We start from the raw sequence: 72,089 nt of genomic DNA on the forward strand, positions 1-72,089 counted from the left end.
GTTATAGATATAGCTTTATTTAATTGCGCACTTCTAAGATATCCCATTAGCCGGATAACGTGAGGGGGGGGGGTTTCCAAAGTGTCATAGTGATAATCAACAGTACCCACGTTCAATAAAGCGGCCCAGGTCTAGGATCAACAGCAATTCGAAACGTAGAAAGAACGAAACGGACATGTGGCGAACGTCCTTGACATTGTGGTTCTAGGTCTCTACCGATAGTATCTATCAGGTAAACACTAAGTTAATATCAGGCCAAGACGAATATTTCATTACATCCGAATAATGTTCAAGCAGTACACTCTGCCTATAATTATCCTAGAGGTACAGGTATGCGTGCTACTCAATTACCATGGATAATGGGTATTTAAACGTTGAACTTTAAATTCAAATAAATAGGTCAAAGTCATACCTTGAAGTCTGCGTTCTTCCTCTGAAATCAAATACCGTTAAGAAGTAAACATTAAGTTGAATATCAAGTAGTAAATAGCTAATGTAAGAATGCTGAACAATTTGAGCAAGACACTGGCGACAAAGAGAAGGTTGAATTGTTGATGCACCTCAATACTAGATCACAAAGTCCTGTAAGAAGAATGATTTGGTTGAAGTATTTACATGGTCAATTTTCAACTCCTTCCAAAGACTCATTACCATATTGAGATAGCACTTATTTACATAAGTTTCTACGCCCTAAAGTACAGGTGAGGGTGGGAACGTTTGAAAAGCAGTTAAAATATAGTTATTTTCATAATGATCCAAGCTGTCAATCTAATGTTTCACCTTCTCATGTAAATGATGTTTCTATAGAGACAAGTGATATGGGTTAATGCTATGAAACCAAAGAGCAGCCCAGTATTCGGTATCTAATGTGAAGACAGTGTCTCAGTGAACAACGTGGCACTGCGTAATAAATACAAAGTCAAGGAGACTTTGTATTTATTACCAGAAATATCGGTAACTTGATGCTCTTACTTTTTTGCAATATACAAATTCTTTCAAAAAACTCGAATTGTATTAAAATGTGACGCAATACAGTTAAGACATTCTTGTCGCTATTAATCTTATCACAACAGCTTGACTTCAAAGTTTCTGAAATATCTTGCAGTTAACATAGTTTTCTATGTTTAGATGACCTTCATTCGTATAATTCTAAGGCTTCTTCTAAATTTCCTTTTTATACGCAATAATATATTACGGTTTTACGACAAAATACCTCGCAACGTTCCCCTCTTTAACTTCAAAATGTTGTAAAGTATTTAACATGGAGATCTAGACAAGGCCAATCAATAACTTTGTGCCCATTTCTCCGCTTGATGAGAAAAGGGGAGGGTATAAAGCGTCAGAGTGTAAAAACAAACAAACCCCAGGTTCAACAAAGGGGTCCAGTTCTAGGCTCAAGAGCAATTCGAAACGTAAAAAGAATGACAGCGACATGTGACGAACGTCCTTGAAATTGTGGTTATAGGTCTCTACCCATAGTATCTATCAGGTAAATACTAAATTAATAATAGGCCAGACGAATATTTCATCACATCCGAATAATGTTCAAGCAGTACACTCTGCCTTTAATTATCCTAGAAGTACAGGTATGCGTGCTACTCAATAACCATGGATAATGGGTATTTAAACGTTGAACTTTAAATTCAAATAAATAGGTCAAAGTCATACCTTGAAGTCTGCGATCATTTTCTTTACGTTCCTCTGAAATCAAATACCGTTAAGAAGTAAACATTAAGTTGAATATCAAGTAGTAAATAGCTAATGTAAGAATGCTGAACAATTTGAGCAAGACCCTGGCGACAAAGTGAAGGTTGAATTATTGATGGACCTCAATACTAGATCACAAAGTCCTGTAAGAAGAATGATTTGGTTGAAGTATTTACATGGTCAATTTTCTACTCCACCCAAAGACTCATTACCATATTGAAATAGCACTTATTTACATAAGTTTCTACGCCCTAAAGTACAGGTGAGGGTGGGAACGTTTGAAAAGCAGTTAAAATATAGTTATTAGCAAAATTAGCATGTCTAACAAAGTATATAGACTATGATAAAATATCAACACAAAATAAACCAGTACCGTAACAATGTAATAGTTGGTAAAGGTTGTGTCATAGATATACCTATATTTAATTGTCCACTTCTAAGATATTCTTATACATTTTGCATTGTTGCACTGGAGGATGTACTGTCCTTACAATGATGGAAATTTATCTCTGAATCATCATGGAGTTTTACACAACTCGGCAAAACCACTACGACGTCAAATACTAGAACAATAGCCGTGTCTGTTTGATAGGAAATTAGTTTTATTAAATTTATCTTTGTTCATGTGTGGATGTTTGAGTTTTTTATTAAAATGAAAGCAATACTATTATAGCCAGGTTAGTTTTGGGACCTTTGAAAAACAGTTTAAATAGTGTTTTTTCATAATGATCCAAGCTGTCAATCTAATGTTCAATCTTCTCATGTAAATGATGTTTCTATAGAGGGAAGTGATATGTAAATGGGTAAATGATATGACACCAAAGAGCAGCGCAGTATTTGGTATGTAATGTGAATACAGTGTCTCAGTGAACAACGTGGCACTGCGTGCGATACTCAAATAAACAAACTATATACTTTCTTGTGTAAGGCAGTGTCTGTGCCTGACTTGTTTTGGTAAATCTACCAGAACCCTCCGCCCAGACCATATCATGCCTCTCATTCTGCTTTTATCCTATGTCTCTGCTGTTAATTTTGCCCGTATCCATAAGGAGTGAAGACAGTAAATCGAAAACACTTTTCCAAGGAGACGTTGTATTCATTACCAGAAATATCGGTGTTGTATGGTCACGTTGGAATCCGTTACGGCGGCCTTCAATAACATTTTGTTTTTATTGTCTTACTCAACTAACTAACTCACTCACTCACTCACTCACTCACTCACTCACTCACTCACTCTCTCTCTCTCTCTCTCTCTCCTCTCTCTCTCTCTCTCTCTCTCTCTCTAATGCAGAAGTTAAACATAACCGGAGAACAATTTCATTGACAATAGCTTAGTGATCGTCCAAATGTGCTGAATTAAAATATACGCAAACTTGTATGCTGTTATCGTTTTGCAATTATTCTTTCACAAAACTCGAATTGTATAAGAATGTGACGCTATAAAGTTAAGACCTTCCTGTCGCTATTAATGTTATCATTATAGAACATTATATGCTGCACTCCCTAACCGTGTAAGAAAATGATACCAGCAGCGTTGTCTTCTAATATGGACTACTTTAAATTATTACTGTATTGACTGTTTCTGTTGTGATATTCATCTTTCTGTTATTGTTGCACGCTGCAAACAATCACGTCATATACATCTAGTCTTTCACCTCTTCGACTTGAATAAAACCTTCAGTCTGTATTCAAGATCTACATACGCCGTACAAATGTGGTAAAATACTGGTACTTAACGCAAAAGATTAATGTTGTGTATCTCAGCTAAGAGTAAAAGCAAAAGTAGGAAGAGCTTCCCTATTTGTGGCTCCGATACTTTGGAATTCCTTACTATGCGACCCTCGACATGCATCCACTGCGAAGAGATTCAAGGATAAAATCAAAAAGTCACTTGTTTGCCAAGGCATATGCAAATATTTATCGAGTCGGGCTTAAATGCAGATGGACATCGTCTGTTTAAACTGTATTTCGCAAACGTAACCTGTCGTATGTTGGTTCAGGGTATGAAATTATATCAAGCGGGACGAAAACACGATTGCTTATCGGCCATGGTTGTTATAATTAACACCCCTTACGAAAATAGTCTGTAGATATTCTATTGAACTCTGATATTCTATAGAAATTCTGTATATTTATGGAAATCTGATGGAAATATGCTTCTGTTGAAATTCAATTGAAAATTTTCAATACAATTCTGTAGAAAAATTTAAATGTTATAGAATTTTAATGTGTATAGAAACTTTAAATTCTATTGAAGTTTGCTGATAATTTTCTGTAGAAAAATCTGCAGAAATTAAACATATTTTTTATGGAATTTTTCGGTTCCATAGCTTTTGTGGAAATTTTTTTTCTGTTTTTTTTTCCCCACAGTTTACACTGTTTCAGACTTAAGTTCATGTTTTTGCATGTTGGCATGAGCTTGATACTAATTCATGAGCTTCTCAGTGACATATATATAGCTGGTTTCAATATGGAAAAGGTAGTGACATTTACCTATGGAGAGTTCTAAGCACATTCTCGTGTACCCTTAATTCTGAAAAGCTATTTTCATTTACACACACATCCCAGGAAAATGTATAGTTTCAATTGTACCATTCCTTTTACCATTGCTTTTGTACATTTCATGATTGTACACAGACCAACCAGACTCTGTTTGTTTGATCCTAAGTCAAGTGAGCTGACCTGTGCCTTTGCTTTGTTATGCAAATAGTTTCCTGCCTTTACAATGGGCTGATTACATAATAGTGTAGCCACGCATTATTCATTTGAACTTGAGGCAGTCCACAGTGCACATGGCTCTTATGAAAAGTACTAAAGTTTAACTCCAAATTGCATGGAACATTAGGATCCAAGGTCCATTAGCAAGATTCTAACAGTGTTATGAAGAAGGGAGCTCACTAATATGTCACAACTGTAAGGATCCACATTGCAGCATCAACTGAAAATTACGTGAGTTAAGATACACAACACTTTAATTATGCACTTGGCTGAGGTCAAAACTGCTAGACTGGAGAGGTAGGCCTTGCATTCATATGTGTAGGTTGCTTTATATTTTGTAGTCCCTGTATGTTTCATCAAGTTTTGATCGATTGTAAATCATAATTCTTTCAGAAATAAACTACATGTTTATAATTTACTTGCTGACTGATTTTTTGTGAGTTTTGCAGTAATTCATTGCATTGGTATCCATGGCAATATCATAAGGTGGTATTCCTTACTTAGTAAAAGTTTAACACATATTGTTGTCATACCTTCTAAGAGATTGAACTCGTATAAGACAAACAACTTCTGTAAAAGAGTGCAAAATTAAATATAGTTCTACAGAAATTCTACATAAAAATTCTGTAGAATGTGGTAGAAATTCAATATAGTGCTACAGATACTCTGTAGAACGTGTATTGAATTTACATAGAATTCTATAAATTCTACAGAAATGATACAGAAATTCTGTTGAATTTCTACAGAAAAAGGGGGCCAAAACTCCATTAAACTCCGTTAATTTCCATAAAGGTTCAGTAGAATTTCTGTAGAAATTCTGTATCACTTTAATTGAATTTTGTCGTCAAATTCAATAGAATTTCTACAGAAAATTTTCATAAGGGACGACTTATCATGAATTTTGAAAACGAAGGGAAACAATAAGCGAAATCATAAAGTAATCATCGGCCAAAAACTTGTTTTTCCGCCCCTCTCGATATTTTCAATGTAAACCAACGTAAGAGATGAAGAGGTAACTATACGAAACAAATATAACAGAACGTCTGTACGGCGACTATCTGACAAAACATGTTTTTTACCAATAGCCTAGGAATTCACTTAGCCAGCACACTTCTCCACCTTCATTAAAGGTATCACTGCAGTACATGTACCCGGAGTGTGAAGATTATATGATCGACAAACGCTATTATAGATATAAAGGCGATGCCCTGACTGTTAACGTTTATTTATGGGCAAGGGCGAGAGGAAAGCCAAAATTAACGGGCGAGGCTTGATAACATATAGTCCTACGATTTCTCTAGAGGGATTTGCTTCATACAGGATATCTGTTTGTCGTTAAAATGCTTTTTAACTTTGTCGCATGTCAGCGATAGATTTGATTGCGAAGATATAACACCGGTTTGAAGATACAGATCAAATCTGGTGACAAAGAGGGCAGTACATAGAATTAGCGACTCGGTTTAAATAATGTTAAATGTAGCTTTCTTTAGAATATACTTCTGCTTGAAATAGTATCTCGAGGTCTATTTTAACTCGGAACACAAAGACGTCGACGCGAACCTTTTTTACGTACTCAGATAACAAAGATAGATTAAATTTGATCCCAGGATGGAATATAATTCCCCTGACCAGCCGTTATTATAGATCAACATACCATTTACTGTCACGAGACTGTGTTACAATGATGTAATAAATGAATTTGATGCTGACTGAGATGTTTATTATGACACCCACACTTAAAGGAACATTAGCTGCAACGTTTGACATTATTTTCATGATATTTTATTTAGATTAAAATAAGTTCATAGAAATAATTTTTCTCAGAGATATTTACTCAATTATAATTATCCACTGAGATAAATAATAAACGGATGCCGCACCTAAATATACCGCCTCGATACAACTACATGATGAACACGTAAATAGAATAGCGCATGTTCACATTTGAATCTTAACAAGTACAACAAGGTGCAACCGACTGAAAGGACAGGAAAGAGATTCACTTCACTTTGACAAAACATTCTCCGTTTTTCACCTTATACTGCAAAATTTTGAAAATGGCGGGAAATTTAAAATTAACGAAAATCTGTTCAATTTCTTGCCTATACTATCACAGGCAAATGTTGTTGAAGCATTGTTCATGACTATATCCGTTGAATTTGTAGATTGCAATGAATATCTGGGGATATTGGAGGTATCGTGAGGTTGGACAAATTTCACAGAGCTGCAAGTATAAAGAGTCAAGTCTTAGAGAGGGCCGTGTTACAAGATTAGAAAGATCATGGATAGTTAAAGCACGCAATACATTAATAACAGTGGTAAATGAACAAGCGCTATATAGCTGCGTAGTCGTCTTGACACGTCAAAAGAGTGTCCGTCCTGTAAGTTAACTTCCTATGAATGTGCTCTAGGCAAGTGAAAAATCCAAGATGTAAAACATATTCCAGTTCGGTTGACAGGAAAGTGTGGCACTTTCGCTATGGCACTCGATGAGTTGCCTTCATCCTACTTTGAACTTGTAGTAGTAGAAACTATAAGATGCATTCACCCTTTTATTAAGCCGAGGCCCGTGCGTTCAAGAAATACCTAGCTATAGAGGGAGGGAAATAGCACCGGCCGTGTTGGTAATAAACAGGCACTGTAGCACGAATAAAGACCAGGCAATAGGTGTTTTATAAAATCCCTATACCATAGGGGCAGTTAACATGTCCTACCCCAGGGGTGGGGCGGCGGTAGGGAGTCTTGGTCTCAGCAAAGGTTTCGTGTTGCTATTATTTTATTTTAATTCGTTTGACTATGACATGTAGTGCCAAATAAAGATTTATACTAAAACATTGTTGTCTCTTGGCCAAACGTTGGCACTGGTTTGCAAACATTTCCTTTTCTCTTCACTGTGTCATGTATTTGTCCTTTGATAATCTTACAGTACCAGAATCACATAACTTGTAGCTTTTGCCGCGCTGTTGGCCTACCTGCTGGTGCGGTAACTTCGCGGTAACACCTCTTTTGTTAGCTGTTGATTTTCTTTGTCCTCGATTTCCGTAAATGCGGTAAGTGAACAATAGTTCCCGCAGCAGTTGCGACAAGTACAACAAAAGAACGTGCGGTATTGCGGCAATTGACGAGGTGTTAATGACCCCAAGTTGGTTGCCGCACAGACCTTTTGTGAAGGTTTGCTTTTGCCCCGCCCTCTGAGTTTACGATCACGATCACAAGTTTTCACCATAGCGATCTCGGCAAAGTTGGGTACCTGAAAGCATTTCTTGCATTTTTTTCCTTTGTACTCTTTGTAAGTGTACGGTAATGTACAGTATACAGCAAAACTTGCATTCAGACTCGGCTGGTTTTTGATAGCATTTAGACGCGTTCAAGACGCATCGAAAACACGACCCTTGCAGCTCATCTCACAATGGAAAGATTGTCAAAAGTGCCATTCGTAATGTACATACAATACTCCTATTACCTCGCGTTTTTGTCACGTTCTTGACGCTCCAATTCCTTTCGTCTACTATCATAAAATGTAGCAACTTTTTGCCCAGTCAATGTTTAATAGTGCAAACATTTAGAGAAAAGAGCGATTGATTATATGTTGTTGCTCCAAAACTGCCCAGCTAAATCATTGCATTATCGATATCGAGTTGACCATGCGTTGTTCACTGTGCATGTCCACGAGAAAATCATTATCGAATGGTCTGGCCCGATGCCACGAAGTAATTGCTAATACCGGAAGTAGCATGTACAGTTGTGGTATTGTTGACAAAATGAACAGAAACACTGTTCATTCATGTATCTGCGAGCTTTCAGTTTGACAACAATCTATTTATTACACTGTATGCATATGTATTATTGCCCGATTACTGTATTACTGTTTCACCCTTGCGTCCTTTTTACATAGGCATAGGATTAAAAAACACCAAGAAACGACAGCTCGCATAGGAAATAAAATTTACTACGAAAACCCAGATCTTTTATTTTCGTCTTTTCCTTTTTCATGATGTTCTGAGGTTGCGTCATGCGTTAGATGAACGCTACACAATAAAACAGAGTGATTAGTTGATGAGTACGTTGTTACGAAAAACTCATGTCTACGCAGTTGTAAGTGTTTCTCGTTCGTGGCATAGATGTCAAGCAGATGGTGGTAAAGGGGCCGACTCGATATAAATACGGTCTCACGTTTATCCCGCACCGTTCGGAGAGGTTACATGTATCAGCTATTGTTAAAAACGTAACGATTTAATTCCCATTTGAGTACAATAACCGGACAGGTATAAATGGAATTCATGTTTGAATCCAATCGAAATTTACCTCTGCTCTGGCGGAAATCAACCATAGGCAGGCTTTACCCAGCTTTCCTGCAATTTCGATGAGCATGTCATGTCCGCAAACGACATTTTACGTCTTCTTTATCATTGATTGCAATACCAACGAAATGTTTAAAAGGGAACTTCCAAACATAGAGGGAATGGCTCGGCAATTTCAGAGTTGCGTTGTTAATTCTGAATGAAATCACAAATGCGAGTTCGAAGTCTGGCAACAAACTTTTATTAAATACATTATTATTCGATCACTGTATTATTGTTTTAACCACTTTCGTCCTTTTTACACAGGCATATAATGAAAAGACCAAGAAATAACAGCTATCATGGGAATAAAATCAATTACGAAAACCCAGATCTTGTATTTTTCGTCTTTCCTTTCTTTATAATCATTCCGAAGTTGCGTTATGCCTCAGATAAACACCATACAATAAAACGGAGTGATTAGTTGATGAGTTCGTTTTACGAAAAAAAAAACCCATATCTACGCAGTTGTAAGTTGTTACTCGTTCGCGGCTTAATTGTCGAGCAGATGATTGTCAAGGGGCCGAATCGATACTAAATACGGTCTCACAGTCACATTTATTCCGCACCATATGGAGAGAGGTAGCACGTAGCGGCTACGGTATTGTTAAAAACCCAACGATTTCATTCTCATTCGAGTAAAATAACGCGATAGTTGTAAATGCAATGCATGTCATATGGTTAGGTCCACGGTCCCTCCACGTGGAGGGACCGTGTTAGGTCGAAAACATTGGCGAGAAGTAAGATAAATAACCCGCGAAATTATCGAGAAAGTGTAGATCGCATCGTCATTGCAAAAGCATGGCCCCATGACCTTTGGACTCTGCATGACCTTGATCACATAACGTTGTCATAAAAGTGGCAATATTGTCGATTAAAGCACGGTCCCTCCACAACTTGTGGAGGACCGTGATAAAGTAATTTCGAAAATAACTGCAGTGATAAATATTTCTTCTAAAATGAATCCGCTAAAAATAACTCACCAAAGAGGTTTAAATCTTCTTCCTTTTCCCTTGTTGAGATCATGACAGAAGCATTTCATTGTGATGTGAACGTTAACGAAATTTACCTTTGGCGGAATCAACCATAGGTAGGTTTTACGCCACTTTGCTGTTCGATTTTAACCAAGGCAATTTCGATGGATATGTAATCTCGTGTTGGCTGTCAACAACGCTTTCAGTGGTGACGCAACATACTCTGAATTTTGTAGAGGAATGTATTCTGAAAAGGTTGCCTTGTCAGTTGCTTGACATGTATCATGTCATTGTCACTTTACAGTACGTGACAATGACATAGTGCTCTTACACTCGGACGGAGATAACTTATCCTTGTCACTGTCGGCAAACGTTACAGCGAAGACAATGTCGTAATTCTACTGGTAATGCAGTATTGTACATGCTGTTAAACAATTAGATTGATTGGGGAGGACACCGCGACATTGCACTTTTATATGATATCCTATATTTACGGCTACTAGACTATACAATATCGAAGTTAGATTGGCTTAGCTAGATCTATAAAGGGCTTAAATCTCCGATATATATCGGATATTTACTTGCGATTTGACAGAATCTAGTATCGTCTAGTATCGAAGCTAGAGTCAGTCTTTGGAAGTCGGGTTTGGCCAGAACTGTGAGGTGGTGAAATCTCACCGCAGTCCTGAAAACGTCGATATGTCAAACTTTGGTACTAGATTGTAAATATCCGATATTTAAAAATTGTGCAAAGTCGCGCCTTCATGTGATTGGGAGAACAAATGTTCATGTACTTTTATAAGTGCACATTCATGAGCTGCCTCGGACATTCATGACCATGCATATTCCATTCCTGACTTTGATAATTCCGAAACGAATACACAAAAATCATGTACAACGTAACAATGCACACAACGACGCAATCGTACATACTTCAGGGGCGCAATTAATCTTAGATTTATTTCTGGAGCTTGCTCGGTATAGGTCTTTAAAAACATCACTGCACATCGCATCGATATGACTTTCTCATACTAGAATTTCTTTACTTTGAACTAATATTGACATACCGTCCCTTCACGAACACATGGGGAGAGACGCAACGGTGCTTCGTAATATAATAGAGGTGTACCTCGATTGTAATATTAAAACTGTCGTATCTCGTGATCTTTCCCCGGTCGGATAGAGTCACCTTACGGCAGCACGATCATACACCTGCCTCCGTTTGCCGAAGCCCATAATTGTATTTTACACTGCTGCGTCTTGCGTAGCGGCAACGAAATACCGGTAGACACAAGCTAATAAGCTTACTTCTGAGCGTAGCAGCCATGTTTGCTTCTATAAATCCCGATCTGACAGGTTGCGTAGTTGATGACGGTATCAATACTTCCGCGATATTGCTCATTTTCGGAACTGGATTTTCAACATAATGACATGTCGGTTGTTAAATTTAATTATTTAGTTTTTTGTTCCACACAGAGAATGAATATCCAGCGTTTTAGTGACCAGTTTAGTCCCACTGTGTAATACTTCTCTGAACACAGTGCATGCGTGAGCGCTCAGATAATTTTAAAAACGGGCACTGGACAGACAAGCTTGGCCTTCGCGCCTCGGTAAGATAGTACGCCAATTCGGCTACCTCGGAAACATCAAGTCAGATCTTTTCACAGACAAATAAAACTGAATTATAAGCAAAATCAGTTCGCCGATGAAATCACTTGCAATTTTCTACAACATTGTTACCGTTGACTTAGCTGGTACGGACTCATATAACCACAGTCCCTCCACCCGTGATATAAGATATAAACTAGCGTACCATCACGTTGACATAGGAGCAAAGTCGTACGTGAAAAAAGTAAAGGAAAACATGCAAGTTCTAGGTTTTCAAACAAATTTTATTGAGATGTAAGTTGATTCTCATTTCCTTGTCGCTAGCGCTCCCGTTCAAGACCTGAGTAGAAAGGACACGTGGTTTAAAATGTAATAAATTGACGGGGCACCATTCTCTTGGATTTATTTGGTGCTCACTGTTTATTTTTTTACCCAAATTTGTAATTTTTCTAACAGAACATAAAACCGATGGAGAGCACAGTGTCTGTCGCTGGTAGTTTTATTTGTTTTGTATTTTAAATTTTACTACATTTGATCTGCGAGGTATAATCATCTCAGAACGAGTTAGTTTTACCCGGGAAGACAACTTTTTCAAGTTACCTGTCCTGGTGGGTGGTTGCAATGCCCACGAATTTCGAACACTGGCTTTTATAAGTTTTCAAAACTAGTAAAATATCCGTGACAGACTCGAAGAGGATGTCTCCTTGTGAATGTCCTTGAACCCATGACCGCGAGCGTCGTTTTTTTCTATGCGTTCTCTTTGTATAATGATCGATACACGTACATATAGCGTTGGATGGGTGATACCATTTCACGAAGTGGTAAAAAGCAGGGGTATGCAAAAATGTCGTTGCCAAGTCACAAAGAAATTCAACCGCAAATCGCAGTGACAATGCAATTCATAGGATTTTGATCAGTTCTAAACTAAAACTTGAAAAGACCAGACCTTGTCCATATTTTTTCATTCTTTAATTATTATTATGAGATAAAGTGAACGTCCCCTCCTGAAAGATAGTCAGGGCCGGATGCTTTGCAACAAGTCTGGTACGTGAGTTGTTCACTTATGTAACATGTACATAGCGATGTGCAATCGGCGATCCGACCGCTCTGAAACAATTTCGAAAAGACTATGACTGTAAAATCTTGTCTTTCCTTGTTCACTGTAATAAGCAGCGTGGCATGAATGTCCCACGTAGATTTCTAAGTGCCATGCCCATACGATGTTTCCATAAACATGCCAGACTGGGCCTGTAGCTACTTCGTCAAATCGCCATATCCCCATTCTCGCGAGCCACAGTGCACAGCATAATTTCTGCTCCGCTGACCTACGCCAAAACGGGTAGCGCAGAGCTACTGCCGTAAAGAGGCACATTTATTACGACGATGAATATCCCCAGCCGGTTCCCTATGTGTGCAAAGACTACTTTTAGGAAACATGCAAGTCAACTCCCCAGGCGCGTTTTATCGAGCGGCTGGTCGCGATGTGGACATGTCACTTATCGCATGTAATCCCGGCCACTTTGACAGTGATTTTCACATGAGTAAAGTCCGACTTGTTTGAGTATTTTACATGTATTAGTGATATACAGCATTGAACAGCTTAGGAGTGAACTTTTGACGATGTCGGGACCCTAGAAAATTTCACAATCTACCTGTGCTTTGAAGCAGTCTCCAAGCAGCAAACTGTCTCGCGTGAATTGTCTTCCATAAAATCGATCAGTAATTTAGAAATTATTTTTGCTGTGTTATTTCCTATTAATTCTACGAGGGATAATAAATGGTTTCTACAGAGCTTCCGTTAGGATATTCAAACCTGCGTAAGGCTGTACGCAAATGTTTTTATTATTCGCGTAAAATGTATCAAAAATGCGTACATGTAAGCACTTATAAAACAGCTGTATACGCCATATCGAAAACTGGTTCAAAAGTCAATGAATAAAGTGTTCAATAAACATCAGCAGTGACAATTTTTTGGACGAGTTTTACAATCTTTAATACTCTTCTGTGTATATTCTCTGACGACGGTATTCGTTTCTGACTAATTACATTTAGATTACAACTTCCGACGATCTCTTTGCTGCCTGAACTCTATCGTCGCTGCTCTGAAGTCAAATGCGTAAAGTTTTGGGCCTTCCATGGTTATAACTATCAGATCATTTACGGCATCTTCACTCAGATAATTACGTTTCGATGTTTTTAATCGTGTTTTGGGTACTGAACCCCCATTCACACGGGACAGATGAGACTGGAATCACGGCTGACTTTGCAATATTTGGTGAGTTCACGATAATCGTTGTAAAGAAGCGTACAGACCGGTCATTAAACTATTAATTCTAAGTCTGCTTAGCATTAGCTTAAAGATTCGACGCAGAGATCTTCAGGGTTTACAAGCCCGAATTCAAAGAACGTATGCAATTCTGGGGTGAAGAAAACATAGTTCTAAGAAATTACAGTTTGAATTAAATCTCGAAAAAAGACAAACAATCCAAAAAAATTCAACTGATGTGGGGTTATTACAAGGAGATAAGGGTCGTGTACACTGTTATTCGGCGAAAGTAACACTAACTTTTTCAATTCTGGCGCAAGATTTTTCACCTGTAATGTATATATATAGTCTGAAAGACCGTTTCTCAAACTTCCAGTTAGACGGCTCCAAGTCTGTGGGCATATCAAAACATATAGTAAATTGAAGGACTAAATATCAGTAGACCGTCGGGCTAAGTTGTAGGGCAGTTGGGATTTTGATCGCGGATGATCGCCTGGCTTGGCCAGCTATGCAGTTACCAGTTTAACTTCCGGTAAAAAGCCTGGAAGTGAAGATACAGCTTGCAGCTTGACAAGCGTGAACAAGGGCTGATAATTTATGCAAAACTCGTCAAGTTGACGCTTTGAAGGCTCGTTGTGCGAAAACAAAAGCGATTTTAAAATCCAAGACTGCTTTTTTTTGGCTCAGTATGTACCCAGCTCTCGATTGCCGTTAACGGAACACCAAGGTCTATTGCATACAGGTAAAAGTCGCCACTTATTCACAGTAAAATTGCCAAAATATCTATTTCCAATAGTAACAAAGCATAGACTTTAAAAACGGATCCGTTTTTAAGGTCTATGAACAAAGATGGTCTTGATACCGTAAACTGCGAAACCTGTCCGATCGGGCATTTCAAAGCGCAAACATGGGTAACTGCCTATGCCACAGCGCACATCGTTGTGTATAGACTACAATTCTTTCTATACTAGGTTGCGGGGACTTATCTGACCGTGTACTGTCATAGAGGCGTCTTTGTCCGACCGGGAAACATAAGGAGATACGACAGTTCTAAATATTACCATGGCGGTATATTTCTATAGTATTAGAGCACAGTCTCTCCACAGATTGTTGAATGACAGTGACAAAAGTTAGGACAAACGATGTAAAATAGGAAAGTCATGAGCACTACACTGATGACCAGTTGATTTACAGACTCCCTGTTAGTTTCACCATGGAGGTAGGAAGCTTCTACCTCCATGGTTTCACGATCGATCAAGCAGATTACGCAGCGCATGGGTGCCTGAGGTTTCACCCGTCCGAAGAGAAATAAATGCGTCTGTAGAATTATTGTTCGCAATTTACTGTCATTGAAGGCTTTATAGCACTAATCCTACATTATCTCCACAAACTTTGACGCGGTCACAAGGGAGTACATGGTCATTTTTCACCTCCTCGCATGATACAAACATGAAGCTATGGAACGGGTGTCATGATCGGTTGACGATAATTTATGAGTGAAAATGTGGAAAGCTTTATTTCAACAAAAATTCTGCATTTTTAGTCGTGGATCGTACTTGTGGAAATTTTAAAACTGTATTTGAGCATATACCAACCACTAAAGTTGAAATGACTGGTACAGATCAGTGATCAGTTCCGAGTTCACCGGCATTCACTTCTTGCATTGAAAAATAGAAAACATGTCTTCTGCGATGTGTTGTGGCATCAACTTACCACCGGACCGTGACTCACCTGATGGTCACAATCATCGAATAAATTTCTCTTCGACATCATGTCTCTCTCAGATCAGCGATGTCATCTTTATTTAAGAAATTTATTAAATTATCGATCGGATTCAAACTCGCAACATACCGCACCCGGCCCACCCAGCCAGAGAAATATTTTACAGTGATAGGCTATTTATTGTGTTGTGTACCAAAGAGAAAGACATGATTTATATTTCCCTTTACAATTTTGGCGATTTGGTGCTCAATTACTGTGAACAGCATGCTAAGTTGCCACCTTTCCTGTCTTGCTGTGTAGGCCTACAGCTGACCACTCCGTGAAGTTCAAATTTGCATTTATATTTGGTTTGTAGTAGGCCTACAGAGTCGCAATTTCTTCAGCTGTGGTTTTGAAGCTGTCAATCATTCAGTTGCCGCACAAGTTTCAACATTTAGAACAATAGAATGCGATCGCAACGAGGTGTTACCGCAGCATTTGAGTTGTCAGTGTGTTGCCGCACTGCTGTTGCCGCATGTTTTGAGGCATCAGTGAGTTCCCACAAACGCGTTGCCGCAGTGTTTGCGACAATAAAACAATGAGAAGTGGGCATGAAACAATAGATACCGCAGACCTTGCGGGAGAGAACAATGCTACTGCACAGTTACCGCATGTTTGCCGCATACCGCAAAATGCGGTTACAAGTTATGTGATTCTGGTACTGTATGTGGTGTCACTTTGTCGCGTCTATTATCTTATGCGTTTGATTGCCTAAAACACAAAAGCAAGCAAGGGTACGTTACTAATCTGTGGACGCTGTCACCCAATTATTACCAGATTAACTTTGACAAAGTCGACAACGAACGCAACAGCAAGGGTATACCAGAGGCCTCTTGCTTTGGCGCATTAGGCAATGATACGCATGATAAAACAGCGTGAGACGATCACAGGACAAATACATGACACTGTGCATGAGTGAAGGAGAACAACAAGAAATCTTCAGAAAACCAGTTGTCTAAAACCAAGACACTTTAAGTTGGTATAGTGTATATCTTGGCAGTATCATACTCCAATGTATTAAAAATAAAATAAAATAAACAATATATAGAATAAACAAAAAACCTGTACTGAGACCAAGACTCTCCTTCCCCGTCCCAACCCTTGGGACGGGCATATGAACTGCCCCTATAGCCATACTGATGTTATTCCATCTTGTCGTTTTTCATGTACATTGATGTATATGAACTGTAACCGGGTAGAATGGTGACAGGTATTCCACAAAAAGAAGAAAAAAATGTCCCTAACACGTTGAGTGTCGTCTCTGATTGCACTTCAAGTTGTTGTTGTACACGGGCTTTTCAAGTTGGAATGGAAAATCTTACCTTTCTAGAAGAGACTCGTTGCTTTTGACAATCAACATTGTTTCAATGTTGTAGACAACATGCCGCTCACGGTTACATTACCGGACACCTTTTCCTACTGAAAGTCTTTGCAAATATACCCACTCAAGGCGCTACACTAGAAGGACTACAGGACGACAAAAGATTTATCTAAGTCCTCGTCATGTGATTTTTTGTGGCGAATCGCGAAACAGAATGAGCATGACACGTATTACACCAATGAGCAATAGATGCGTAGATGACAGATTCTTCTTACGCGAGGTCACTTGAACTATTTTCCTGGTTTCTTGATGTATAAAAATGCCTCTTCATCACAGATGTAAAATAAGGTCTTAAGGTATACTTATTAAATAATAACACATGAGAGCGAGGGCAAGATCACGATTTATTGCCTGCCCAAGGGATGGTGGTCATGATCGAAATATTGATGATGCCCGAGCCGTAGGCGAGGGCATCATCAATATTTCGATCATGACCACCAGCCCGAGGGCAGGCAAAAAATCGTGATCTTGCCCTAGCTCTCATGTGTTATTATTTTTATTACACCGAACAAACTTCTTCGAGTACAGTTCGCCTTTCTGCATGAGCCCGGACCTCAGCGTAAAATGTTGTCAGTGCCAAGTCTCAGGTTGCCGCTGAAAGTTTGCCGATCTCATCGGTGGCGTATCCAAATTTGTTGCTTGCATAGTCGCTGAACACAGAAATTGCATTCCGTGTTGCTATTTTCGTTCGTTTGATGTTTACTTGCATCAAAATATCGTCTAACTGTGCCGGTGACAGCTCTGCATGACGTTTCGCAGCCATAGCTGCCGACTGCAAGTAGGCCTACAAGCGAACGACAATTTGTTACGCGCAGAAAGGTTGCGCAGTAAGTAAACTGACGTCATCCATGTAATATCAAATGCAGAGGGCATCATCAAGTTCGCAGAGGGCATCATCACGTTCGCAGAGGGCATCATCACGTTCTTTTACATGTCACGTGAGTCATGTTTAACCAATGGCAGTGCACGCTGAATGAGTGAGGTGTAATAATCATATATATTGCAACACGAAAAGTTAAAGTTACCGGAAATTCAACAATGCCGTGAAAAATGTTGTAAACATGTGGATGTGAACAAAGTAACAATATGCATTAACAAGTATGTGGAAAAATATAAGAATGACGAGCAAATTAGCACGATTGGAAAAAGAAAGAAATCTTTGAGGTATTTTACTGTAGTGCACTGTCGTAAAAAGAGATATTGCACAAAGCAATATCTTGAAGAATTGAACAAACAAAAGAAAAACTATTGTTTCACGATCAAACTGAGGAAATTATGAATCGTTCACATAAAACGCTTAAAAACTAGAAATGATTTTGCGAAAACTTAAATATGGTAGAGGGTAGCCAAGTCAGAGCAAGTGCTCATTTAGGTCTCGTAGTAATCCTTGACAAAGCCAGGATAAGGGAGAAATTTCCAATGCTATCGAACTTAATTGCACTACAGAGTACAATTTCAGAACATATCTGTCAAATTGTTTTATTCCAGTGCAAAAATGTACTTCAAATAAAAGGCTGACTTCGGCAGATTTGCCCAGTAAATGTACTCAGACTGTTTTTTCATATGTGCTAAAAATTCGGTCTGTAAATTACGTTCAAGGGAACGCAGTCGTCAGCTCAATGAATAAGTGTAAAAATTGCCAATTTGGCTGATAGTAGTCGTTGGAGACAAGAATTCAATTCTGAAAATATGAGGTATTTTGAAAAGACGCTAAATTTAAAAATGACTGGAAAACAAAACAGAGAAAGGCTGGTTTAGACACATTTAAACAATCCGCAGTGAGATTTGTTGATTTAAAATAAATTGACTAAAATGTGAAAGCTTCTAGAGTTTCTAGTATGTGATGATCTAAATCAGAAGTTTAACCTACAAATCTCAAATTTGAAAATATTTAAAGTCTAAAATATGGGTGAGACATCGTTTGTTTTTGATAGTAATGTTTTCATAGTTCAGACGCTTCCAAAATCTGGATGTGATATCATGAATCGACAAATCCGCTATAAGGAGGCAAACTTTGTAATAAGATGATTGATATATACATGTATGCTACGCAGAAATGTACAATGAAATGATTAATAGGAAAACTAGTTTGCCAAAATGAAGTACACTGATGTATACTTTTGCCAGGTCATTTTACGTCTAACCCTGTAGGTGGGTAAAGGGAGTTTAAGCGGAACAGTCATTAATAGAATTTGAGTTTTAAAATACGCCATATTAATCCGAATTAAGGTCTTTTATAAATATCACTATCTTAAAATAAATGTTTTGCACCGTATATCGCTTTTTTATTGAAATGAGTCATTCATTTCTGATATGGTACCACTTTGTGTCATCCTACTCATCAGTTAATAGGCATGCCAAAGGCATTATGCACTAATCAGTTTCTTCAGTCAGGGTGGAGGTGGTTGGTTTACCATATTTTTGACTTTGGTGATTGGGGAGGGGGGGTTATCAAGCTTTTGAAATGGCCAATAGGTGGGGTCAGTGTGTTTTGAATTTTGACACGGGCTCACACTTGCCTACAATACCGGTTCATCGTGCCAGCCACAAATTTCATGATTCCGTAAATTTTTTGGTGCGCACCCTTCGGACGCATTTAAAAAAAAATATCAGACTTATTTTCAGCACACCCTTCAGCCTTATGACTTTCACATATCAGACATATATATATCAGAGATATCTGGATGTCTAATATTTTTGGCGCGCCATTTGGTTGTGTTATTTTAATATATCAGGGCTATATGTCAGAGATATCTTGATTTTTGCAAATTTAAAGCCTGTTTTGCAAGGTGATCATTATGAAATCTGCATGTACCATAGTATTGAAATTATCCCTAATTTAAATAGAGGATAACGACATTGTTTCTGATTTAATGAAGACAGCCAGCCATTGGCAGCAGGTAGATACTTAGATGAAATGAAATATAATAACATGGAATGCATTATTATACATCTGCCTTCGCAAAACGATAGAATCAGACTTCAGTAAAAACTAGGCACGAAACGGGCATGTGATAACTCCTCACTTTCATATTTGGTGGTAAACATTTCATTATCGAGCACTTACATGGAGCAAACTCCTAGCGCGACGTCTGTCACGAAATCCATAACGTATTTGGAATAAAGGGAAAGCAACTCTACACATCATTCATATCTCGGTTGCTTGTCTTTAATGTATAGTAGCGTAGTTTTTGTGTTCCGTTGTCTATGTATAGAACCGATTAGGCACGGCGAGACACAGCTGTAATCTGCGTGTCACTGCAGTATCTTCTCAAGAGTGGAGAAAGTTCGTAAAACACTACGATCCTTTCACGCTGTGTGTCGAAAGTTTACCAGACTTTCTTCATCGGTCGCCTCAAGTTCATCTTGAGTGGTCACATATTGTCGCACTTGAAGTTTGTTCTTTTATTCGGGAAGCTAAGATGTTTAATATTCTATTGTGTTCAAGCTCGTATTGCGCTTACTAGATCAATTGAAGGAGCGATACATGTGGTCGTCATCATGGTTTTTTTTATTGTACGTTTTATTATTGTGTTGCATTTGTTTCTCTGTTGTTCGATGTCTGTTGTAAACTTTGTGTTTTATCACTCGTCATCTCACCGTTTTCAGCTCACGTGTCAACACATATGAACTTGTGTCGCAGCGATGTCTGTCAGTTCTGTCTGCGTGTTTGTGTGCCTGCGTGGTACATCGATTCGGTTTGCAATTTGCAAGAACTGATTAGTTCTTGAGTTCCTTCTAGCCCTGCCCACAAAAATTCGAATTACTCAAAACAATCTGAAATATGCCCTTGTTAAAAACTGAAATTCTCTACCTTTCTCACTGAAGAAGTTGCATTCTAGACATTCTTTCAAATAATGAAGTCTTAATTATTAACTCCATAGCGTTCTGTTTTTTGTTTATAAGAATTATTATTGTTGGCTGACAATTTTTCTCAGTCCCGTCGCGGTTGTCATCTTTAATTTTACTTTGAAATTTTTCATAAGCTCTTGGGCCGCGGACTAGACTTGTCCCAATGGACTATTTCTATGGTCCTCACCAGAAACACTTGAAGAAATGCAATGTAAAAGTTGTTACAATGATTATTTTTACTTGTTTTTGTTATCAATTAAAGATCAGCAATTGTAAGTTTTGCTTTTTTCTATTAAAAAAATAGAGCATTGAATTGAGTTTTCGATGGGGGTGGCTTGCATATTTAAAGTTCATTTGCGTAATTAATAATTATAAAAACAGCTTTACTTTGACTATGGTGCATACAATGTGAATAGAATGGCTACAAATGTTGATCAAACTGGGATATGTAAGCGGTGAAAGACACTGGGGAATGACATGTAAGTGAATGACTAATTTGCATATCTAATTAAGAATATATATATGAATTGTGTTGATCAAAGTATGCGAAACGTGCTATGTACAATGAATGCACTATGATATAACAATAATAAAAATATTCAGCAATTTGCATATTTAATGAACTCTGTTAATCAGGGATATATATCTAAATTGACTTAATCAAAGTTGATGAAACTTGCTATGTAAATTGAAGAACTATGATTTAACAGTTTTTATAGTCATTTTGCATTCTTACTGCAGCTAATTTCTATTTTCATCAATTACTAATTTGCATATTCAATGAATTTTTCTAATCAGATATCTAGATCTGCACTTATTTGATCAAAAGTGACGAAACTTGATATGTAAGTTAGAGATACTATGATATAACAATCATGTAAGTTGTTTTAGGATGTTTAGATAAACTGATAACTTAGTTGCAAACCTGGTTAACTCTCATAATTAGGGATAAATATCTGAATAGACTTGATCAAAGTTGACAAAATATGCTATGTTCATGGAAACGACTATGACAAAATATATCTGGAAGTCACTTACCATTTTTTCATTAGCTAGTTACTAATTTGCATATTAAACTAATTTTCAAAATTAAGGACATATGACTGGAAGGACATTATTACAGACGTTTATGAAAATTACTATGCATATTGATGAGACAATTATATCGTATTAGTGAAAGATATTTTGCATTTTCATGTCAGCTAATTTATAATTTACATATCCAATGAGCTTTTATTGTTTACATATAAAACTTGAACGACTTGAGCAAAGGCAATTACACTTGGTGTATAAAGTGGTGATACAATGACAGCAGTAAAAGAAATTAATTATCTTTATTTCAGCTGATTACCTATTAGTATAATACATGACCTTTGGAATTATGTTATAAATATTTGTTCATGATGTTGATCAAAGCAATTTCAATGAAGTTGCAAACTTGCGGCAAAAGTTTCAATTTACAAACAACCGCAATATATAATGAAAAACATTAGCATTTTCAGTTCATATCTGGTTTAATTGGCTGCTTCACGTCAGTGTTTATTTTAGTATAATTTGATAAATATCAGCAGTCAGCATTGACATATTAACTTGTCCCTGCCCGCTTGTTAATATAAATTATCGACAATGTAATGAGATAAACATCTAAATCATACGGATAGAATTTGCTTGAAGTATTGCAATCTTTAGTACGTTCGTTTTCCTCTTAATCGGCCATTGTATGTCAAATTCACTTTTTCTAACAAACTTTCATGACATCGCATTTCACGTAGTATGTGAAATTATTACTAATGAGAGCACGTCTTCAGTGAGCGGTAGTCTAACTGTGAAGGGCATAAAGATGAGAAAGCAGCTTCCTAGCACAAAAGTGCATGTCGGCCTCAATTTTGATGTATATTGTAAATTTAAAAATATACGGTACTCGGCTGTGCGTGGCGATTTGGACTAGAATATTCAGTTGATTTCTGTAAAAAGTGAGCATGCAACGTCTAGTAATAAACTGCGCCGAGTTAGAACAGTGCTATGAGCAATCACGTATACTTTAACAGTTTTATAAAACACAAATCTATGGGGATTTGCAAATCATGATCGACAGCTTGTATTGGAAGGCAATGGGTCCTTGTTTTACCCAGTAAGCTGATGTCTTGAACGACATAAAGAGTCTGAAAAAGTAAATGTTGCTGATGTATCTAGACTATTTTGAACGTCATACTGGCATTTAGACTTCTTTGCTCAGAATCCATTTCTAATCTCAGCTACTCGTATTTGAACACTTAGGGGTGACCTTTTTGTCTTGACTGAGCAATATAGGTCGACAACATGCTACAGGGAAAGAGCATCACTACCTTACAGGCAGAGGGAGCATATAAATACCCCCTATCTTGACTGAGCAATATAGGTTCATCTATTGTTCTTTGGACGCTTTAAACACAGCATCGAAGTAGTTTTAGCATCGTTCATTCCTTCCGGACATTCATTATTGAATAAGGGTAGCACATGAAAGCAGCGTCAACGAATGCTCCCGAAAATCTGGTGTAAAGCACTGTGGCAACATATTTGTTTTGTGACTACTTGTGGCATCAACTTGCTGGCGAAATTCTCTCATTTTGTCCCCTTTTAAGTTGGTTGTGATGCCAAAACTGCTTCGATGCCGTATTCGAAGCGTCAAAAGAGCAAACCAGATATGAACTGAATATGCTCACGTGTTTTACAACAGGTTCATTAATAGTAGTACGCTTCACAAAACAATAAGATATCTGTTATATCTCTATATGTAGCAGGTTTTATCAACTTCGCACAGTACTCTCAGAGTTAATCACTAATTACAAAACTTTATTTAATATGCAAATGAGCTATTAATTAACTTGACACTGCTCAATGCTTCATGGGACAATTAGATATCCATCAGATCATCATTTGTAGCACGTTTCATTTAATTTAATGCTGTAATTTTAGAGTAATATCACTAATTAAAAAGTTCATTAAAACTGCAAATGAGCCCTAAATTAACTTGACACTGTTCAATGTTTCATAGCACAATTAAATATTTATCAAATCAATATCTGTAGCTCGTTTCACCAAATTTGGTGCCGTAATTTCAGAGTTATATACCTAATTACAAAGTTTATTAAATATTCAAATGAACCCTTAATTAACTTCACACTACTAAATGCTTTACAACTCAGTTAGATATCTGTCGGATCAGTATATGCAGCAGTTTTCATCACATTTGATGCAGTTATTTCGGAGTTATATGACTGATTATAAAACTTCATGAAATATGCAAATGAGCTAATTATTAACTTGACACTGCTCAATGCTTCTCAGTACAATTGGATATTTATCAGATCAACATCTGTAGCAAGTTTCATCAAATTTAATGCCGTAATTTTGGAGTAATATCACTAATTACAAAGTTAATTAAATATGCAAATGAACCCTTAATTAACTCCACACAACTAAATGCTTTACACCACAATTAGATATCTGTCGGATCAGTATCTGCAGCAGATTTCATCACATTTGGTGCAGTTATTTCGGAGTTATATGACTAATTACAAAACTTCATAAAATATGCAAATGAGCTATTTGTTAACTTTACACTGCCAAATGCTTCTCAGTACAATTAGATATTTATCAGAACATCATCGCTACCAATTTCACTGACTTGGATGCCGTAATTTTAGAGTTATATACCTAATTACAAAGTTCATTAAATATGCAAATGAACCCTTAATTAACTTCACACTACTAAATGCTTTACACCACAGTTAAATATCAGTCGGATAAGTATCTGCAGCAGATTTCATCACATTTGGCGCAGTTATATCGGAGTTATATGACTAATTACAAAACTTCATAAAATATGCAAATGAGCTGTTTATTAACTTGACACTGCCCAATGCCTCTAAGTATAATTAGATATATATCTGATCAACATTTGTTGCAATTATCATCAAGTTTGGTGCAGGAATTTCAGAGTTACCTCACTAATAACAAAAGTTCATTAAATATGCAAATGAGAAGATAATTGACATGACACTCACTGTATCACGATAATGTTCTGAGATTGTCATCTGTGAAAAGTTTCATGAAATTTGGTGCAGTATTTCTTGATATATGTCTACACTGTCATTACCGTCTCCATAGGGAAACCATTGTACGGAAAAAACGATATTGCATAACTTCATTAATATGCAAGCCACACTAACCAAAATCTAATCAGTTCTTGCAAGTAGCATATGGTACCTGTGCACCAAATCTGATATGAATCCGTTCAGGCGTTTTTGAGTTATCGTGTAAACAGACAGACAGACAGACAGACAGACAGACAGACAGACACACACACACACACACACACACACACACACACACACATACACACACACGGACAGACAGACAGACAGACATCGCTATGACATTAGCCCACGTGTTTACACACGTGAGCTAAAAATGAAGGCATTCAAACAGCTGCCAATCACGAGGGGACGCGCAAAGCTGCAGCGATTTAACATTTGCTGTGTACATCTGATTGATTACGATGTAAACAATGAATAGATGATTCTTACTACTGGGCAAAACCTTGACCAACAGTTACTGAACACGAGTCTCAGATGAGTTCAGACACAGACGGACTGCTTCATGGTTTCAAGCAGATTGCCTCTCTGTGTTTGCTCATGGATCTGTGTACCTGTAGGCCTATGAATGGGCGATGTGTATGTTGACCGGCAGTATGATATTTTACGGTAGTTCACTTTAATCGGAAGTTTGTTGTGGCCTAGCTCTGCGTACGACGCAGTGTGTTTCCGGCGTTGTATAACTTACATACGGCATCCAATCACAGCTCTGCTGATTGCCATGGACAAAACCGGTGACATGCAGTCCAAATTTGGACCGTGCACGAAAAACTACTTTAAAAGTATTTCTAACCACTTATGATATTAATCAACCGCTCACAGACTGCGAAAAAATTGCTCTCGTGACGTCCAAAACCGTTGTTTGCTGGCGATGCAAGGTCAAGGACCCATGCAGTGACCGGCCATTGGATACGCCCATGTGAAGATTATACAGGTGCCCATGAGTTGAATTATTTCCGGTCGGGTGGGGCGATGAAACTCGACCGTGACTGGTTCATCTCTGTCGGGGTTGTTCAAAAATAGACACTTGCCATAGATTAGCGCACAGTCCCCGCACACAATTCAAGTGTTGATAGTTCCGACTGGAACATGACGAAGTGTCTGCAGATCGTCATAATGTCGTTGTTCTCTATACATTTTTCTTGGGTGTTTTCACTGTCATACTTTATAGAAGATATTGATATTATTTGACGTTTTTTCTGCCATGAATCGAATCTTTATCAATTTTCCTTTTCTAACCAGGGCACAACATTAACTTTTTTACTTTCAAATCCAACAAGGATTCATTTAATTCGCAGATTAATAGACTAATGTTCTCCCTCCATTGTCTGTAACTGGTTTTGCTGGTCGTTCGCTGTCAGGTGTCTTTAAACTTACATCATTCACTGAAATAGTTTTTGGACAAACTCAAGAAATTTGAAAACTACTAACGAATAGTCGGCAAAATTTACAGAGACTATCAATGATAATTATGGTCATTTTACCCTCTTTAGCTAAGCGGTTTCGCTTGGCGAAAGGAGTATATCACGATCGGGTGTCCTATCGTTACCCTACCGTATGAGTGCAGTAATCGAACAAGTGAGATCATAATCTGACGCTGTTCAGAGTGGCCTGTCAAAATTACTCTGTTTCACATTGCTCGGATATTGATATTTTTTCTACACGTTTTTACTTTTAATTTGAAGTCTTCTGACTCTCCATTGGCGGCAGCACATGTACGGTTACATCCATCACGTGATGCGGTTATACCCGTCACGTGATGGCGGGAGTGTGATTGCAAAGTTGTCCGGAAGTGTTCAGAAGAAAACGCATGTTGTGTTTGGGCCTGCAGGTCGGGATTTTTCAAGATAAACAACACAATATGCATATCGTACAGCTTTGAAAAGGGGATTACGGTAATCTTTCTTTTTATGAACATTTTGTGAATGTCTTTGCAATATGTTGCCGCGATGAATGTGAACCGATTCTTTGTTCGTAAAAATCGTTAGAAATGGTCCAGTGACCAGAATAATATAGACCCAGAGGTAACCTTCTTTCTGGTTAAGAATGGTCTATCAGCAGAAGTGGAACGGAACAATGATAGGGAGGCCCAAGTAGTGGAGGCAAAAATGGTGAATTTTAAGATCAAATAAAATAAATGTTAGTGTAATTTGAGTTTTTTTCTTTCTTTATTCTAAAAATATATATACTTTTGATTATTTTGCCAAAATTTTAATGAATAAATTGCGTTGGAAGTGCATTTTTTGCGCATCCGAACATGCCAGAAATCACGATTTCACTCCCACTTACGCGATCTGAAAATTTCCTTTGTCAAGCAAGGACGCCCTCATCGGTCAACTTTTAATACATTTCTAAAAGTGCCGTTCAGCTGCTGACGTACGCTGTAGAAGGGCTTTTTGGATTGGCTATCAGAAGTCGTAGCGCAGCGATAAATTCACCGCTATAAGCCAATCATTGGTCATTTTAGATGGTACTTAGTCTCATCATGCACATGGCCTGAGTAATAGCGGAGATATCGTGAAACTTGTCGGCGGTCGAGGTCAGTAATGTTTACGTAGTTTTAGACGCATTTCTAGCTGACATAATGGAGTTATATCGATGATTACTATCCTTGGTGGTAAAATATAGCTATTTGTGTACCTCTTTCTCAGGTTTTATGACATTTAAGGCAAAAATGTTCGTGCGCTTGCCTTAAATGAGAGGTTGGCAGGTACTCGCCGTGAGCGGTACAAGCCAAAAGGCGTCCATCACCAAGTCTGTCACTGATTCAACGGGGAGTTACGTATAACTCCGTGAAGTACGTAGAATTTCCCACAGTAGATGATTGTCGTTTAACTAACAGTGTTTGTGAAGGTTTCGAGATAGTTATATAAGTAATTTTAGTGGTAGTGTATACGATTGTTATGATCTGTACGTAGCTTATACTGCATGTACACACGGTGATGTACACAATACACTGTGGAATCATCGAATACTTTTTTAGTTTGTACGCTCAGAAATTTATTTAAAAGTAGCTTGTGTTAGACGTATCAGACACAGATATGTGGTAGTATTTTAAGTTTTAAAACATATATTTTTTATATATTTGACGATAGTCGTTTCCTCTTTTATTTTAGTGTTCTGTTAATGTTATTTACTATGCCAGGAGAGGAGTAAACACAGCTGTTGTTTAAGTAAGTTTACCAACGTTACTTTTATTTTTGTTCCTATATATGTTATTCAAAATGTACATAATATAATCAAACTGCTGAAGTGGCACAGTCGCTAACTGAACAATTTTCCATGTTGTTTTTTTTTTATCCTAAAGATAAGTTTAAATGTTTCCTGTGACTTGAAACAACCATGATTGTCACTGGTTTGATAAAGATGTAATATGTAAATAAAACATATTGTTTATTAAATAAAATGTATTTCATTATTTGAGTAAGCCAAATATGTATGTTGTGCTTCTGATACCAATATATTAGAGTGTAAATTTTGACAAGAGTCATATTACCCTCAAATGAATTTATAATTTAGATTATTTTTCATTAGGCATGATAAACAAAACAACATGGTTTGTTAGTGTACATATTGAATTTACGTGAAGGTAGCGACTGAATATGTCTATTATTTTGCAAAATCCACTGTGATTGTTAGGCTTTGAGATATTATATAGTAATCCATTTTGACATGGTTTTCTTTCACTCTCCTGAAGTATTAATATTAAGTAAATATTTTCATTTATGTCAATTCATTTGTTGACTATCTTGTGTCTCACTGAAATTTAGGTTATTAATGTTAGTCATGTTTTTGGTCTTTCAGCTTCTGTTATTTTCCAGGACATACAACATGTTGTGTGCAAGCAGGAAAGCCTCTTAAGAAGGTTGACTTACTTGAGCTAGATTATGCCTGTGATGAGTTCAGTGTGGTTTTACACCGTAGAAAATATGAACTTTTGCTCAGTTGGCTACAGACTTACTCAAACATAGAAACAGCACAGAGGACAGAGTTGCAGCTCAGAGCTATTGTCCAGAGATTGAGATTTAAATTCAACAAACTTGTGGCTGATTACAATAAATCACGCTCAACAAGACGCGCTCCAGTTCTATTTGAAAAACTTCAATGCTTTCTGGATGAAACGTTTCTGTGGCCACAACATAAAGCAAGTGAACATGATGTCACTGTACGTGATGCTGTAAATAAAAGAGAAGAAAATAAAACGGCAAACTCAAGCATGTCACCACCAACATATGCTGAGGTGATGAGAATGGACCTTGAACATGGAAGGCCTGCTTGCATGATAGGATCCCCACCACCCTACTGTGACGTTACTGATGGTTTTGTTTCCAGCAGTGGAGGCCCAAAGTTTAATACCATTAATAGATCACACCTTCGTAGCGGCTTGAGTTACAGTAATTCACCAGAAAAGCAACAGTTAAAACTTGAAAAACGGAAGTTGGAACATAAACTACATGTAACAAAAAAACGTCTCATAGCAAGTGAGTCTTCACTTACACAATCAAGCAGAGTAATTGGTGTCAGGAGTAAGCATCTACTAAGGGACAGAGATATGGCATTAGAAGCTGTTGAAATAGAAAAGCAGAAAGCTGTTGAAGTGAAAGAAAAGGCACAGGAGGAAATCATGAAGTCAAAGGAAAGAGCTAAAAGACAGATGCTGAATATGAAAAGGAAAACTGAAAATCAACTGAGAGATATGCAGCATACTATGGTTGAAATGCGCAAGAAACTACAACAACAGACAGAAGAGAGTGAAATAGTTATTACAGAATACAGAAACAAGATCAGTGGCATGAAAGATAAGGTAGATGTGGCAGTTAAAAGTGCTGTAAAAGAATTAACTGAAGAAAGAAATCAGTGGAAGGCTGCCACAGAGACCCTTCTTGACTTGGCTGATAACAGAGAAGAGCAAACACGGAAAATGACAAAGAAAGTACAGAGATACGGTGCTTTGCTGAAGGAGAAGCGTGTCCTGAATTTGAAATTAATGAAAAAAGAGCAACATATAACAAATCTCAAGATGCGTATCGCAGAAGCAATGGATGACATTGAGAATTGTAGAGATGCAGCGGCTGTATTTTATGATGGCATAATTGCTGAATTAAGTGAACAAATGAAAGAAATGGAAAACAGAGAGACAGAGCTACAGAAGAGATTAATGGAATTAACTAGCTTAGAAACAAGAGAGAGAGGTTCCCTGTACAAGACTGAAATAAGACTCACTTACTATCATCTCCTAACATTGGGTGTCAGTGCAAACAACATAGAACCAGTCATTCGTGCAGTGCTGAATAACCTTTCTCCTGTTGACATGAAGAACGTCAAACTACCGAAGAGAACTACTGCTCAACGCATGAGAATAGAGGCTGGTGTTCTTGCAACAGTGAGGGGGCTAGTTGAACTTGATAAAAGGGATGATAAATCTGTGGCTTATTACTCAGATAAAAGTCCAAAAGCACAGCTTGAATGGCTTACTCATAAGTTCACTTTGTCACCAACCCAGGATGAGCGCCTCACAGGATCAAGAACAACTTTCTCTATCGGCATTCGCCCCATTGCAGGTGGTAAGGCTCAAGACACATTAGATGATTTAATCAGCCACATAGACGACTTGCAGAGAATAGCCACAGATCTTGGTATTAAGAACCCTGCAGATGTAGTTTCGCTATGTAACATTAAGGCGAAAATGTCTGACAGAGCGGCCACCGAGACTAAGCTTACCAGTCTTCTGATAGAGGCAAAGACACGTGAACTTGAAAGCAAACTTACGAACTGGCATTCTCTGACCAATGTTGAGAGAGAGAGGATGACCAGAGTGTATGCATTCACTTGTGGTGCACATAAGGTCCATAACACAAGTGAAGCCATGAACAAAGCAGCAATCGACCATTTGTATACAGGTGATGAACTATCTTCTAGAGGACTGATAGGAGCAAAAAAACATATCTATGAGGCAGACAAACTGCTGTGTACAGAAGCGAGAAAGGAATACTCTGAAGGGAAGGATTTCAGAGCATACTGCCTGACGGAAGAAAAAGTGGCTGAATCTGCTTGCGGGCTGTTTAGACCCATCGTTGGATCACGATATCTGGTATATTTTCATTGTTCAATTCCCACATTCATAGGGCAGGAGTTCATACAGACATTCTTAATCAATGAAAGGGAAGCTAAAGGTTCATGGAACAGACTTGAAAAGGCTGTTTATGATGGATATTTTGACGACAGAATTCTTGCTGAAGAACGTACATATGGTATACTCTACACAGAGGTGCTCCTTCCACTACTGACCAAGTGCAAGGTTGCTTCAGATCCTTTGGCCATGAATGAGTGTTACACAACTGCTGTGACAAAACTCCGGCAGTGGTCAGAAGAACCCGAACTCATTTTCAATGAAAACGATCATATCTGGCCAGATGTCACATTGCACTATCCAGAGTACATGCAGAAAATCAGAGAGAAGCATCAAACAGATGACTTAGTCATTGAGCTGCTGAAGGTATGTTGCAAAGCTGGTGCACAAAAACTCAAAGACCATGCCACAGAGCATCTTCCAGGTGGCTTGTATGGTGACCCATCTTTGGAGCAACACAAAGCCGCTCTAGTCTCATACCGACTGCAACAAATGACACTTGTGAAAGTGATTTTGGAATGTTAAGTCAGCAGCATAAATTTGCACCGTCGAGTAATCCACTGTCACTTGGAGCTATTGTGATGGCCAAGAGGGACCATAGTGCCGAGTGGGCTATGAAACAAGACAAAGAATATAGGAAAAAAGTAGTTTCTGCAGCAAGGATGGAGGCAATCAGAGCTATGAAAAAATATGGAACACGTGATAAACAAACTGAGCACCATATTCCGACAGAAAGAAGCCCGAAAACAAGTACAGCGAGAAAGGCGGAGAGCTGCTCTGTTGAAAAAGTCTCAGAAGAAAAGTCAGATGAAAGATGCTCTGCAAGATGGACAGTTAATTGACTGTATTTCTGAAATCAAAACAGCGTCTTCAAAAGTCTGTAACATCCAAATACACATGTGGGCACAACTGGAAGAGTTTGGAGTTGAAGTGCATTCCAAGGAAAAGTTAGTTGGTAGAAGTAAAATTACTACTGTAGATAGCAAACGTAAATTGCTGATAGACCTTGTGAAAGCCAACCCATTGATAAATGCATCAATCAAGTGTGCCATGTCCTCAAATGAGTCTTCTTCTTCTGATGACGATGATGATGATGAAGACCTTATTATAGATCTTCAGCCACTTTCAAAATTGCGGGCCCAGATGGATATGCACCACTGATTCAACTAAAAAACCAGCAGTGATGACAATGATCGTACATAACCTCTTATGTAATTACCTGACATGATAACAAGGACAAATCAACATCAATTGTATATCAGAAAAAATATGAGTGAATATGCAGGGTTGACACTGTCATTGACCTTTACATCCTGGTATTTTTTTGTGTGGCATGACATCCAATTTTTTCCCCTGTAGCCATTGAGAACATTCAAATTTTCCTCTAGGATGAGTTGGAGTACCCATATAAATCAACGGAGCAATTGACATTTCATGATTTGAACTCGAAATGGCATCTCATAATGTTACAAAAATTAAACATGAATCTCCTTGAAATGGGACAAGTGTATGAACTGAACTGAACTGAGAACTACTATTTTTACTTGTATTAAACCCTTTTTGCTTTCTAAATTGGTATTTGGCTGGCTTAAAGCTGTTTCATGATGTGCACAGTTCATATGTTATGCAGTTTGATGTATTTTGACTGGTGAAATTTGTCAGATCATATTTTCTGCATCTTCTCCATAGACTATGCATGCATGACCTTTGACCTCTAGAGCATGTTCAGCGACAAAATATGCCAATACTTACCTTTATTTTTGAAAGTGAATACTATTATTAACAATTATTATTTTATGTCATTAAACAAACATATATATACTCTTCCGGAATTTGTTGAAAAGAAATTTTAAAATTGATATAGTTTCATGTTTTAGACCCCCAAACTTTGGGAAATGACCTATGACCCCAAAACATAATTTGCATATTTTTGCCAAATTTGCATTGATTGACCATATTTTTCGGTTCCATTCATAATTAATATGTCAAATGCAAATAATGTGTGAGTTTCATTGTTCTAGCTGTAAAAATGAAAAATTAGATTTTTTTTCATGAATCACAATAATTATATTGAAAAAAACAGCCAAAACTGGTAATTTTGACCCAAATATACCGGTATTTTTGTAGACATTGTGTTTCATTAACTTTGAAATTTTGTCAAAAAACAATTTTGTGATGAAACAAATAATTTTCATGTATTGCAGTTGTTGCCTTGAGGAAATACAACATGTCAAAGATGGCCTTTTGGTAGTTTTGTCATTCTCAAATACAATTGCGACATTTTGAAAAATTGTCAACTTTACACCTCTGAAAAAAAAAATTCTGAATGTTATGAAGTTGCATTTTTTTCTGTTTTATCTTATGCAATACCATAGATACAAGAAATACTTAAAACATGACAAGATAAATGAAAATATTAAAAATATGTGGCAGTAAATATTGCAATTTATCATATTTTGCCTTTTTGCTTGGGCCTCCCTAACAACGAACTACACAAGTGAGTATGAATCACAAATTGTATGAAACGTTTGATCTTTCGTGGGTTAAATTTGTCAAGAGTGAAAGGTTGAATTGATGCCGATAAAGTAGACGTGGGGCGCAGTTGACTATGATCAGGTCGGTTTGGGGTCATTCAGTCCGAAAACCTGCAAAGTTAAGAATGATCACCGTTCGGCATTCGGGTGTTTTAACTCACATTTTCTCTGTCAAAGTAATTCAGTAAGAATATATGCCAGATTCCTTGTGTTGTTTTTGTCACCGCCGTACGCGTAGAGAGACGGTTTTCGAATAAAAACGGTCAAAATATTAAGTGCTTCTAAATGCGTGCAAAGTTTATTTAGCGATTGTTTACGCAGCAGTCGTCAATACGACTAGGATTTGCCATAACTTAACGACTGTAACTCCACATCAATAGATCATACGAAAATTACTGTGGTGAAGGTCTGTCCATTTTTCTAAGTTGGAATTCTTAGAACAGTTGTTGGATGTCGGGGATTGTATTGACCGACACATATACCAGAAAAAGTCGGTTTTCTTGTTTTTTTAGGGGGCTGTTTTCATTCCAACCAGGATCGAAGAATTTTCAATGTAGGACTTTTAGGGTGTAGACTCATATATAAAATGGTAACAGAAGTGGACTTTTTGTTTTCTGTCGTAATAAGTTGGATTGAGAACGGATTGGAATGTCTGACTTCTATCGGGTATGAACAGACGTGAACCATAGTGGTAAAAGACGTAGCTTTTGGCAAGAGGTATTGATAAAAAGTAGATCAAAATAACTTTGACAGGTGTAGCAATTTCCTTCAAAATAGTTTTAGCAATTGTTTCTTTAAGTGACACATTATACTCTTCTGCGATGTTGATGCTGAAGCTCTCGTCGACTCTGAGCAACCATTCGAGTGGTTGGTTATCGTATGAACTTCGGCCACTTTCTTTCAGGTGGTGTCTCTTCGCCTCCTCATCCTCGCTAATTGCTTCTACGACTTCGATGCGGATGGTATAGTAAGACAACGTTTGATGGTAATTGGGGAAAAATGACTAAAAAATATAGCTACAGATACTCTACGGTATGAAATGGTGTGCTCTCTGTTGCAGACAATGTCTGGAGATGAACGAACACTGGCTTATTGGACTATGCTTCAACAACATGATTGTTTCAGTTTATTTGTTGACAGACGGAAGTAATCCTGGTGTTCGGGGCCCAACACGTCTCTATGGAAATTACACATCGCTGTTTCACCCATGAGACATTATGCAAATAGCGATGCAAATGTGTCGACGATGTTTATAAAAGCTCCCCGATTTGAGATGGCATAGCCAAGTGCATTACTTTTGATTTTTAAAAATAAAATCGTTAATTGCACGGAAACCATCAATCTGATTAAAATCAGATGTAGAGTACGGCGACCTCTTGTAACTTACCGCGTAGAGATTGGGAAACCATTAATTATTTTGAACTAGCGACACATCTCAATGATGGCGCTTACTTTTAAGGCGTATTTTTAGAGAATTTTGAAAATTCGACAGAAAAATGACCGATTTGGTATTTAGCTACCTTTGAAACACTAACATGCATTGATGTGGTTCAAATGCTCTGATTACTATAGTTCTTTCTGATGGCAATACATCGGACAGTAAGTTGGAAAAAAGAAGATGGTCGGACTGTGCAAAACAACATTACGGATGATGTTGTCTCACTTCAAATCATAATTTGTTATCTGCATACCCTCCACTTAAATTAACATTCTACAGCTTGACTTTAAACTATCCTGAAATATCTTGCAGTTTACATAGCTTTCTATGTTTAGATGACCTTCATTCGTATAATTCTAAGGCTTCTTTTCAATTTACTTTTTACACGCATTAGTATATTACGGTTTTACGACAAAGGACCTCGCAACGTCCCCACTTCAAAATGTTGTAAAAGTATTTCACATGGATATCTGGAAAAGGCCAATAAATAACCTAGGGTCAATATGCATTAGCCCGGTTGGTGAGAAAGGGGAGGGCATAAAGCGTCAGAGTGTAAAAAAAAAACAAACCTCCGTTCCACAAAGGGGTCCAGGTCTAGGGTCAAGAGCAATTCGAAATGTAGAAAGAATGACACGGACATATGACGAACTTCCTTGACATTGTGGTTATAGGTCTCTACCCATAGTATCTATCAGGTAAGACAGGTGAGTGTGGGTACTTTTGAAAAACAGGTTAAATAGTGTTATTTTCATAGTGATCCAAGCTGTCAATCTAATGTTCCATCTTCTCATGTAAATGATGTTTCTCTAGAGAGAAGTGATGTGCAGATTGGTAAATGCTATGACACCGAAGAGCAGCGCAGTATTGAGTATCTAATGTGTAGACAGTGTCTCAGTGAACAACGTGGCATGGGGTGCGATGCTCAATAAACAAACTATACACTTTTTGTGTAAGGCACTGTCTGTGCCTGACTTGTTTTGGTAAATTTACCAGAGCCCCTCCGCCCAGGCCATATCATGCCTCTCATTCCGCTTTTATCCTATGTCTCTGCTGTTAATTTTGCTTCATATCTTAAAGGAGTGCCAACAGTAAATCGAAAAACAGATACCAAATTTGTATTCATTACCAGAAATATCGGTGTTGTATGGTCACGTTGGAATCCGTCGATAACATTTTTTTTTATTTTCTTATCCCCCCTCTCTCTCTCTCTCTCTCTCTCTCTCTCTCTCTCTCTGTCTCTCTCTCTCTCTCTCTCAAATATATAAGTGAAACACAACTGGAGAATAATTCATTGACAACAGCCTAAGTGGACGTCAAAACGTGCTCAATTAAAATATGCGCAAACTTGTATGCTCTTACTGTTTAACAATGTGCTAATTCTTTCACAAAACTCGAAGTGTATTAGAATTTGACGCAATACAGTCAAGACCTTTCTGTTGCTATCAATGTTATCATAACAGAAGATTATTTGCTGTACTACCTAAACGTGCCAGAAAATAATACCAGCGGCGTCGTCTTCTAAAGTGGACTACTTAAATTATTACTGTATTGACTGTTCTGTTGTGGTATTCTTCTTTCTGTTATTGTTGCACACTCCAAACAGTCACGTCATATACATCTAGTCTTTCACTACTTCGACTTGAATAAAGTTCAACACACACTTGGTTATAAACTACTAGTAACTTATACAGCTCCTGATGGAAAACCTTCAGTCTGTATTCAAGATCTACATACGCCGTACAAATGTGGTAAAATACTGGTACTTAACGCAAAAGATTAATGTTGTGTATCTCAGCTAAGAGTAAAAGCAAAAGTAGGAAGAGCTTCCCTATTTGTGGCTCCACAACTTCGGGATTAAATGCAGATGGACATCGTCTGTTTAAACTGTATTGCAACGCAACACTCTCGTATGTTTGTTCAGGGTGTGAAATTATATCAAGCTGGACAAAACACGATTGCTTATTGGTCAATGGTTGTTATAATTAACATGACTGTTATTAAGAACTTTGAAAACGAAGGGAAACACTAAGCAAAATCATGAAGTAATCATTGGCCAAAAAACTTGTTTTTCCGCCTCTCTCGATATATTTCAATGTCCTAAACCAACGTAAGAGATGAAGAGGTAACTGTACGAAACAAATATAACAAAACGTCTGTACGGCAACTATCTTACAAAACGGGCTTTATTTGAAAACAAAACCTCTTTTTTTACCAAAAGCCTAGTAAGCCACTTAGTCAGCGCACTTCTCCACCTTCAATAAAGGTATCACTGCAGTACATGTACCCGGAGTGTGCAGATTACAAGATCGATAAACGTTAACGCTTATTTATGGGCAAGGGCTAGAGGAAACCCAAAAATTAAAAGGCGAGGCTTGTTAACATATGGTCCTACGATTTCATTTGTGTGTTTTGACAGGCGAAGTATTGTGCGGGTGATTACTTTCCACAAATGGGTATTCTTACAAGCAGTAATTAGTCATTTTTGTCAGGTAATTACGTTTTGTCAGATAGTCGTCGTACAAACGTCTCTTCGTAGTACAATTATGTTTCGTAGCCGTATGTAGGATATACAACACAGAAATATTATTGACGTTCAAGAAAGTCTGAAACATCTACCTCACCGGTAGTCCTGTGGGACAAATGAATTTTCTCGATGTATCAATTTACATATTTGTCATTATTTTGCTCTTCAGTTTGTTCATTTTCATTAGCGAAGTAGGACATCACCACTTCACCCGAACTTTTAGTAGTGGCAGGGAGTGTTGGTGCAGAGTGACTCCTTTTCTCACTGATTACAGCAATTGCGTCTACGTATATTCAATGTTTGACCTCTGCGCTATTGCCTGATTGTGAGAAAGTTAGAGAAAATTGGCGCAACCCCAGAATCGTCGAACGGCCGATTCATTATCCGAACAGATGTGCCCCAAGGTTTGATGTTATTCCTTGGCGCCTGAGCTCACTATTATTTTATTTTGGAATGACTTCGATGTACTGGCGATTCCTTTATGGGAAGACCTTTCTGCATGATGGGTATTGATGGTACGTTTATCTCATTACATTTTGTTACTCTAGAGGGATTTGCTTCATACAGGATATCTGTCTGTCGTTAAACTGCTTTTCAAACTTTGTCGCATGTCAGCCATAACTTTTGATTGCTCAGACACATTAACAGGTCGAAGATAAAGTCAAACTTGGTGGCAAAGAGGGCAGTACATAGAATTAGCGTCTCGATTTTGACAATGTTAAATGTCGCTCTCTTCAGAACATATTACTGTTTGAAAATAGTATGCACCATCTCGAGGTCTATTTCAACTCGGAACACGACGACGTCGACTCGCAGCTTTTTGACGTACACAGATATCAAAGATAGATTCCATTAGATCGCATGAAGGACTATGGCTCCAATGACCGGCCCTTATGATAGATAAACTTACCATTTACTGTCACAAGACTGTGTTACAATGATGTAATAAATTAATTTGTTACTGACTGACATGTATATTATGACACTAAACTTAAAGGCACATGAGCTGCAACTTGTGACATTATTTTCTTGATATTATATTAGATTAAAATTATTCATAGCAATAATCTTTCTGAGAGATGTTACTCAACCGACTATAAGGAAAGGAAAGGGATTCACTCCACTTTGAAATAAAATTCTCCGCTTTTCACCTAATATGGCAAGATTTTGAAAATGGCGGGAAATTTAAAATGAACGAAAATCTGTTCAATTTCTTGCCTATTCTACCACAAGTAAATGTTGTTGAGGCATTGTTAATACTATATCGTTCAATTTGTAGATTGTAATGAATACCTTAGGAATTGGAGGTACCTTGAGGTTGGACAAATTTCACAGAGTTACAGCTCGTGGGGCTTTACCGTGTTACTTGACTGTAGCTTATGTTCACAGCAGGACTTAAGGTAGATACTTGCGGATACTTATTTTGAATTCATTTTTCTCATTAAATTTCACATTTGACACCACACAAATTATTTTTCAATTCCTGTTACCTTCAGCACAATGAGGTGTGAAACAACAACTATAGGTTTTGAATACATTATCGCTTTTTTTTTCACTTCAGCCAGATTTCTCTTGTTTTATCAACTTTACCGGAAATAATGAGAAAAAAAAATTATGGAGGAGAATTTTTACTGTCGCCTGGTAAAAAATCTGACTGATCTGTGATCCCAACACCAACCTAATTTCTTTTGAAATTGCGTGCGTCACGCCCAAATCAGACGCGAGGAAATCAAGGATTTGCGTAAACACCCCTTCCATATACAAAAAAAAATCGATCATAGATATGACTTTCGGACATTTTTATTCTTGTTCATCAGGGTAGAGACTAAATGCTTTGTATTTTTCATCAAGTGTCCCTTTGGAAGACCGTTAAAAATGAGAAATTAGGAGAAATTGACTCAAACTCTTAGGCCGAGGCTAGAGGGGGTCTACGTGCACCCCCCCCCCCCCCCACAGGATAACAAACCTGTATTTTTCAGAAGCCTTGGGATCCCTAGAATACGAAATTGAATTTTAACAGAAAAAATATAGGGATGGAGTAGCTGTTTGGTCATGTTATGAAGGGTACCGCAAAATCACAATTTTGCGACCAATTGCATTTTCGTCAAATCTGTCTTCTTGAAGGTCATCTGCTGAGCTTATTTTTTAACATAACCTCACTCGTTGGTATCATTACAAAGGCAATTTATTCCTCTTTAAGGTGACATATTGCAACGTGCAATATATTCTACAGTTTTTGTGAAATATGACCAAAACTTATCCCATACCCCAAAATTTAACATCGCAAATTACAGTAAATCTCAAATTCTACCAATTTTTAGCTAGGCATAATAAAAAATGCAATGCTTTGTATGAAATTGGTTTTATTTGGTACAGGGACATGTCAGAAATAAGAAATAGACTTTTAACAGTAAAAATATCGGGACTCTACAGTTGTAACAGTCATATTTTGGAGGGTACACGCAATATCACAGTGTTGCAGATTTGCTTGCATTTTTGTTAAACCTGTCTTATTTTAAGACATCTGCTGAGCTTGTTTTTGAATATAATCTAACTTGTTAGGTACCATTTGAAAGTTAATTTATTCTTTGTTAAGATAACATATTGCAATATGCAATATCTTGTACAGTTTTAATGAAATATGACCAAAACTTACCCCATACCCCAAAATTTACGTTGAAAATTGCAGTCATAGCTAAAATCAAATTCTAACAATTTTTTAGCTAGACACAAAAAATCTGGCCATTTTTGCCATTAAATCTGTTTTATTTTGTACAGGGATATGTCAGAAATATGAAATAGACTTTTAACAGAAAAAATATTGGGTCTCTACAGCTGTAACAGTCATATTTTGAAGGGTACCGCAATATCACAGTGTTGCAGATTTGCATGCATTTTTGTTAAACCTGTCTTCCTATAAGTCATCTGCTGAGCTTGTTTTTGAATATAATCTAACTTGTTAGGTACCATTAGAAAGGTAATTTATTCTACTTTAAGATAACATATTGTTACATGCAATATATTGTATAGTATTCATCAAATATGACCAAAACTTACCCCATACCCCAAAATTTACGTTGAAAATTACAAAGCAAATTACAGCGAATCTGAAACTCTACCATTTTGTTTTACAATTTATTAACTTTGTATACAAAGGGCAATGCCTGTATGCAACCTATGAAATCTGTGATTTTGTTAAAAAAGTACGTCACAAATATGAAATAAACAGGAATATAATATGACTTTGTAGCCTTTTGGATCATATTTGGAGGGTACCCTGGTATCATGGCAAATTTGCCGAAACACATACATTTGCCATATATGGGTTTCCTCCTCCAAAAATGATCCAAAAGGCTACTAAATAGTATCATCTTCCCGTTAAAAGTTAATTTCATATTTATGACATACCTTTGTAACAAACAAATCAGATTTCATACAAGAATTGCCTTTTGTATTATGAATAGCAAAAATGGTAGAATTTAAGATAAGCTGTAATTTGCGATTTGAACTTTTGGGGTATGGGGTAAAGTTTGACCATATTTCAGGAAAACTATGAAGGCCATTGCATATTACAATATGTCATCTTGAAGACGAATAAATTGCCCTGCTAATGATACCCCACAAGCCAGGTTATGTTACAAAATAAGCTCGGCAGATGACTTACAAGAAGAATAATTTAACAAAAAAGGTGCCAGTCTGCGGTACTGCAATTTTGCGTTACCCTTCAAAATATGGCTGTTACAACTATACAATCCAAACATTTTTTTTGTTAAAAGTCTATTTCACATTTCTGACATAACCCAGTACCAAATACAACAGATTTAATACCAAAACAGTGCCCTTTTTATCATGTCTAGCTAAAAATTTGCGGAATTTGATCACATTAGCTATGACAGTACTTTCTATATAAACCATGGGGTATGGGGTAAGTTTTGGTCATATGTCATGAAAATTATACAAGATATTGCATGTTACTATATTTCATTTTAAAGGCGAGTAAATTACCTTTTTAATGATACCTAACATACCATGTTGTATTCAAAAACAAGCTCAGCAGACAACTTACAAGAAGACAGGTTTAACAAAAACTCATGCGAGTCAGCAATATTGTGATTTTGTAGTATACTTCAAAAAATGACTGTTACAGCTATAACATCCCAATATTTTTTTCTGTTAAAATATTATTTTATATTCTAAGATGTTTCAGTACCAAGTAAAACAGATTTAATACAAAACATTGCTGATTTTATTGTTCGTAGGTAAAAACTAAGTAGAATTTGACGTTAGCTATGACAGTATCTTTGGATATACACTTTGGGGTATGGGGAAAGTTTTTGTCATATTTCATGAAAACTATACAAGATATTGCATATTACAATATGTCTTTGAAAACACTACTTAATTAACTTTCTAATGATACCAATCAAGCCAGGTTATAACCAATAACAAGCTCAGCAGATGACTTATAGGAAGACAAATTTAACAAAAACGCCTGCGGGTCAGTAATACTAAGATTTTGCTGTACCCTTAAAAATATGACTGTTACAGCCATAGAATCCCAATATTTTTCTGTTAAAAGTCTACTTCATATTCTAACATGACCCTGTACCAAATAAAATAGATTTAATACAAAACATTGCCCATTTTTTATGTCTGCGTAAAAAATTGGTAGAATTTGATTTTAGCTATGACTGCAATTGTCAATGTAAACTTTGGGGTATGGGGTAAGTTTTGGTCATATTTCATGAATACTGTACAAGATATTGCATGTTGCAATATGTTATCTTAAAGAAGAATAAATTACCTTTCCAATGGTACCTAACAAATTAGATTATATTCAAAAACAAGCTAAGCAGATGTCTTAAAAGAAGACAGTTTAACAAAAATGCATGCAAATCTGCAACACTGTGATATTGCTATACCCTCCAAAATATGACTGTTACAGCTGTAGAATCCCAATATTGTTTCTGTTAAAAGTCTATTTCTCTATTTACATGCTGAGCCTGGATGGTGCGTTAGTGCAGTACATGCTTACTCCACTCAAACGCTGAAGTTGGCGCGCCGATTCAGTCTGCCTACCAGGATAAGCTCTCTCCAATGCAAAGGTCGGCGATTAAAGTGAATATCTATGCGAATGAAACTGGATGAAGTGTCAAGTGCAGCCGATGCATATGCATAAATTTCGGGCTAGCTATCATCAACAAAGGAAGTTGAATAGGCGTGCGGTCCGACGCGACGAACGACTTTACATTGACGCCTGCTATGGCTTCCATCGCATGCATCGTAATGGCGCGATGTCAAAATGAATGCCTTCCTCTGAAACTCTCGCTGGCGTAAAATTTCTCAGTTAGTCTATGGCGGGCAAAAAGATACTTCTAACTAAAGATAAACGGATTGAGTAAGTTAATGCATGGGTGTTTGTACCCATCAAGCCCAAAAGTAAGAAAATGATCAATTATCTTTAAAAACCACCAGATTTGATTGATATTTGGCCTAATTATTGGAATTATTAAATTCTTTAAAAAATGTCTGCCTAAATCTTGACGAGTTGAGTCACGTGACCAAATCTGATATTTTCCCGCCAAAATTTACGTCTTTATTAATTTAAATATTCCAACCGTAACCCGTTAAATTTTCTTGATTTTCTTTGCACTTTTGGAAACAACATCTATCATATTCTTTCAAAAATACATGGCACTCATGAAACTCTATCTATACTTCTTTCTGATATTCAAAATATTCATGTAAAACGTCAAAATATTATATTTGTTGTTTTTTGTGAAGAAATAATATTCAAAATTCAATAATTTTGCATCTGCCACTAGTTCTAACACAAGTTCCCATCCCATTTTACATTAATTGGTCATAATATTTTAAATATTTTGATGTTTAGCGGTTGGAATATTCAATTATTTGCAATATACAATTTTGGCGGGAAAATAACAGATTATGGTCACGTGACCTGACTTACGTAATATATTATGATAAATTTCAACTTAATCAAATGCGAAACATATTTTTGGCAATTTTCACAATTTTCTGACCAGGTCTGATTAAAAAGTATGTTCAAACTGATTTTACATGTATGTAAGCCTATGCCCATGCATTAACATACCTGAGCCGGGGAACCAAAACAGACGTATACTTCTCAAATTTTATTCACTGTAACGTTCAAAGTTGAAGAACGAACGCGACGTTTTAGAATACTGATCGGACTTTACTGAGTTGGAACAACATGTAAAATGCCATCAGTAAAATGCATGTTTTTCCGGCCATAATTTGGCATCAATCGTTCAGAGCGGGTAAAAGATGTAATTTTTGGCCGCAGTACGTTCAGAGCGGGGACAGTTCTGTACGTCAGATTTCATGAGAGTTGATACAAACGTAAGTAGATTGTCGCCCGATTGCATGTCAAAATTTTAAAAATACAAATGACAATGAAAACCTGTCATGACATTGTAGTAAGTAATCTTTATTCACTCTAATCATGGAGCTAGACACGGACTAGCTCCATGCTGTAATAATGTTCGGAATCGAAGAATACGGTGCGGACTTTACTGAGTTCGACCGACGGGTAGAATACCTCCAGAAAAAGGAGTGATGTTTTATTTTCGGCCCTAATTATTTCGCAGCAGGAACAATTTTGAATGTTGTAATTTATCAGGTATGGACTCAAATGCACAATACAATCAGGGAACGGGCATGTTTTGGGTTTTCGGCATAAGCAAGTTATCCCCGGCTTTTGTCAAACTCCTGAATACAACTGGTCTCCAAGGGGTAAACTCACCGTATTGATGAGGTCCTCCTTGCAGAAGAAAAATCACTGTAGCATGACCCCAAGTCAAACAATATTATACTAGTTCTGGTTACCCCGTCCAGGACTTTATTCGCTTTCTTCATTCAACCTTGCTAGCGTTTTGGCTACGGTAACCATTACATGCAACACGCTGGAAATATGCGCATGCGCACAAAACTAAAATCGAAAAATTAACATAATCTGTTGACTGATCCATACGCAGTAAAGATAATCGAATGTAAAAGTACGCGTAGAACGCAAAAATAAATCATTTTGATAATATTTTAAGCATTTCCTAATACAATATTGTATCGACATTTTCACCCAATGTCATGTAAAGGTCATATGGCAGGGACTCAAATTTTGAAATAGAACAAAAATCTTTTCAAAAATGCTTTAAACGTGTGTCTCCTGCTTAAACAACATGTTTATACAAATGGAATGAACTCAACAGATATTGTTAGCCATAATTGTTGTCCAGATGACGAAGAAGATAAGGTAAAGGGTTTTATAGAACAAAAATTAGGATAATATTTCAATTGCATTGTGTGCTGACTGTGGGTTGTCGTAGGTCGAACCCCCGTATCATGTTATAAAAATAAAACTTTCTGATGAAGATTCAAATTCGGCACAAAATGGAAATTGTATCGGATCGACAAAAGTGACGTCAGAGGGTATTTTTTGAAAAGCTTTCCCTAGGGAAATAGTTTTGACCAAATTTGGAAAAGTGCCCGGTCACGTGACCGTAGTGTCGTCTGCAGCTTTGCAACAATGGCGGGTGACTAGAACGTGATGTGCGTTCGGGATAGGTGACGACACATCTCTGAAACAGATTTTCCAAAGTTTTCCAAAATTCCAACAGCGTAGGAACTTGAACAGCTCATCGACGGAAAAGATTTAAGTGCAACTGAGGATGTCGCTAGGTATGCTTAGAATATTTTTTGAAAGATAGTGGTACCACGTACGTACAACTGAAACCGCTGTGGAAACATCGCCCGGTAAACTTGTCACAATGGATTGCTGCCGTGCAAAATATCAAAACAGATTAAAAACTATATAACAATACACCATGACCATGTGGTGTGTTATAAAACACCTATAGCAGTGTCTTTATTCGGGCTATAGCGCTCGTCTATTACCCCTTGTGGCCGTGTGTTACCAGAAACACATCGCTATACCCTCGGCCTACGGCCTCGGGGAATAGCGATGTGTTTCTGGTAACGCACGGCCCCTCGGGGTAATAGACGGCGCTATAGCCCTCATGACCAGGCAATAGGTGTTTAATAAACACACAGATTCTAAACATAATACATTATGAGGCAAGGAATCTTCAGCATCGTCCAATCATACTTACAAAACGCAACATTTTTTCCGCCAATGGCTTCAAGTGAACATATGTTGTCATGGGAACTAGTTGCCTAAATAGAATAGCCGAACGCTTTTGTTTTTTTTTTTTTTTTTTTTTTTAAACTTTATTTATTAATCTCGATAACTCCATAGGTTACGAAAACCTCTTTTCATGAAGGTCGAGACACAAAAAGACACGAAACACAAATACAATCAAACATTAAAAGAAACACAGTACAAATCACGCAAGAAATGATACAGTGCGTGAGAAAACAGCATTAACAAGTTTCGATGTACTTGGTTAATAAATAATTATGACAAGCCTTTTTAAAATCATTAACATCTTCCAGTTCCCTAAGATAAAAAGGTAAATTATTAAATTCAATTGCACCTGTTACTTGAAAAGACCTTCTGAAAAACTCTGTTCTTGCTCTTGGAATATCTAAAAGATGCTTATTTGCAGATCGTAGGTTTCTCGAAGGACGGTATTCGTTAAAAAGTTCATTAATATTGCTTGGTGCGAGCTTTTTCTTAGCTTTAAAAACTAGAACCAGCCTGTTTAATTGAATTTTAAAAGCGAGTGGTAACCATCTTAATCTATGATAAAGATCCTTGGTTGGCACACTGGAATCAGTATCGAGAATAATACGAATTGCACGTCTTTGTAGGCGCTCTAAAATCTGTAAATTAGTATTTGATGTTGAACCCCAAACAATCGAGCAGTAACAAAGGTAATTAGGCTTCGTTATCTCAATACAACTGCGGATCAACAGTCATTAGATAATAGTAATTTCCACCAAATTACGCCGTAAACATCATCAGCCGTAAACAGCATAAAGTTATCAATCAAAGCTTCAAAAAAGGCAACCATACACATCTTACCTCATGTCGTGTAAAAGCCACACAGCAATTGGGTGGCACAGACCTTCATGACCTACCTTAATAAGCCTCCTCGGGGAGTTTGGCGCCGCAGGAGGGTATACCATAGGAGTAGCCTATGTGTCCGTCCCCAGGGGTGGGTAGGTGTTTTGTTGTATTGCCTATAAAGGTTTATTCTGCCAAACTTTGGTGTTTTGGTCTTGCACTGCCCTTCTTTGGTCTTGCACTGCTCTTGACAATCTTGCGTAAACGTTTTATCAGCATGCTGCATCTATTATCTAACTAGTTTGATTGCCTAATTCGCCAAGCAAGCAAGGTATAATTTAGTCTATTATCTGATGAGTTTGAGTGCCTAATTTGCCAAAGTAAGCAAGAGTAAATTACTAATCTGTGGACGCTGTTACCAGATTGTCACCGGATTACCCATGTAACTTTGAGAAAGTCAACAACGAGCGCACCAGCAAGGTATTCAGTTATACTTTGCTTGTGCGCTCGTTGTTGACTTTGTCAAAGTTAAATCCGGTGATAATCTGGTGACAGTTACCCAGATTAGTAAATTTACCTTGCTTACTTTGGCAAACTCGTCAGATAATAGACTAAATTACTACCTTGCTTGATTTGGCAAATTAGGCAATCAAACTGGTCATATAATAGATGCAGCATGCTGATAAAACGTTTACGCAAGATTGTCAAGGGCAGTGCAAGACCAAAACATCAAAGTTTGGTAGAATAAACCTTTATTAGCAATACAACAAAACACTACCCACCCCTGGGGACGGACACATAGGCTACCCCTATGGGTATACACGAGATTTTGGTACAGTGTGCGACATATAGCACGAGCCGATAGGCGAGTGTTATATGGAGCGAATTGTACCTAAAATCGAGTGTAAACCCGACTGCGGCGGGAGTTATTGCTATTATATCATATCAGCTTGTGTGTCTTTGTTGTCTTGCTTTGGTATTTTCGTCACTCTACGCCCGAAATGCAGAAAACGGATGTATGAGAGCTCGAACGTCGGAAATTTAGCGCCTGAGAACGAGCATGTTTATAAGTTTCGACTACGTAGACAACAGAAATTGTTACTTTTTCTTGTGATTTGAACTCTTGACCCATTTTCTGTGTCTGCAGCAGATCGCAAGTTAGTGGTAGCGACTAGCGTTGCATGTGAATAAAATGCAATGTTGATGAACGTAATGCGCTATGTTATCGTAAGATACTATGTGCGTCTGTTGTCAACGTAGTCCAAACTTGGACGCATTGTACCAGTAAACAAACAGTTTTGAAATAATCCAGACTTGGGATGACAGCAACTGTGATCAACAGTTTTGCATATTGTGCTGCCCGATTCAGTGAGAGCTGGAAGCTGACACTGCTTGTTGCATTTGACTTTCGTCGCAGTCCCCAGAAGTAATCCCTTTGTTATTTTGAACTTCTTGGTCTACATTGTTAGAACACCCTCGTCTGTTACAGCCCAAACTTTGGCAAAGAATATCTGACATGCCGTTTATACTGTAAGGAAGTGTCAATTTATTTGCGTTTGAACGAATACTAGCTTCATTCTAAAGGTGAAATGAAAGAATAATTTTAAAATGTGCAAAAACTAAAGCATTATGTTTATCCTATCCATATATGCTCATTTTGATAAAAAAAATTGTCGGCGATGCTAGAAATCAATCGCATTTCTCGAAATGTTGCTGGGTATCAGTCCCGCCCACAAAACGCAATTTGAAATGCCCGCCAAAGTCCTTACTTCCGGGTTTTGTGGTTAGTGACGTCACTTGAGCCAAAGGCAAGTGGCGTGCTTGATATTCACAGCGGCGGTCTATAGCAGAGTGTAGTATCTTTTCTTGCATGTAAATAGTTATTGCGTTCTTTGTCAGCCACATGCAAACAGAAACCATGGTCTATTGTGTTGCATTTAATTGCAATAATGATACAGGCTCAGGGGCAAGCTTTTTTTAGCTTCCCTACAGAATCGCGATGCAGAAGAAAATGGATTGGAGCAGTCCGGTGAAAATATTGGCAGCCGAGTCAATACTCACGGCTGTGTTCGGTTCCTTTGAAGACTCGGCATCTGTCGTTTCTCCGAGCATCACAGCATCAATTTGATTACAAAAAAGTCATAACGCCTGAAGCGGATGCTATTCAAACACTTTTTTATTACCACAATACTGATCAGGAATATTTGAAGGCTCCTGAGGGAAGTTCTCCAGCTAGATTGGAGAGGTGTACGATATCGAACGACCGCGCATAAAGGTTCATTCAGAAACGTCGGCGAGAGGAATTATAAGCAGGCCCGTCTCATCCCTTTCCTTATCTATTACTTTTAACTGTGACACTGGCATTACATTTTGTACATTGATGATCGCATGTACAATTCAGTCATAAGTTTAAAGTAAAATTGAAATGTAGGCCCCCAAAAAATCATACCTGGGTCGTGTTTAGCTTTTGGAACTGTAAGTTGTTTGTTTACAGTCAAGTACGGAAACACAGTCCCTCCTGTGACAGAAATAATAATTGTATTTTTCATATTTACAGTACTTTAGACCATTATGTTTTCAAACACAACGTGGGGAAAATTTTCATAAATTGTGAGCCCTATAATCCTGCAAAATTAGGCTCATTTTGCATCGACGGCACTTCAATGTCGCATCTCTGCATGCTGCGGTTTAGAACGCTGACGCAAAAAGGTAGCAAAAATGTGACATGAACGCGCCAATTTGAGAAAACGCGTCCATCATGTACTGTGTGTAGGACGCGTAAACAAGTACAGTTTTCTGTAAGTGTCAGAGGTAAGTTGTAGAATCTTAATATTACTAATCAGATTATCTCTCTTTTGGAGGATGTGGTGGCCCTGAAAAGGGTCGTTTGGTTTTTGATCATCTGATGATCGGATCTAGAACGTTTCAGTATCAGGCCATGGCCGGCAAAGTATCTCCAACATCCCGTGGATGACATCGATGTCCTAGTTCAGGGAGTCAAAGCAAATTCCTGCGTCCGCGAACCGCGAACAGTCTCCTTAGGGACCGTTCAGTTTTTACGGCCTGGGGGGGGGGGGGGGGGGGCGGCAAAATCCAGGGGGGGGGGTCATCGTAATTTTGGAATCTGCAAAGGGGGGTCATCGCTTTTTCACTGGTAGGAAAGGGGGGGGGGTTCACCACATTTTCAAAAACATAATACCAACAATAAAGTTCACTTAATGCCATGGCCATGATCGACCCTCTTTACCGGCGGGCCGCCTTCAGCGGCCCACTACAATAAATATACATTATGTATTACCCATGACCCTCTTAACGGGCAGACGCCCTTGGCGGCCCACTCCAGTTATGTTTACTTAATGCAATGACCACGATCCGACCCTCTTTACCGGCGGGCCACCTACGGCAGCCCACTCCAATAAATTGACTTTATGTAATACCCCACGTCAATCTTACTGTAAAATTCCCAATTGAAGCCGCGGCTTGTATTAGAAACATTTTTGAGGGACAGTCCAGCGGCCCTGTCCAGTAAAGTCTACTTTATGCATTAGCCATGATCAACCCTCTTTACCGTCGGGCCACCTTTGGTTACCCACTAGAATAAAGTTGACATTACATAATGGCCCATGACCCTCATAACCGGAGGGCTGCCTTTGGCAAACCACTCCAATAAAGTTTACTTTATACAATGTCCATGGACATAAGTTGTCTATGGAAATGAAGTTGAGAATTGCCTTACAGTCCTCCTAATTAACAGACGTTTCAATGGATGTGGCTGAGAAGTTTGTACACTGGCATCTTTGCTACAAGAATAAAGTGCGCTGCGTACCGTTCAAATCCAAACCATGCGGGTAAATTTGACATATGGGTTTTGGTTATTTTTCATGGGTGGGGGGGGGTCATCAATTTTTTTCGTCTGACAAAGGGGGGTCATCTTTTTTTCACAAAAAATGCAGGGGGGTCTATATTTTTTTGAACACCGGCGACAAGATTCCCCCCCCCAGGCCGTAAAAACTGAACGCTCCCTTAACCTCCATGACCGGGAACGGGGTTGGAATACTTCGGCCATGTCGGTCATCAGCGGGCGTCGCTGGCATTAAAGATTTTCCAGCATTACCTGGAGTAACTCGATTGCTTCAACGCTCTCGTACCGGTGTCGTAGCCTCTACGCCATAGTGAATAGTATTCCAGGGCTCGAAATTAACTTTTAACCCTGGTAGTCCACTTGGGCTACCATTTTCTTAAGTTTGTAGCCCAGAGACAATGGCTGATAGTCCATGAATATTTTAGTTTAGGGATACTGTACTCGTCCGACTACAAGCCAAGGTTCAGCAACACAAAATAACAGTAAACTAGGGGCTTCAACTGGAGAAACCCCATGTTATGTGTCACGAAAGCTTAATTTATGCTAATTTATGTACATTTTAACACTTTCTATCACTTCCAAAATCGGCTTACACATCCAAAGAAATTGTAACTTGAGTAAAGAAAAACAGAAAAAAAACTCACGATCTTTATGAACTTGCATGCCTTTTTACACCCGAGTCTCTCTATACAAAACGTAATACATTGATACTGATCGACAACCATAGATAAAAGACAGCCAAGCTTAACTGACAGTGTTTTATATTACTATTTCAAATTAAACTGATTACAGAATCTCTTGATACAGAAGTGACAGATTTGTGAAATTTCAGCATCAAAACCCCAAAACTTAACACAAGTACGTCTTGTATGCTGCCGATCAACAGCATAGTGTGAACTGGCATGCAAAGACTGCACAGGGAAAAGCAACTCAATATTCTAGTATCAAACGCTCTGCATCTTGTGAAACAAGAACATAGCAGTGAAAATTGTAATAGTTACCAGAAAAAAAAACTCTTCACAGATGAAAGGATAATTGCTTTAAACAAATGAAACTGCATGTTGACTGCATTTAGCTCGTCCCAAAGTGACGGACATCGCACGCCAAGTATTTCATGTCCCAGGCTTTGGCAGTCCGTGTGGGCTACCATTTCATGGACTTTGGTAGCCCCAGGAAAAGTTGGTAGTCTGTGGACGCGGGACTACCGCTAATTTCGAGCCCTGTATTCTGATCATATAGGTATGTGTACACAATCATTTACAGAGTTGTGCGCTTTTTATTTTTAAATCTGGTCTTTCATATTATTGAATTAATAGAAAAGAATGAAATATTGAGAGTTTTAGGCCAGAATACCGTTGTACTCTAGCTAAGTCTTCGAGGTCTGAATAGTCTGCACCGTTCTCGCTGTCACTGAGCGACATTTTGTTTGACTCATATGACGTCACTAGACGCCCTCTGATGGCGAATTTGAGAAATCGATAACAAAACTGATTCTGGGTCAGTCTTGCAGATCGAGTTTTTGGCGAAACGAAAGGTGGTTTTTAGACGTTTTCTTTGCACTTTTTTGTCTCTAATCTTCTTGTACATACTTAATACGTGGAACAGGGTAACTTTTTGGCTATTTTTTTTCTTTTCATTTCACCTTTAAAGAGCTGTGTTTCTCGTCTCGACTCCCGCTGAATCGAGCAAAAGTGCACACTGCGCCGTTGCCCAAATGCAATGATTTGTGTACATCAAACCCAAATGTGCTGCTTCAGAGGTGTCTTTCATCATTGACCCCAACTTATTTTCACCAAGAGGTGAGTTACAGACCCATACTTTTATCTGTGTATCGAAATTCGGACTTCGGTCTTTGAAACAAAGCGGACTGTTTCGGATTAAGTTTAGATCGGTACGTTCAAATGCACCGACTGGGCAATTTTCGAAAATGCTGGTTCAGGGGCCCGTTTTACCACTGCTAAAACAGTATTTTAGCATCGGTGGAATGAGCTCTCGTCCAATCAGACTGGCGCTTATTTGTTTGGTGTTTTTTTCTCGGTCTGTAACTTTATTGTATTAAGACATTTGTTGTAAATTTAATCCAGATCCCATAAGGGATGAGATCATTTAGGATCACATTACATTACATAAGTAGTGAAAAGTCCTCTTCTCAAACCCCTTCCACGATCAGTGGTTTATCCCAGTCCAGTTCAACTGTCATCCCTCGGGTCGTGTCGATTTTGTTAAACAACAGAAAGACTGCATGATACCCTGTATTATCGGGATAAGTTTTCCGTACCACGTGTTGGGCTTAATACATCCGTAGTCACATAGGGTACGAGGTTTAGAATTCAAAGCTTGGTATATTCGTGAGATAAACAGATTACGCCTAACTGTTGCAACCGGGCACTTTGGTAAGCAGCCATCAACAATTTTCTTGTACTGATTTGTATTATTCTAAGAAGTCTCCAGGAAGCAAGACGCGTGTCAACAAACTGCACAAGGTAGTATGCGATCTGTGAAGAACCCATCTGTACTTCCTAGTTAATATAATATCATTGCCATTGACCAACGCTGGATCCTTGGATGAAAGATTCCCTGAAAACATCATCAGTTTATATTGATTTAGTGAGATCCCGCTGTCAGCTCGGGTTAAAGTAAAAAGGCCAAGTTTTACAGAGGGCCTTGTTACAAGATTATAAAGATACCATAGATAGTTAAAGCACGCGCTTGTCAACGAAACTCACTACCTCTATAATAAGAAAGATGATTTATTTATAGTTTTATAATCGTACGCACATACCACTTTCTAGACATGAATCTATAACCGCCATGCATATGTGTAATTCATGATACGAAATCACAGTTAAGATTTTCCTTAAGTAACACCCCCAAAAGAAGTCCAGTTGTCGGAAACATTTTCTCAATTCTTAAGCAAATGTATAATAAATACATCATTAAAACATTCTGATTCTTTCGATTGACTCAACTCTTACTTCAACGTTGGTCAGCATTAAACATTTATTAATAATTAATTACACCGTCCTTTCAAACTCGTTGAGATTGCTTCTTTCTGAACAAATATACCCTTATTTCAAGGAAGTTTGGATACTTTGCTTTTGCGAGCAGGAAAGATGAAAATCCCCCACTTGACCATGATGCATGTTACAATATTTTTCGTTGCAAAACATATTTGAACAAGGGATAGTAATGTAAGAATATTTGTATTATCTTCACATCATTTGATTCGTAACACTGGCAAATGAGCATGCTCTATATTGCTGCATAGTCGTTTTGATACGTCAAGAAATTACTTCCTGTCAATGTGCTCTACGCATATGAAAAAAAAAAACCAAGATGTAATGCAAAGCCTAGTTCGATTGACAGGAAAGTGTGGTACTTTCCTATGGCACAGGATGGGTTGCCTTCATCAACTTTAAACACGTATGAGTGGTATTAGCTAAGACGTCTTCACCCAAATGAACTGCTGTTACCGTGTCATGAGGGTTATAGTTCCCTTTTATTAAGCCGAGGCCCGTGCGTTGCCAGAAATACCTCGAAAATTTGTTAGGCAGCAGACCGAGGGAAATAGCACGGCGGTGAGGGGCAATAAACGGGCACTGTAACACGAATAAAGGCCAGGCAATAGGTATTTTGTAAAACTCCTCATACCATAGATGCAGTTCACATTTCCTTCCCAAGGGGTTGGCGGTGGCAGGGGAGTCTTGGTGTCAGCAAATGTTTTGTGTCGCTATAATTTTATTTGAATTCGTTTGGCTTTGATATATACGTATTGCCATTAAAGTTTTACACTACCAACAGCTTTGTCTTTTGGACTTACGTTGACACTGGTGTTGCAAAGATTTCTTTCTCTCTTCACTGTGTCATGTATTTGTCATTTGACAATCTTATGCGAAGTTTTATCAATAACATTTTTGTTGCGTCCATTATCTGATGCGTTTGATTGCCTTATACGCCAAAGCACGCAAGGTTGCGTTACTAATCCGTGGACGCTGTCACTAGTCACCGGATTAACTTTTGACATAGTTGACATTAACACAGCAGCAAGGGTAAAACAGAGGCATCATGCTTTGGTGCCTTAGGCAATAACACGCATGATAAAACAGCGTGGGATTATTACGGGACAAATACATGACACTGTCCAGGAAGTGAAGAAGAACAACAAAAAATCTAAGAAAACCAGTTCTATAAGACCAAGAAATTGTAGGTAGGTAGTATATATCTTTATTGGCAGTATCATAATCCAACATATTAAAAATAAATAAACAATAGCAACAAGAAAGCTGTGCTGAGACCAAGACACCCCTTCCTTGTCCCATTCCTGGGGCGGGCATATGAAATGCCCTTATGGCCATACTGATGTTATTCCATCTTGTCGTTTTTCATGTACATTAATCTATATGAACTGTATCTGGTCAGAGTGGTGACAGTTATTTCACAAAAAGAAGCAAAAAATGTCGGCAATATACTGTATATCGTCTCCGGTTGCACTTCCATTTGTTGTTGTCAACGGGCTATTCAAGTTCCCACACTGTTGGAATGGAAAATCTTACTTTTTTACAAGAGACTAAATGCTTTTAGCAACCCACGTTGTTTCAATGCTGTAGACAACTCGCCGTTCACGGTTATGTGACCGGACACTTTTTCAAGAAGTTTTCCTACAGAAATAGTCTTTCAAAAAGATACCCGCTGAAGTCAGAAGAAGGACAATGGCAAGAGGAAATAGACTTGTCTGAGTCCTCGTCATGTGACTAATTCTGGCGAATCGTGAAACAGAATGAGCATGATACGTATTATACTAATAAGCACTCCAAGTGTAGATGGAAGGATCTTCTTACGCGAAGTTGCTTGGATTATTTTCCTGGTTTCTAGCTATGTAAAATGCCTCATCATCATAAATGTAAAATAAGGTCTGTAAGTTGCACTCATCATATATAGAGCTATCTGGTGCATATTTAATACGAGATAGCTGAAAGTTACCGTAAATTCAAAAATGCCGTAAAAAATATGTGAACAATGTCATGTAGAAGTAAGCAAAGTAACAATATCAGCCTAGGGGAAATATCAGTATATGACGAGCGTTCAGTAGCACGATTGGAATAAGAAAGAAATCTTTGAAGTATTTTACTGTAGTGCATAGTCGTAAAAAAGAAATGTTGCACAAAGCAGTATCTTGGAGAATAGAACAAACAAAAGGAAAGCTAATGTGTTGATCAAACTTAGAAAGTTATAAATCGTTCATATAAAACGCTAAAAAACTAGAAATGGTTTTGAGAAAACTTGAATGTGGTAGAGGGTAGCCAATTCAGAGCGCTCATTGGCACTGAGAGAAGGAAACAGCAAAAAATATTTTGCAGGCCCACAGGGAATACTTACAAAATGGCATATTGTATGATTATGACTCTTTTTGTTTGAAAACAGGCAATAATACGGTGACTTATGAAGAGAAAATCGAAGAAGTTCGAGTGTTACTTTTGAAAATGGTGCAAAGGAGCATTCAACTATACTGGCTATCAATCACAAAAAAAGACTTTTTATCAGGGCTCGACTACAGATTGTGACTGTTGGTAGGTTTTTGTGCAACCAAATGACAATTTTTGTTTACCACTTGGCAACAATTGCTTTACCTTCGGATACTATTGGTGACGTTCTTGAGTCATTTTAGTGTACATTTGATAATGGCACATTGTAGGTACACAACAAAGGGTATTTTTTACACATACATAACAGAAACATAGGGCCAAAGTCCCTGAAGCTACTATAGACATGGATACAAAATAAGTATTTCCTGACTGTATGAAATTATCTCACTTAGGTCATCCTGGGGGCTTGTAAACCAAATATTAAAGCTGTCTGACCAGCGGTTTTGAAAAAACAAGCAACTCAACAGTTGACAGAGCTCTGCTGTGTTTTGTAGAGAATATTAGGCCAAAGTAATTAATTCTTTGTTTTGCGTCCCCACCCGCTTAGGTTTTTAAGGTTTTCATGAAAAACACACACAGTGTATTTGAATAGGAAATTTTAGGACATAACCGCTTAGCTTTTCTGAACTAAAATTTTGTTACAATTTTTTATTTACTGCAATCAAATTACATTGTGTTAATTTTCTTGTGTGTGTTTTTCAGCCGCTTAGACGCGTACCTTTTCCCATTTTGAGTGGACGCAAAACAAAGAATTTAATTACTTTGGCCTAACCTTTTGTGACACATATATTGATGAAGAAGGTGGACATCTTTGATTAACATTGTAAGTGAGTTCTGTTGAATAAGTTGAGACTGTACATACTCAGAGAAAGCACACTGAAGAGACAAATGTTTGAAACTTAAGAAGTTCAAGGTCATCAAAAGCATCATGTAACACTTTCATTGCACTGTTTACACAGATTGCATAATTGCTATAAATAGCACATGAGGAATCTTACAGCCCAGCTTTACCATAAAAACCCCATCACTTTGACCACTCTATTTTTTTCCTCAAAAAGTAATTTTATTTTATCCTTACCAAGTCAACCATAAATGGAAATTAGAACTTTCTCTATCTCTATCTCTGTTGACTATTTTGAGCAATTTCTTTTACATTACATACAGGACACAATAAATGACGGTTCAGAATATGTCAAAGTTGATGATTTCCTAATTAATTCAATTATTTAAAATCATATTAATTATTTTTTTCTGGGTGAATTGATAGAATTTATAGAGTACAAGAATTACATACAATGTAAGTCAAATTTTGACCAAAAATGACAAAAAAATTCCTTAAAAATACACATTTGCATATTTCATCACAATTTGAACAAATCTAAGTTGGGTTACCCCTAGGGACCTGTATACCAAATAACAAAGCTGTCTGACCAGTGGTTATGAAGAAGAAGATTTTTTACCAAAAACACCTTTTTTGGCATTAATTTGCCTATTTTCGACAATATCAAAAAATTAAAAAAAACAGTTTCTCACAATCATATTTTTCATCTACACAACAAATATCAAATCAGTAAGTACTGCGGTTCTCAAGATATTTGAGTGGACGGACGCCTCACAAACAGACATACATACATACATACATACATACATACATACAGACTGACGCCGGACGGATACCCATCCCAATAGCTTCTATAGACTATAGTCTATAGTAACTAAAAATGAGACGGAGCTCTGAACACAGTCACTATTAATAGATTATGACATATAATTTCGATAATTGCAAACACCAACCAATTTGTATTGGTATTTTGTTGACACCTATATTAAAGGTCTGGTGAAATGCCCATGTTGCAAAATCACAAAAATACAGTTGATGGTCTATAAAACAGTTGCATTCATTTCTTTTTTCGTTTAGCGCGCGTGATTATGAAATATGGCAAAAGAAAAATGCAATGTGGGCGTGTCCCCCGAGCCTCTCCAGTCGACTTTTTTCGGCTTTCCGAAGTTTGCCCGACGTCGTATCTCATAACGGGAATTAAAGTATTTCACACCTCCGTAAGCTCCCCATGGGGGGTAACTTCTAGGGTTTCCGCTTACATGATCAGGACAGTGTCCTCCTTCACTTTGGGAAGACGTTGTTCTTTTGGTGGCTGTGACAGCGGCAAGAACATGAACGGCTCAACTGTAAACTTTTTCAAGTTCCCGTCAAGTGTGGAGTGTTTGAACCATAATGTGCTTGTCTCGGCTGGTTCGTACGATCGGCCACGGTCCCTCGGCTGAGCCTGCCTCGCTACTCGCCACACAGAAGGTTGGGACCGCAATGCAAGTCAACTGCTGAACACCAACACTGAACGTTGTGACTGCCATTAAAATGCACTAGTCTACAACACGGAACGTCGTGACCGCAATGCAAATCGACAGTAAAAAACGTAAATGGGACCATGATTATATACAACTACGACACGGAAGGTTGGAACCACGATGCAAATCAGCTGCATGAACAGCAACACTGAACGTTGAGACTACCATTAAAAACGAACAACAACACGGAACGTAGAGATCATGATACAAATCATGGAGGTAGAGTCCTCCATGATACAAATCGACAGCAACACGGAACGCGTCGTTGGGACGGCAAGTACTTAGGCTAAATTGAAGAACAACGGGGAATACCGGACCACGAGGAACGCGATGCAACTCGACCACAACATGGAATGTTTAAGACCGTGATTAAAATGCACAACACAGAACATCTAGATCGCAATCAGTGTAAATCAACTATAACACCGAACCTTGTTGCCTCGACTAAAATGCGTATGTCTGCTATGTATAGCAAAAGTTTCAATTCTCGCGAGCGAGCGTTCCTATGCCCGCTGTACACAGGACAAAATGACGTCAAATTTATCACAAGGGCTCGATTGCATGTGTGTAAGTTTCAATTCTCGCGAGAGCCATTTATGCATGCTGTACACTAGACTAGATGACGTCAAATCTCTCGCGAGACTTGGCTCGATTGCAAATACGTACGACGCGACGGAAAGAACGCAACAATACGGAAGTAGATAGTTTTTGCGAATCGCCGAGAGAGAAGCGCAGATTAAACAAAAGACTAAAAACCCCACGTTTTTTCTTTATTTACCATATTTTTAAAACAAAATCAGTTTCGCCACTGTGGCGAATTAGGATCGATTTTTTTTCGCCACTTCGGATTTCGATTCGCATTGGCGAACGTGGCGAATGGGCAGCGCGAAGCCTGTTTTGTTAGCGGATACCGGGCAGAGATAAGGCGGCGTTGGACCGCTATTCGATGTAAATGAACACACCTGTGACGTCACAGACGGCCAACCTGACTCCCACTGAGGGCGTGACCTGAGTGTCGCAAAATGACCCCATGAAAGCCGCGCATAGAAATATCAAAAAAATTAACACTTGCGCGTACTTTTAGGTTGCAATTTTGTTGCGAGTGTAATAGTATTGACCTCCTGGAAGATATTCAGTCACATGAACGGGACCATTTCACCAGACCTTTAATTAAAACACCAGGATCTTAATTACAAGTATATTGAAATAAAAAAAGCAGACACACACCTTATGATAGCGAAATTTAAACAAAAACACAAATTGAGTTTAAGGAGCACGGTTTTGTGAAGTAATTTCATTAACTGCTACGTTGATTATGAGCTCGTTTTGTTTGTGTCTTATTGAAGTTACAAGCACTGCTTGTGACAAGGAAATGTAGCTCGTATGATCTCTTCAACAGCCGGATTGATGTTTGTAGTAGGTTTAATTATTTTATCATTAATCCAAATATATATTGCATGATTCAAGCCAAAGCTTTACGTTATTGTTTAAAACCCCGTGCTTCGACAACACAAAACAGATTAGTGACGATCCCCTCTCGCACTCTACGCGAATCTATACCTAAATATGGGGGAAGCTGTATCTAGTGTAAACTTGTTTACCTAGAAATAAAAACTATTATATACACGGTATTTTTAAAAGGAACTTGACGTCTTTTTACAGTCCATACCTTGAAGCAGATCTAGATTACCTCTTAGCAAGCAGAACGAGTAAACCTCCAGGATAAAGGAGAAAACCTCTAATGCTATCGAACTAAATTGTACTACAGGGCACAACTTCAGAACATCAGTAAAAGTATTTTATTCCAGCTGGCGCACAAAATTGTAATTCAAATAAAGGCTGACTTCAGCAGATTTGCCCAGAAAATATTCTCAGAATGTTTTTTTTATGTATGCTAAAAAGTTTCGGTCCGTAAATTGCGTAAATTTAATGAAACAAAGAGAATGCAGTCGCCAGCTCAATGAATAGTTTAAATATTGTAAAAATTGCCAATTTGGTTGATGGTAGTCGTTGGAAACAAGATTTCAATTATTAGAATATGAGGTATTTTGAAAAGACGCCAAATTTAAGAATGACTGGAAATATAAACAGAACGGCTGGTTTAGACAAATTTAAACATATCGCAGTGAGATTTGTTGATTTGAAATAAACTGACCAAAATGTGAAAGTTTTTAGAGTTTCTAATACGCGATGATTCAAATCGGAAGTTCAACCTACAAATCTCAAATTTGATAATATCTAAAGTCTAAAATATGGGTGAGACAGCGTTTATGTTTGATAGTAATGTTTTCATAGCAGAGAAGCTTCCAATTTCCTTGGTAACCTATAGGCATCATCGACAGTAAAATCTGGATGTGATATCATGAGTCGATAAATCCGCCATTAGGAGGCAAACTTTGTAATATGATGATTGATATCTACATGTATACTACGCAGGAATGTACAAACGAATGATTAAAAGGAAAACCAGCTTGACAAAGAGAAGTACACTGATGTACACTTTTTCCAGGTCATTTTACAAAACGTCTAACCCTGCTAGGGGTAAAGGGAGTTTAAACAGACCAGTCTTTAATAAAAATTGAGTTTAAATACGCTGTATTAATCCGAAGTGAGGTCTTTTCATATTTATCGGACACAAAAATCAGGGAATACTGCATCAAAAGTCAGATAAATTCACACTAATGAGTTGACTGTATTATAGAATAATACACGTGAATTCACATGAATCCACACGAATACAGGCTTGCTGAATACAAGCAATGGATTATTGACTGTATTCATCTGTATATGAACTCTTCAGCTAAAATACAGGCAATAATCCATGCAAATACAGTAAGTATTATTGGGTTTTCATGCAGTGGAAATGATTGCAGGGACCAACTCAGATGCCTTAAACAGATGTGAGGGGCAAGACTACCAGCAGTGACTGCGGGATAAATCAGAAATGTCTGCGATCTGTTTTACAAAAGTTGTGGCAGACAGGCTTAGATGCATCTATTCATGATGATACCAGGTCTGTATATGCTTAATCATGCCGAGTTCCTTCATCATTATCACACTGAACAAAAAAGTGAAGATAGAAGCGAAGAAACTCGAACAGAAAGGTGTGATTGTAAACAAATAGTTAGCCAAACCAGTCAGTCCAATAAATTTCGCATAAGTTTTGACGGCCCAGTTCTTTAAAGATTACGGGGATAAAACTGCAAATTCAGCAGGGATATAACTAAATATCGCATACCTTGTAAAAACCGGAATCCCATATCTTATTACCTGATTACAAAACTACAAGATAAACATTCGACACTGTATAAATATTACAAATTTTTACCGTCCTCCCGAACGTGAATCTCTCGACTCTCAAGCATTCACTGAAATACGTTTGACACACTTGTGCGCAATTCTCAGCAAGCGAAGATCTGACGCATCACTTGAAGAAAATCTGAAATATCTGTGAATTCCAGAACCCATATTTGGTTCAATGGTTGATCTATGACTACTGGTAAATTTATTTGGGCTAGATCTAGTGGGAAAGAAAGGCGATGCTACTTCAGAAGGCATATTAAGCAAAGCTGAAGTCTTTCCTTCATGGAGTACAATATTGCCTCTCTCTCTCTTACCTGGATCAGTGACTACTGTGGCATGCAGGCATTCAATTACAATTTTGGAATCTCTTATTATTTTGCATGTGAATCAGCCTCACTGTAAGTACAGTTAACCACAGGCTGCATTTCAATCAAATCATTGTCGCACTTGCTGGACTCAAATCGGATCACCGCATTGGTTAGCAATATTCTTCTTACTGGGTTAATTTTGTTGTATTGTATAAGTGTACTTGAGCCATTGACTACAATAATCTTACTATCATTAGGCTGTTTAGAATTTTTATAATTTGTTCTCATTACTCATTACTCATTACTCATTGTTCTCATTACTCATTATTTGTTCTCATTAATTTGTTCTCATAACTTCCCAAACGACAATACTGAAAATCAGCTTATTTCTCTACTAACAAAACAAGAGTTCTCTTTTAATGAACAACTTGCAGATTATATTTTACTTTATACAAACAAAGAAATACCTAGTTATATTTATTATTAGCTACTATTATTATACTGTAATACTTTATCTTTATTGAAGAAAATTTTAACTTATTTTTGTATCACACTTTTATTGCCACAAATGTGATGTAAATCCTATATTTACAAGCAAGCAATAAAATATTATTATTATTATTACATTATGATGTCATTCGAACACCTTTAACTGAACTTTATAGAGGGCTTGGCTCATAAGCTCACCAGGGTGAGAGTGGAAATGTGATTTCTATTGAAAATGACAGTTCACAGTTAATTGTAGACGGTATTTTTACATGTGCGAACTATGACATGACTTGTCTTTGTGACCTTGTTACGGTATATCATTTGTGTATCTGGTCATGCTTAGATTCAAAATTCTTATGTTCAAAATCCAATACATATATAAGTTATCAGTTTGAATCAAATCGAAAAATCTACTGAATTTTCTACCCTGGTTGATAGCTCTGCTGATGGAATTGTTCCCGAGGCTGTCTTTCGCCCGGTAAAGTGATGTATTCATTTCTCTAATAAAGTTTGTGTGAGATGGGCGATAGCGAGTATGTGAGTGCTTTATATAACTCTATAGTACGGCAACCGAGGAGGGTCGTGGAATCATTTTACTAATTTTACTCACAATTGTAGCATAGGCAATTCTTCTGGCTGTCACTTTTATTTTTATATTAAATTGCAATTCCATGATTATGAATTTTTTATCCATTTCATAATTAAATTCACTTTTATTCCAATGGCGATTTTAACTTTAGATTTCCTCTATATTTGAAACGCCGTGATTAAGATCGAATCATTTTCATTTTTCAAACTAAAATTCATTGTCATTTCAAATTTCGAATTTCAATTTTGATTTTTTTTTCTCGAAATTAAAATAAATTTCGATTTATTTTTCAATTTGATTTTGATTTGTAATTGCAAATGAAATTCATTTTCGTCTCAATTTTAATTTTAATTTTTCGCTGGTTGTAAAGAGTAAAGTCATTCTCATTTTAAGTTTCGTTGTGATTTGCATTTTGATTTTTAATTTGAAAAAATACGTTTTTACTTTCATTTTCATCTCTGGTCCGGTTATCAATTTGACCTCTGTTCTGATTTTATTTTTAAGACGATTGGGAACTAATTTGGATAATTAGATCTTCATATTTTTCAAATTCTCAAAAAGTGTTAGGTGTCCTATAGCTGACTTTTGCAATATTACAAATTACTCACAAAAACAAATGTGTAACTTAAAAAGAAAAGTGGATGAGGTTACATTTGTAGATTAAGTCAACACAATTTCACCATCCAATTATCCAAATTAGTTCCAATCGTGTTTTTAATTTCTTTTTCTAAAATTAAATTAACCTTTGTTTGATGTTCACGTGGATTTTAACGTTCACTTGGGTTTTGTATTGTTCATTTTTAAATCAAATTCACATTATCATCTGTAAACGTTTTAACCGATCTGCCGAAGTTACTATCATACGATCACCAATGATCAGCTTTGGGAAGTTAAACAGTGAGAATTCAATGGTGAAATTTTGGCCAGACATCTCACATCGCGTTGTATCCTGCTACACAGGAGCTTCAATATGTCCTGGTAACCGCGGATAGAAAGGGCGATGACAAGGGCATGGGCATGCGCCACCGTTGAATACTGCTCACGTCTGTGACCGTGAAGGTGACTCCCGCATGTCCCGCATGCCGTAAAACAGTGTGGATAATGTCGTATACTTGTTGTAAACCAAGCTAACAGGTGTTTACATCACCCATTCTGAATAATTGCTGTCCCTCACAGTCGATCTAGTATCCCATGCTCAAATTTAAGTGAGCTGCGACTCACACAGGATTCTACCCTATTGAAATAATAAAACAAAAACAACCAGATAAAATTTATGGTTCCCCTACCCCACCCGATTTCCCGACCCATAGGGTCGCTAAAACCACGTGCTGGAAGGGTACTACTGATATTTTCATACGGGGTGTGCCGCCAAGTCGAAAATATCTAGCCATATATATTCCAAAAAATATTGGCCATTGTTAGGGATTTGCTTGAAAAATCTTGAGAATTTTCACTTTTATTCTGTTGCCGATAAGGTTTTCCTAAAGCATTGGACATTTGCTTTCTTATCGACCCATGCTTAGGGTTTTTTCTATTGCAAAATCGATTAAGGTTTACGGATTTTTTCGTGAAAAAGTAACCATTCTCGTCAACATATTTCTATAGGACATATTTCTATATATAGGAGTATTCCCTCAATGGCTGTAACAGCAAAGCCATGACGAAAAGTAACTCATTTCACAATTTCTTCCGCGTCTTTTCTTGATATGAATGTATGAACAGGTCTGTTTCTATTTAGCAATAAATTTCATCTCCATTTTCAAAATGACTTTCATGTTCATTACGATGTCGATTTACATTTTCGTGTTTCAAGTTTTGACATTTAACCTTTCTATTGTCACATGATGTCTTTGGACTAATGACAACTTGTTATATGTATCTTTGTACGTATTGAACAAATGATCGAAAAAAGGATGGCTACGCACTGTACGTGTATAACCGTGCCCTCGACCTACCCGACCCTCCGATGCAGAGCGACATGAACGTGATTAAGTTCGTAAACTTTCAAACAGCTGATCTTGTGGTCATTTGTACATATGCAGTAAGGGTCAAAATTTACTGTGTAAATTAAGCATAACAGCGCGAATTCATTTAGGTTTGGCGAGAGCTAACTCTCTTCTGTGGACAGAATTCACCAACGCTCAAATCACAAGAGTCCACATATAGGGAGAGTGAGTGGGGAGGTACGTCATTCAAAGCAAGTTTCGGTTGTCCTTTGATGATGCTATGGGACTACCGTTAATTTTGAGCCTGAATTACAGTAGCATATGTACGCATAGTGCGCCTGGCGAGCGTAAGTATGCTTTACGGCTCTCGCAATGCTCTCCCAGGAGCTGGGTCGGATGCTAGCGCTACACCTGGTACCACCACTATTTTGTGGTTCAAGATGACCCCATTGCCTTTGTCATTTTCAATATGTTCCTTGAACCTGGTAAATTTCTTAGTTACCTTGAATGATAACGATTATTGGACCTGATTTGATGTCTATGGCAGGGATTCAGAACCTCACTGTGCATTGTTGCCGGCCAACACACAGCCCTGCACAGCTAGGTCGAATATATGCGGGGATATACGGTTGGGTGATTCTCCAATAACGGAAGATGGTGCTGGGGGCTGGGGTTGGGTGGGTGATTCTCCGAGTCCAATAACGGTGGTCAATTCGTCCCCGTCCCTCGCTGCTGCTCTTGTGCTGCAATTATTGCAGCTTGGAGGCAGGAAGCGTGGGCGCCAGGCTGAGCCTTCCAAACAGCAAAACTAACCTAAGGGCAGCTATCTATCGGAACTTGGGTCTGTTGCAACATAAATTTCAACCTTTTATCAAAAGTGTATCTCTTCATACGACTCAAAGATTTTGCCAAACACACGATTTCTCTACCTATTGACATCCATGCTCTACTCCAATATGCTGTGACCGACTCACCCCATTAAATCAAAGTCGCTTGTTATTACTTACACGGTGAACGCCCACTGGCGCAGAAAAAAAGGTTACCAAACCAAATTGCAAATTTGTGAAACGACAGCGCTTGATGTCTACTGCTCTATGGAAATGGAGTGAAATAAAACTACGGGGGAGGCTACACTGTGTGATGTGATATGATACGCGACGCTACACAATCGACCAGTTGATAATCCTTCATCGTTGTTTCACGGAATAAAAGCAAAAGAATTCAACCCGAAACATTGGCACCAATCTTTCAAGGCCTCTGCTTGCCAAATATTCTTTAAGTTTAGAAAGTTTTCAAAACTTCTAAAAGAATTAGCAACAGACTCGTCGATGCTCTCTCATTAGTGAAAGTCCAGGGCCAAAGATTGCAACCATCCAGCATATAGAAATAAGTTCAGAAATTAATGATTGACCAATAAGTGTATCAAAATTTAAAAATTCACATAATGACGTACAGGGTAGAACGTCAACATGTTGCACGTTTAGCAAAGAAAGTTACGGCTTCGATGGTTACTAAGTGCAGTTCGCCTTGATCGATAGTCCTATCCCCTCTTCAAGTATGAGCTTTAATGCTGGGACTACACTGATTTTCTTTTGCGTTCAAAATGTTTTTGACAGAGAGATTACTGAGCAGTCTTGTTCTACACAGGTTCAATTATGCCGTCTTTGCATTAAAAAATTGGTAATTGGCGATGTCATGTTCTGTTTAATATTAGCATGTTCAATTCGTATGATTTGTGCTTATATTGCAACGACCTTCTCTCTGGTGAGTTTGATTTTGGAAGCACGGTTACATGGACATTTGAGCTCATTTTTTATGGGAATAACGTGGTATTGATCCCAGGTGCCAGTTTATATTGATACGACGTTTGCTCGGCTTTCGAAACACAAGCTGCAATATTGATAGTTGTCTCCATTTCGAGTGTCTGCTATTAAACTTTCAATAAAATATTACAATGACGATAAACGGATTTACCATGCTCTGTTGCCGACAGCGAACAGTTAAAACTTATGTTGATAACTTTCCACATATTTTAAGACAAAAAAGTGTAACAAGTCTGTCATATTCCGATCATTATTGGTATGGTTATATGAATATTGCAATGGACTTTGGAAAGTTACACATTTTCGTCTTTTGTACGTCTGTCTTATATGTAATATTCTGTAATGAATGACCTTTCAGATTTCGAAAACAATTGTGTTTTTTCTATCTCTCATTGTTAATGCTGAATGATGACACAGAGACAAGTAATGCCGTTAAAAGGTCGGGGGAATCTAGGTATGACAAGCAGGCGTCTTAGCCTCGGTCTCCCTCATGATGAAACCCTGCTTTCGGGTAGCATCATGAGGTGATGGCGTGTTACCTGAGTATACCTGCCGAACGCAGAAGCCCCACAAGCGGCGTCATGGCAACCAAGACCCCATGATGGGAGACATGTCTGATTCGACTCCCTCATGGCATAGGCGCTGGTGCTCGAGTGGGACACGTGTGCTCTGGTCAGCAGATCCCCCTACACTCTTTATTGGAAACAAAACAAAACCAAAGAATAAAACAGAAACTAGCAAAATACAAATGGTGAGTGCAGCAGTCAGCAGTGTCGAAATAGCCGAAATATAGAGGCTGCCTACTTCATATGAGTATCCTGGAATGCCAAATGTCCAAAACATGAAAAGAAGCTGCATCAAAATTGAAAGGTGTTGGTGGGAGGGCGAGAAAGCGTAGCGATGTGCACTGTGGCAGCAAGCAGTGGTGGAATGAAATAGGAGGGTGAGCGAGCTGAATATAAAGCTGAAGGTGTGAAAGTCAGAGGTCAAGGCATGAGCGAAATATAAACAGAGATAAGGGAAGACAAAGGCATAAGCTGCAAGGGGGACGAGAACTAAAAGTCAGAGGTCATGAACACGAGGGGAAGGCATGAGTGGAAGGTGATAGAGCTGAGGGACATAAAGGGAAAGCATGGGATAAGGCAAAGCACTGGGAGAGAAGGAATGGAAAGGCTTATAGTGCCTGGGAAGCGTGGAGGTCAGAGGTCAAGGCGTGAACAGACTACATTCAGAGATAAGGGAACAAAGGCATGTGCCACAAAGGAGAGAAAAATAAAAGTCAGAGGTCAAGAATATGAGAGGAGTGAGTGTGTGAGAAAAGCAAAAAGGTTAGGGTCAGAGCCAAACAGATAGGCAGGCGTAGGAAAGGTAAAGGCATGGTCATCTTGGCATTAACCTTGATTATAGTATTATACCATAATCAGACACTTAATGCTGAATGATGACACAGAGACAAGAAATGTCGTTAAAAGGTCGGGGGAATCTAGGTATGACAAGCAGGCGTCTTAGCCTTGGTCTCCCTCATGATGAAACCTTGCTTTCAGGTAGCATCATGAGGTGATGGCGTGTTACCTGAGTATACCTGCCGAACGCAGAAGCCCCACAAGGGGCGTCATGGCAACCAAGACCCCATGATGGGAGACATGTCTGATTCGACTCCCTCATGGCATAGGCGCTGGTGCTTGAGTGGGACACGTGTGCTCTGGTCAGCATATCCCCCAAATTAAGAATGGCAGAGAAGGCAAGGCAAGTACACCGAGACGTAGAGGAGGAAGTGACTGAAAGTCACAAGTGTTGCAGACACTGCAAAAGGTGGAATTGACTGAACGATTGTCAGATGATAAAACAAGTACTGGCAGAGAATTTTACTTGGCAGGATCAATGTCATGCAATAATGAGTGGGTATAATGAAATACAAATCAGAGAAAAAATGGTCGAAACGGAAATGTCTGTGGTCTAGTGTTCCAGGATCAGAGCACAAGTTCATGAGTCCTTGTTACGAAGGAAAAGTATGTGAAAACTGGTCAGCATATGACTGCTAGCACAAAAAGGCAAAAGTCTGGAAGTGCGGCAATGGCATTTGTGGGTTGAGTTCAATGAATGAGTCCGTTAGCACATGGTAAGGATTTTTGGTACTGCGTGGATAATGTCTTCTGGTGTGCGGATGTAAACTTGGTATGCGTCACTTCGCCAACGGCCGAGGGTTTGATTAGCTAGTCCGGAAGATTTGCGTCGGCGGCGGTCGTGGCAGCGCCAGAACGGAAGCTGTGGGTGGAGTATTGGTTGGCGTTACATATCCCAGCTCGTCGTAGGAGGCAGCGGATGACACTTGTCAGGGTTTGTCGTGTCAGGTAGGTGCCATCAGTGAAAGTGAACAGTGGTTTGCGTGGGCTTGGTTGTCTCCATGCTGCGAGGTAGTTGCGATATGCCCTTACGGCACAGATGGATGATCCTGATGGGGCGATGCTGATCTGCTGGCCACGTCGGTAGGGATCGTTTTTCGCGGCCTTTATATTGATGTTTAGGACTTCAGAGCACGTAACATCGGATGGCATTAGCGTGCGGTTGACATCGTAAGTTGTATTGGTGGGAGACGCAAATTCACTGATTCGTAGAAATCCGAAGAAGGCGATGGTGAAGGCTGACCATAGCATTAAGGTGTCTTGTTTGTTGTATTCGCGGGATGTCCGTAGGGCGTGTTTTAGAGTCCGCATGATATCAATGGTGATGGGGAGTCTTCGTCGAGACTGGTCGCCTAGCTGTCGTTTGATACCTTGGAGAGCTCCATGTAATAAAGGTTTGTCCGTTAGTTCTCCGTAGCCCGCTTCGGTATTCATTCGTAATACCGCACCCAGGTACAGCTTTATGGTCTTGTATGCTAATGATTGTGTTGCCAGATGGGTAATGAATAGAATTGCTGATCTCTGCGTTACCGGTAGAGGGGGCAATCGGTGTGTGTGGCAGAAATTAGCATACCTGGTTTGTCCTGTCGAATAGGTCCGGCGTGTTGAGAGTGATGTGCTGTTTGCTATGTAGAACCTGGCTTGTTCTTCCAAGTTCCTTATGGTCCGTTGATGTGTCTCAGGATGGGTCTGGGTATGTTGCAGAGGACATCTTCCAAGGGTACTGGATGGGGTTCCGCTTGAGGTGCCAGTTTGTAGAATCGATCCATCTGTAATCGGGAGAGAGAGTCAGCAATGCAGTTAGTGGTGCCTGTGATGTGGGTGACCATGACATGGAAATTGCCGGTGGCTGAGGTGAAGAAGATACTACGGATGACCTCAATGATGTGAGGACAGTGCGAGGAACCTTTCTTCCAGATATCGATGACGGACTGGTTGTGGCAGTGAAACATGATACGTTGACCATGCCAATGGTTGCCCCAAATTATGCAGGCCAGATAGATTGGGAACAACTCTTTCCATGCAATGGAAGGTTGCTTAGTTGAGTTCTGTGAGGGGGGCCAAGGGTATGCGAACCATTGTCCACTGAAGTAAGCTCCACAGCCTATTGTGAGTGATGCGTCTGTGAATATTTCGAGCTTGCTGGCAGGGGTCCAAGTCGGCTGCAGGAAGCTTGCAGAACCATTCCATGAAGGCAGGAATTCATCCCACCATTCTATATCTGCTCTAAACTCGTCTGTTAGGCTGATGGTATCATTGATATTTCGGGTGGTGGTACTGAGGTCGATCATCCGTCTGAGGAATATGAGACCGGATGGAATGCATTTACATGCGAAGTTTAGAGTCCCAATAAGTGATAGTAGTTGACGTTTAGTACACGATGTTTGCTGTAACCATAGGGGGATTGTTGATGTGAGTTCTTCGAACTCGTCCTTTGGGAGGCGGATTACCATGTTGATGGTGTCAAGCTCTATTCCCAGGAAGGTGATAACTGGTAGGGGTCCCTCAACCTTGTCTGGGGCTATGGGTGCCCCAAGTTCTCTGCAGGTATGGAGCATGACCTGCAAATGCTGGTATTCGGAGGACCTACGGTGATGAAGTCGTCGAGATAATGGAGGAGAGCATCGGTGTTGGCCCGTTGTTGGATGATCCATTCTATGGCTGATGCGACCATGTTAAATAGATATGGTGCAGAGCGAAGTCCGAAAGGTAAGACACGGTCAAAGAAGTAGTAGCCCTGCCATTTGAAGCCCAAGAGATGCCAGTCTTCCTTACTAACAGGACAGAGTCGAAAAGCATGTTTAATATCAATTTTCGCCATAAGGGTACCAGGACCATTTTTTGTTATGAGGGCTATGGCATTGTCCACTGTGGAGTACTTGAGAGTATGCTCATCTTTGGATATGTGGTCGTTAATGCTGTCTTCGAATGGCCGGGAAAGGTCCATGATGAGTCTGGCATTGCCATTCTTCTTTAATCTTAGCCCGAGGGAATTTGTGACGAAGTTGGGTAGTGGTGGTTGGAGGAATGGCCCTATGGTGTGACCGAGTCTTATTTCTTTCAGGATGGCATCTGTGATGATTTGTGGTAATGAAAGTGCTGTCCTCGCATTGGGTGTATGTCTTGGATGTTGCAGGCTGGTGAACCCAAGATTGGCGCCATGGGAGATATTGTAGAGAATGCTGGCTACAAATTGTTTATCTGGGTGGTTGTGGAGTTCCCTGGCGAAGGCCTCAGTTCTGAGAGGTGTTGTTGGAAATGTTGTTTTGATACTTGTCTTGGGTTTTGATCAGCTGGTCAAAAGGGCTGTGGTGTTGGTTGTTAGTTGGTACGAAAGGGCTGTCGAGATTGGTGCTGTTGTTGTGGTTGCGATGTGCACTGTGGCAGCAAACAGTGGTGGAATGAAATAGGAGGGCGAGTGAGAGTGAATATAAAGCTGAAGGTGTGAAAGTCAGAGGTCAAGGCACGAGCAAAATATAAACAGAGATAAGGGAAGACAAAGGCATAAGCTGCAAGGGGGACGAGAACTAAAAGTCAGAGGTCATGAACACGAGGGGAAAGCATGAGTGGAAGGTGATAGAGGTGAGGGACATAAAGGGAAAGCGTGGGATAAGGCAAAGTACTGGGAGAGGGGGAATGGAAAGGCTTATAGTGCCTGGGAAGCGTGGAGGTCGGAGGTCAAGGCGTGAACAGACTACATTCAGAGATAAGGGAACAAAGGCATGTGCCACAAAGGAGAGAAAAATAAAGTCAGAGGTCAAGAAAATGAGAGGAACGAATGTGTGGGAAAAGAAAAAAAAAGGTTAGGGACAGAGCCATGCAGATAGGCAGGCGTAGGAAAGGTAAAGGCATGGTCATCTTGGCATTAACCTTGATTACAGTATTATACCATAATCAGACGCAAACGCTAAATAATAAAATTATTATATTGATTACTCTTGGTTTGCTGTTTGTTGCTAGGACCCATTTAATGGATGTATAGATGACCTTTCAAACGATGTAAGCTGAGATCATCAGACCATCAACAAGATTCAGAAATATAGGGTCAGCAATATTTCAAATTTAAGATCAGAAATTCTGGCATGCAGGAACACATTATCATCAACAAAGTGACTTTCAAAAATACAATGTAGTGTCGCACAAGAGTCCATTATGCTCCATGTTTAGGTTTTGTTAATGGTTATTACAATACTATTTCTTCCG

At 38.4% G+C, this 72,089-nt stretch overlaps 1 protein-coding gene across 2 annotated transcripts; it reads left to right on the plus strand.

Annotated features, from left to right (window-relative positions):
• The first annotated feature begins 26,822 nt into the window (after nucleotides 1–26,822).
• LOC139127870 (CAP-Gly domain-containing linker protein 1-like) lies at nucleotides 26,823–32,705 on the plus strand. Of its 2 annotated transcripts, XM_070693726.1 has the most exons (3): nucleotides 27,159–27,282; nucleotides 27,860–27,916; nucleotides 28,548–32,705. In XM_070693726.1, the coding sequence occupies exon 3, from the start codon at nucleotides 28,960–28,962 to the stop codon at nucleotides 31,396–31,398; it is 2,439 nt and encodes an 812-aa protein (XP_070549827.1). In that variant the 5' UTR covers nucleotides 27,159–27,282; nucleotides 27,860–27,916; nucleotides 28,548–28,959; the 3' UTR covers nucleotides 31,399–32,705. The 2 variants fall into 2 exon arrangements, with proteins under 2 accessions (XP_070549828.1, XP_070549827.1); XM_070693727.1 differs by having other exon boundaries at nucleotides 26,823–27,916.
• The last annotated feature ends 39,384 nt before the right edge of the window (nucleotides 32,706–72,089 follow it).

Source organism: Ptychodera flava, unplaced genomic scaffold (assembly GCF_041260155.1).
Source record: "Ptychodera flava strain L36383 unplaced genomic scaffold, AS_Pfla_20210202 Scaffold_38__1_contigs__length_1544198_pilon, whole genome shotgun sequence".
Classification (NCBI taxonomy): domain Eukaryota; kingdom Metazoa; phylum Hemichordata; class Enteropneusta; family Ptychoderidae; genus Ptychodera; species Ptychodera flava.

Excerpts from the sequence above, each read along its gene's own strand:
- LOC139127870 (XM_070693727.1), top strand. The coding sequence starts at position 28,960 with ATGTCACCACCAACATATGCTGAGGTGATGAGAATGGACCTTGAACAT.